Genomic DNA, 71,933 nt, shown 5'->3' with positions numbered 1-71,933 from the left:
GCTTTCTGTAGGAATGCTCTTGGAAATAGTTGTTTGATTTAAACTATTTATATTTGCTATAGTTCAGGATAATATGAGAATATCCAGGGAAGGCCACATATAGGTCGACTATTTCCATAAAGAGAATTCCTTCACTTAAGGAGCTCGTAACTTTATCATGCTTTTTGCAAAAACGTCTAAGCTAATTTAATATAAATGCGTGAGTTTTAATCTTACAATCTTGAAGCAAATTTGGAGGCAGTTGAGTCAGCAAGACGGTTAAGGAAAAAAACGGGGATCGGGTTTTCGGGTGGGGCAGAACATTTTCTATTTCTTTACTTCAATATACTTTTTGCCTAGTGGGTAGAATTAGGTCCCTTTTTTCAAGAAAAGCGGACGATCTTTTCTCTAAGAATCTATTTCAGTATTGGAAATGGTGAAATTAAAAACATTTCGAACGATGTACATGCATTTAGCATTGTTAAGGTCGTTGATATAATTCCAAATACCATAAATATGTAGATATGATTGGTCTAAATGTGAACCCCATATTCTGCCCCAAAATGTGCTCGATACATGTATTTAATAAACTCTCTCTCTCTCTCTCTCTCTCTCTCTTATATATTTATTTACCCCTGCATATAATGACACCAGCGGCAGATTAACACATTGACACATCTGGAATCAGGTTTCACCCAACCATCTGGCAGAAATATAGTAACGTGTGTTTCTCTGTCTGGCTATGTTTATGTACATACACATACAATAACAATTTAACTAACATACTAAATAATCATTCATTGACTTGGGACTAACATGCTAAGTAAGCATTCACTGACTTTGGACTAACATACTAAGTAATCATTCTATGACTTGGGACTAACATACTAAGCAATCATTCTATGACTTGGGACCAACATACTAAGTAATTATTCTTGGACTAGGGACTAAAAGACTAAGTAATCATTCCTGGACTTGGCACTAACATACTAAATAATCATTCCTGGACTTGGGACTAACGTACTAAATAATCATTCATGACATGGGGACTAACATACAAAATAATCATTCTTTGATGATAACGATGGTACTATGGAAAATATCCAGTTTGTAACAATAGGATAATGATATTTTAAGGAACATGTTCATTGTTGTTGTTGTTGCTATTATTATCAATTTTATTATAGATGTTTCGATCCGTGAATTCATCATTTTATGAGATGCAACATCGGCGAAATCCTACATGATACATTAACATGCAATCTGCGCGTGATTTCACACGTGGTGCATGCGTTGCTTAGGCGTTGCGTCCTTGTAAAGAGACAGGCGGATGCATAAAGAAAGCGGGAGAGAGAAGAATACAAATAATTGTATGTTTGTTTCTGCGTGCGAGAATCGTTGCGTAAAAAAAGTAATTTCAAATCTCTGTGTTTCTGTTTATGTGCAAAGAATGACACAATTAGACAGAAAATATACTGAGAGTGAAATAAAGATGACTCTAAGTCGATGTTTATCTTCGTGCTCATGTGTTTGAGTTTGTGTTAAAAGAGATAGAGATCGTAGATCATAAAGGCCCAAACAAATCCAAAATCAATATTTTAAGAAATAAGTTTTTGATGTATTTTTGTGCCTGTTTTGTTGGGTGAAAGCTCATATTTGTGTTTGTGTATTTGCGTGAGTGTGAAGACTACAGAAGATAGAAAATAAACGATCATCAAAATAAGTACATGTATTTATCATATTTGGCTGTGTTCGTTCTTGGTTCGGAGTTCCAAGTCAATTGATGATTATTTAGTATTATAGTATCATTATATTAGAAACAGGTTCCAGCTTTGAACAATAACTAAAGTTTAATAAACAATTACTGAGATTATCCGACAATGTATACTTTTCTATTCTTGCACATAAAACAATATTTGTCCAAAGCATCACACATTTTGATAAGTTAGATCATATTTTATTGAGTTAATCAGCATAGCTGGACGTCAGAGCTAAGTTCTGGATTTCAGAGCCAACTGTCGTACGGGCTCTGCAATGAAATAAAGTTTATTTTAGCCCTGGGATTTACACGTACTTGGTGAACCAACAAATCCCATGAATTTTATTGCTGACATGGACACATTATAATTCATTGCTATAGTTTTGGGTAACAGTAAAAGTGAGATAGATTATCTATGCAATCTTTCTCTGTAATTCTTTATTTCATGAAACATGTCAGAAGTGTAGGCAAATATTCAAGCAATACTTTAAAATACATTTTTATCTTAAAACTAAGGAGTTAACGTATGTGCCAAATGGAAATTTAGATGTATGTAATAATAAATTATTAAATATATTCACTTTCTAATGCCTGGTATGACTTAACTGAGCATGCACAAAAATGTATACATTATTTCTAAGGCTTGAAGGAACACAGTATAACCAACGAAATAAATATTGGTCCGAATCAGAGTTATTTTGTAACCCTATTCATCTCATAATATAATCAAGAGGAAATAAAACAAGATCCTTTCATTTACGAATTTTTAAAATGTGTGACTATTTCTGACGAGACAATGAGAGTTATTGCTTGCACTGGTTTACTATAAATGTTTGTTTACAGATAGGGTAAAATTACACAACACCACACTCCCAGTCAATCTAATTCCTTTATTGAAATATTGTGCGCGTTTAAGTTACTGCCACGGATCAGGCTGCATCGCTGCGTTTAGTGGTTCTGGCAATCGAAACACATCGCAGATTTCCCCGCGTCAAGATTGGTTCTGGGAGAGGACTACGTGTCATCCGGGTACTCTGGGTGCGTGATTTAAACACTCGTGATTTGACCGACGACCCAGGATACCCGGATGGTACTAGCGCGGCTTGGTTCTCATGATGGAAGGCTGCTGCCACTGATGGCACGACCGCATTTAAGGACAGACCATTTCATGTTCTTAGGGAAGGACTGTTGATGTTTTATTGCGCCAGTTTTTTTTATATTGCTTTCACCTAAGAAATACATTTTTTCAACAAACATATTGAACATAATATCATTTAATCTGTTAATCAGAGCAAGAATATTCTTTCAAGCTATTTGAGGACCAGTACTTTTTTTTTGTTTACATTCGTAGCCCACATACTCCTCAAAATGAAATGATCGGTCTCTAACCTCATAAGCCGATCTTATGTATACTTGTTTACTTCTCTTGTCGAAATGCGTGCATATATTCCTAATTAACACAATTATACATGAGTATAGTGTGAAGAACTATATTTTTAATTTATTTGTCATCATGTTAGTAATCTTAGTAGTATATTAGTAGTCTTATATAAGGGGGTTTCTGGCCCCAAACCCTATTTTGTATTGGACGACAACATAATTCTTATCCCCTCCATAGCCCCCTCAAGTTAGTCTAAACAACTACGAAAACAATTTTGCTTGGAAACAAAATTTATTTCATAATCGATTACCAACACGAGGACATGTTATTGAATAGTCGCCATCTTCAAACCAAATATGGGTTTGATCCAGAAACACCCCTTATATAAGACTACTAATATATTTCACACAAAACTGCTAGTGATTGCTATATGATATTTCACACAAAATTGCAAGAGATTTCTCGAGATATTTATAGCGTTTCGGCTTTTGCAATAATATAACTCTCATCGTCATGACAGAACAAGTATATATTTATTCTACCGCTGATAAGAGAATCAGGTTCTAACATTTTTATAAAGCTTCCATGTGAAACTTTTATTTTATTAACGTAACATTTTTTAGAGTTCATCATCTACTGTAATTTTTGTGTATTTATTTGTGCGATATTGGATTATATCAACAGTTTTAACGAGCTCCTTTGTGATCAAAGCAAGTTTATCAAAATATTCTGAATAATCATTACAATCATGAGACAACTTTAACTGATTCCTATTTTTGAAGTACGTGCTATACTGTTCGTTGTCAAGGATAACCTGAAAGAGAATTCTCTTCATCTTTAGCGTGTTATTTTCTACTGTAATATCTTCCATTGTATTTCATATTTCACACAAATTTTACTAAATACTGTTTTTCCTATTTTACAACTCTGTTTGGTATAATATCAACAATAAAATCGTCCTTTACTAGGGGTTCTTGTATCAGCTCTAACATTATAAACTTTTCACCTCTGAGATAAGCTCCAAGTTGATTCAATATTATAAGTCGCTGTTGCTATCTTACAAGTCGCGTTTTTGTTCTCATATTTTGGTTCCAATTTTGTATTGATCGATGATAACGCAATACCTGCTCCTGACACTATCAGCAATAATGGATTTGCTGTTCCTCCTGCTGATGCTATTCCTGCCTTTGTTAACACAGTTGGAACATAGTTTAGCACGCTTATCATTCTGCTGTAATATTTTCTGGCGCGTCTGATACAGTAATGTTTTAATGATAGTGCCTGTAATATTTGATCAGCTCGTTGCTGTCGTTATCTGAGAAACTAAATGATATGTGGTTGAAGTCGATTAATTCTATTTTTGTCATTATGAAACTGTTTTGGTACTTATTTCAGTTGCCGTAGCAAAAATATTTTCACATGAAGCTTTATCGATCAGAGCACTAAATTTGTTTTTAACACGATCGGCAAGAAACTCTCTATACTTTAGATGAGATATCACCATATCTGATATCTGTTAAAGATGAGGATGAAAATGCAGGATCAAAATATGTTGGTATTTAAGTAATACCATTGACTCTATCACGATCAATATCTTCTGTTTCGCCGACATAACTAACAATATAAGACAACTAACCCAGTTTAAAATTGTTTAAGTACTAGATGCTGCCCGAGAACTGCATATGCTATTGCAAAACTTAAAGCGAATATCAGCTTGCCCTATATCTATGGTTGGTAGGTTTAGGTGCCCAGCAATCAGCTCTTTGATATTTCTGTATTTTGTTTCTGTCAGTAACTTTCCAGCTTCTTTTGTATAGTTGTTCAACACAATATTTTTGAACAATTATGTATTTCATACCTTTTTATATATGAATAATGGGTTTTACAGTTGTAATATCGTCAAGCTCTTGATAAAAATTGTCTCGTTCGACATCATTATATAACTCAATTCTAGACTCATTTTCTGTTTCTGTGTTTAGTGCAGCGTTAATGTGATAAACGTCGTACTTTTCTTTCTCGCCGGTGAGAGAGTCTATGAAAACTAGATATGCTGTTGTTAGCATGTTAGTGTCAGTACTGTTATTTACTATTTATATTTTTATCATAATAGTCCATATCGAGTACTATAAATACTATATGCTAAGCAAGTGTATCCTTAAGCTTATGGTTTTTAAGAAACTTGTGTTTCCTTGTTTCAGCTAGTTTCTCAAGTTCAGTATGAATCTTCTTTAGTCGCCCTTACTCTGGTTTTTTACCACCATGAAATGTTGTTTTTACAAAGTAAGATTTATCAATCGTTCAAACATTTTCTTTCTTTTGCTCAAGGAGTGTATTTATAAAATATTTTTGAAATTTTAGTCGCCGCTCCTCACAGTCGCTTACAGGTCAGTATTTGCTAATTATATCAAAGTTTCTGATCGCATATCTCAGTTGAGGGCATCTCATTCCTGAGACACTGCCAAAGTTATCGCTGTTCTCAGTTAAACCAAGCGAAAGTAAAGTTAATTTTTTCATTCGAGCAATTATTTTCACAGCTCTTGCTTCCTCAATACTCTCTGGGTCTTGCGAACCAACATCAGCTATTCGATCTCCGTTTTCTTGTTTAGTATAAAATTATAAAACTCTTTTGCGAATCTGATCGATGGAGAATCAATATAAATTATTGATTACAAATACAATAAAATCGCAATGACTTTTACAAGGCCATCGAGTGTATATATCTGAAACATCGACAAACCTTGGTGAGGACCTACAACTTTGTAAACATAGATCCGGAAATACGAGTACTTGTTTGAGGTTACTTCAGGAGGAAGTGACAATTGCTTAGAAGTAGTAGTAACGAATTCAACCCAATCCCTTATACAGATCATCACATATCGCATTATCGATAGATCCTTCTAATCGCCAATCATAAATGGATCCGGTATTAGCATTTATCTGACCTCAAAATTGAAATTTCCATATTGCTACAGCCGTTAGACACTGTATGTTAATCCAAAAGTTGAATATTTATCCGTCTGTGATCCACTCTAACCTTTAAGATATAGGACTGTTAAACGCAAACACATAACTTGGATTATTATCCGATTAATAACTTGAGACTGTTGCAGCAAAACCATAACGATTATTAACAGGATTGGGAGATGTGGAATGTGACCGACACTATTTTTAGCTTGTTTTGTAATACCAACAATAGCTTGTGATTGTGTAACACTGTCCACGTACTGTTTATTGGTAAGATCGCATGTAGAAACGGGTACATACGTGGAAGTTATATTTTTGCAGCCATATCTGTCACACCTGTAACTGTACCACCGTATTTTTTTAGATAATTGGCATATGCAGAAATAATTGTATTCGCTCTGCTTCACGTACTTGAGCGTCCACTTACATTTTATTTCCAAGATCAAACGGGGCGACTGGATTATAAGTTGTATTTTATTCGAGCCCATGCTTAATATACCTTTCATTGTGTCACCGGATTTTGCTACTCGTGATGCAATATATTTGTTGTTATGTTATCGTGGACGTAATTTTTATTTGTTAAATCTGATACTGCTCATTGGAATTGCCGTAGTTGTTATCTTTATTCCATGTCCAGATTTCCCACCATATTATCACCGGATTTTATTATAAAGTTGTACTTGACAAACTTTACACTTGTTACAGAATCGTTAAAGGTCAAAGTTGTGTTATAAAGTAGAGTATTAAATATTAATTTCCCATCCATATCTATGTTTCCAGACATCATCCCACCAGATAATGACAACTTATTATTATCTAACGCACTAATTTGTGCCTAACTTACAACTTGTGAGTTATTTATGTTAGCGGGGGGTATTCAGTTAAAAGATTTACAATTGTTTACTCATGTTGTTATTTCCGGTCATGACACTTACTGATCAATCAGATCGTCAAATTGATCTTAACAGTGAAATTATGACATATTATCTGCATCTACGTGTCAGAAACTAACCATAGTCAGCTATCTTACCAGTCAAATTTATCAGACATTTTGTAAAGCAAAATAAAACGAAGATAAATTTAACACAGAAAAGTAGTAGGTGTTTTTTTCGGGAATATCGTCTCAAAGATAATCGAAAATATACATGGAATAGCTTACAAAGTAGCACATATCGCGTTAGACGCGTCAAAGTCTTTTGCAACAGGAGCCGCACATGCAGCAGAATCAGCTGTCTGACAACAGATCGCTGCTCAAAAAAAGGTGGAGTGATACGTGGTTCAGATATAAAACATGTTATTTCTGAAATATCTCCATCGTCAGAAACAGGCACCTACGATGATAATAACAATAATAAAATTGTTGTCTCCGGCCGGAGAAAATATTATTAGAAAGGTAATAACACGAGTTATACATCGGAGTGCTAACACTCAGCTTGATGTTGCTGCGGTTTATGTGTTTTAAAATAATCACAATTTTATCTAACGATTACAATAAAAATGTATATTGAAATTACCTTGACCTTGCTGATGAGATAACCATAGACGACTCTGCAACGGAGTTCGAGTATATTGAATATCTCGACGAGAACTCTAAAATCAATCTAGCAAGATTAGAAAATTTAATACACGAGACGAAGATGTGTTTTTACTTCCTCAAAAAGCAGTACTTGAAGTACAAGGAAGTATACTGACAGTTGCTAATCCTCCGGTAGCAATTGCAGCTGGTGTTGAAATATCACTCGTTAACAACGGTTGCAGTTTATTCAAAAGCGCTAGATATCACGTCGCAAATCAAACAGTCGAAGATACTTTTATGCACTTGCCGATAGCAAGAACTATTCTTAAATTATGTCGTTCAGTGATGATTACTCGAGATCTACTGCAATAAATATGATGTGGTTCAAAGATACCGGTACTGGAGATGCTATTTCAAACGAGTTTAAAACTGGCACCGATGATAACGTTGCAGAAAATAATGGACTGATTCTAACGCCAGCTGATGGTAATTCAGCAGCACAAAATACCGTAGCAGTACTTACAGCAGATGCCGGAAGTATTGCTGCAGCGGCAATACGATGTGCCCTCGGTAAAGTTAGGTGACCAAATTATAACGAGGGACATGCCAAACGAAATGCGTTTGCAGAACTATACAAAATTACTATGATGCATCCGTTGAGCACAGTATTTTGGTTTTTCCGCCCCTACAACTGCTAACGTTGTTAGTCGTGGTATCAAACATACGCTTATAATTGACAGAGCTGATCAGAACGATAGTCTGCTGCGGGTCGGTGGTGCTGATTGTCAATTTATGATTTCACGACTGGCATTGTGGATGCCACGAATTGTACTGTCCGTTTCAAAACTAATAGAACTTCAGAAAATGTTAGCCGCGTACAGCAGAAAGATATACTTGGAACATCATATGGTTTATCAAATTGCAGTGACAAATTCAACCGATAGCGCATGGCGAATAACAACAGTGCCTAGCGAACAGTTGCCAAGACATATATTTGTTCTGTTTCAACAACAGGAAAGGCGTGACAGTAGAGAACAAAACAATTTTGTTTTTGATAGCGCTGATATAAGGCTAATATTCGTCAGAATCAACTCTAAGCAATATCCTGAATGGGCGAGCGAATGTAACTTTGCAAATAATAATAATGCCAGAAACTTATCTCGAGTGTATATGTATCTGGTGGAAGCAATGCAAATGTATCAGGACGTTGACACTGGATCTCAGATATCAGTCGAAGAGTTTCGATCTCTTTATCCAATATTTCATTTCGATGTGTCTAAATACAGCGAACGAGTTATTGGATCAGCCGCTGAGTTTTAGGTCACGTTTACGTTAGGAACTGTTCTAGGAGTTGATGGTCCTCCAGTTGTTCCACAATATTACGTTTATGCACTTATAACATCTGACAGATATATTATACTAGACACTGTACGAGATAGGACGACTGTCCATGTGCAGTGTGTAAGATAATTCAATTTTATCTGTCAGAATCCTAATGAAATATATTTTGCAAGAGATTAATCTGTCACAAGGTCAAAAAGAAACAAATTAGCACAAGCTATAGCTAAACGAAAAGCAGTTTCACAAAAAATAGATTTTAAAATCAATCACGTTCCAACAAAATTACTTCTAACACAACGACAAATAAACAAAATTTTTAAAGGTAAACCTTGTATAATTGATCTGTCAGTAGCACAAATAACAGCATTTGCCACATCGAAAGCGATCCTATACGGATCAATCGGAGTAACGATAGCTACTTAGCTACTTTAACAAGAGCACTATCGCCAAAGATATTACCTGTGCTACGAACGTTAGGATATAGCTTCAGCGCCAGGTACAATATCAGGAGCGACAAAGAGCTGTATCCAGACATGGCATAAAAAATTAGTATAAATGAATTGCAGTTACATTTTCTCTGATCAATGATTATAAACAATGCCGGCAACACGAGCACGATAAACTCCAATGACAAAAAAATGAACCACAAGAACGAACCGCAACGTGCTCAGGTGCGGGTTTATAGGCCCGCTGCTAGCAGGGATAGCGGGAAGTTTATTACCAAACCTGTTAGGGATAGGAAGCGGTTTACACTCATACCCAATGAGAAGACAGATTCGTAGAAGTCGTGGCCGAAAACTGATGCTACCGGGAACCAGAAGATGAAATTGTCAGCGTTAAATAATTTTGAAAGTGATGTATCGGGGTGTTTTCACAAAAGATGACTTAGCAAATAGATCACCAGAAACTAACCAAAGCTGTGTCATCAATATACAAAATCTCAAAGACGGATCTGAAACGCATTGGGTAGCTCTTTACAACAACTACTTTGACTCGTTTGGTTTTCCTCCGATTATATCATCAAACAATACATTCTAAAAATATATATAAATAAAATATAACTCTAATCAGTTTCAGACAATTGGAACTTCGGCTTGTGGCTATCATTGCGTTATGTCTATCTTGCAGATGTCTGGAACGTAAGCGTCCAAGTCATCGGTTGAACAAGTTAACTTTTTAAAGTTTATTCAGCAATTTGACCCGTTTCAGTGATTAAAAATAAATGAAATGTAATTGCGATAATGTGAACAAAGATCTGTGCCTTGAGCAAAATAAGATAGTTCCTTATTGTCAGCGGTGTAATTACGGAGCGGCGATCGGATCAGGAATAAATATACATAGAATTACTGGCAAATTACCAAAAGCCAAGAGATGTACGACATTTCCAGGACGCAAATATACAGGTCCATTTAATCCACTTGAGCAGGAACTCGAAGAAAACGATAATTCGTTACTGGGACAAGAATTTTACAATGCAGTTGATGCAATTGCGATGCGTCATGATACTTGTTACAGTGATCACGTCGACGACAAACTAGGTTACAATCGTGTAATGCTTGAAGATATATAAAATATGAAACCGTATAATATGCAAAAACGATTTGACAGGAAACTAGTACAAAGTATCATTGGAGCAAGATATAAACTTGGCGTTCGCGTGAAAGCACACCCGATGCCTCAGAAACTTGTATCAGATATCAGTGGAACGCATAACGTTTTAGCAGATGAACTTCATAAACATAAAAATAGGTTTTTTCGTCGAAAGGCCATCGCAAACGCAGTTAATGATATATGGGCAATAGATCTTGTCTATGTGCAAAACGTTGCACAGTACAACGATAACAAAAGATACTTGATCATTATTAATGTTTTAGCAAATATTCGTTTAGTGTTCCTGTTGATCATAAAACTGGATCGACGATAAAAAATGCGCAGGAAAATATTATTGTTAAGACGGAGCGAAAACCAAATATCTGGACCAACCATGCATGGATCAGAGTTTTTAATAAGAGGTTCGAGCAGTTTCTGAAACAAAACAATATAAACAAAATATGTTACCGGTAACGAAGGAAAGAGTGTCGTTGTTGAACGCATAAATCGTACGATGAAAGAAAAGATCTTCAAGTAGCTTACAGCAAAAAACACTAACAGATGTGCTGATGATCTGCTAACACCAATATCAGATCACAAGAAAACAAAACATAAGTCTCTATCCGCATGTGGATCAAATATGTCACCGAACACAGCTATACAAAATCCGATTCTTCCAAACGAGAACATATATCGCAGACACAAATTTAACTTTGGTGATCGTGTAAGAATTTCATTAACGTAAACAAATTTGAAAAAGGTCTTAGCCCGAACTGGTCTGAAGAAGTGTTTGTCGTTGACAAGTTTCTAATGGCAATACCGGTACCATACAAGCTAAAGATCTTGCAAATGAAGATGTCATAGGAAGTTCAACTAACAACACAATATATATTTGTTATCAAACGAGTGATAAAAAGACGTGGTAACGAAGTTTGGTCAAATGACCGCGGTTATGGTGATAATTTTAACAGTTGGATACCAACTAATTCGATCAAAGATTTTTTGACTTGATCGCTAGCGTTCCGATTAGATCACCGTAGATCTTTTCATATTTTAGCAAAACACACTTGCATTTAACGGGTCTGCACAACGATATCATATATCGTCTTCGATCTGTTGTTAAATCTGTCAACAAGTTTAAAGTATTTCAAAGATGAAATCGCAGTTTATATTTTTTGGCGACCATAAACTTCAAGTTGTCCAATATGCGTTAACGGCTTAATTATCTCCCAAAATATCAGATACTCTGTAGCAGTCAAATCAAATTTTTTAAAGTCTTTTTGACAAGATGATATTTGACATTGCGATTGCGTTGCAACATAGAGTTGTTCATTTTAAAGTATGCCATATGGTTCTTCAGCGAGTTGATCATCAGGTATAGAAAACAGGTGTTTGAAGATCAAATTCTGATTGTTCTACAATCCAGTGTAAATAAAGCACGTTTGACTCATGATCAATATCAGTTCGAAGATCAGCTATTCGTTGAAACATATATTTTATCGCGACATTATACATATGATTTTTGTCTAATAAAGAGTAATAAAGAGTATTGCCAGGGCTAAAATACTGAATATGAACCTGATGTTTGATGCAGTTAAAGTTTTTATGAACAATGATAAAAACGGATCTCAAGCTGTTAATCTTATCGTTGGATATGATCCTTACTCGGTTTTTGATGTACTGCTAACAGATTCTGAGGTTGTGGAACTTAAAAAAGATATTTAAAAAAATATTTTTCGCATATGACAGGAGAACTGTCATGAAATGGGCCCACTGCTACTTGACGCGAGAAAATCTTAGGGGTATTTCTAAATAATCGATCTTTGATCAGCTAGCTGATTGCAGTGGAGTGCAAACACTAATTTTGTGTTAAATAGTTGAATAACATGGAATGGTTTTTCCTCGAGCTAATGTTGTGAACGCATATCAACTTGAAGAGGATATAATACAAATATTTCGTGTGATGTTAATGCCATAGCCCATTTCGAAATTGAACGAGTAAAAATAATCTTATTTTACTTAACAGCATTAAAGTCGATAACATGTTGAATACGGTAATATTTGGATCGAATACGACAGAGAAGCCCTAAACAAATATGTCAAATGATGTTTGACCAACAGCAATGTTGCCGCTATACTAACCAGTAAATGAGTATCGAAAAAAATATTCATTCCAAATTTGTTCTTGATAATGCAGATTTGTTAATACCGTCAGCAACAAGTTTGACTGATTGTGTGTGAACATTAAAATGCTTTACGGCCGCGTATATTGATAGAAATTGCATTTCTTCTCCTAATGTAGAGTTAGTTGCTATTACAGATTTATAGTCATTTTCAAAATTAAAACCACCTCCTCTGCCGCGTCTTGTATTTTCTTTAGAACTAACAATGTGAACATTTTCGAGACGAGTATCCGTTTTATTACAAGTGATGTGATCAATTACAAGTTCTTCAGAAATCGAACCATGATAAACAAATCTATGTAATTTATAACAAATAAAATAAGTACTTTTTCCTCGTACCATTACCTGAAAATAACCAAATTTATCAAGATTACCGAGAATTATGTTTGTTTGTCTGTTTCTGACAGCCTCTTTTCTGCTAACCCCGTAAAGATTATAGATTGGATGTTGTTTAAACTCCTCTTGTAATGACAAATTTGCAATGTTATTGTCGGTGCCTTGATCACTGATATGATAAACTTGCATTCCAGTTGGAATATCATCATTGAACAATGTCCAGATAATATCATGTAAAAACATTTGTGTATATTCAGTACCATTTTCCTCTTTTACTGTTATCCTGTAACCTTCTGATGCCAATACTCCGATCGCCTTTTTTGGTTTTGAGATTTATAACAACACCAAGCTCATTGCAGCGATCAGGTTATATTTTGGATTATACCAGAATATTTCCCGTTACCCTGCAAGATCGTTTACGATCATAGGTCGTTGGTGAATATTTGCCATCATATACTATATGTTTTTCAAATCTCTAATTGGCAATTTCGTATCGTACAATTAGAGAAATATAAAACATATTGCATATGATGTTGAAACTTCCCGATATCGCAAAACGAAGTTTGTTCGTGACTAAATATCAGCCCCAAATATTGCAACAACATTTGCTGAATTTGACAACAGTTGAAGATTTGATAATCAACTTGTACTACAAAATGTATCATCTTTAAATTGTTTCGTTTACTTCAACCAACTGTAAAGTCTGAGCTTGCAACGCACAAGGGTCTGAATAGTATGGTGCAGTTTCATGTTCCTTTTTCAAAGATGAGCATATCATTGGATAAGCAACCTGATCAGACGCTATCATCTCAATATCAATTAGAAGAACTTACTGATCCTTACATTACATCGATATCCCGGCGAGTTTTGATTGGAACAAATTTGCTGTCATTGTCAGATGATATATTTCAGCAGATACAGAAAAGACAGAAGAATATACAACATCTGGATCGGAGTGGCAATTCAATAACATAACGGAAATATTATTTCATACCATTAAATACAATCCATTGCGATGTAGCTCATATGTCGATCTGCCAACTAAAATTTAAAGCTCAAAATGTTGTATTAATGTCAAGAACAATGATAACACGTGTTTTCCTGGGTCGTCGTTATCAGCGGTGTTCGCGGTAGATAAGCTCGCCGACAGAGTATCAAATTACATCTATCATTCTAACAATCTAAACTTTTCAAGGATTGCATTTCCTGTTTCTGAGTATCAAATTCCAAAATTTGAAAAACCAAACGTTTTACTTTTGCCAGATATATTAATATACTTGGAGTGTATGAAAATACAAACAAAAATTCTCCAAAATATATCATCAAAACCCGTTAAACTTTACCGTGGTTGCAATCCTGCTCTCTGGTTGCTGAAAAACCTTATCAACGAGGTTGATGCCATCATGATGTTGCTCGATAGAACAACGAAAATGAAACCACTTACAATAAAACGGGAAACTAAATTTGTTTCAGCAAAAACACGCCACGTCTGCGAGGGGCGTTTACGACTGAACTTGGATCAGATCGTGTAAAAGATCATTGTCATATAACTGGTAAATATTGCGGTCCAGCTCGTTGCAAATAAAATCTTAAATGTAACGACTATCCATTTTGTCCTGCTGATTGATTACATGTTGTTATCAGAGCAACAACGCAATTATTCGTCTTGCATTTAGTGGTAAATCTGTTGTTCAAAATCTAGTTATTACTCTTCTTTGACAAGTGAAGATATATTTTACATTATAAAAATCTGAAACAGGCACTTGATAATGGTTTGATACTAAGAAAAGTTAATCGCGTGTGAAAATTTAATCAGTCACGCTGGATGATAAGCTATATTGACTAAAATACAGCACGACGAGGAGCTGCAACAACAGAATTTGAGAAAAACTTCTTTAAGCTCATACACAATAACGTCTTCAGAAAGACCATGCAAAATATACGAAAGTAAATATTGAAATTGTTAATAACGCTGAACGTCGTAATAAACTTGTAGCATCTGATAATTTTGTTAATATGAAAACTTTCATCGAAAATCTTGTTCCGACGCACAAAAGAAAGACAAACTTGAAGTTGAATAAACCAGTTTATGTTGGCATGGCAGTGCTTGAGATATCGAAATGATTAATGTACGATTTTCATTACAATTTTGTTAAGGTTCAGTGGCCTGGTACGGAATTGCTATTACAGATACTGACTCGCTAATGTACCGTATAAACTCTGATGATATTTGCAAAGAATTTTATGAACACCGGGATCTGTTTGATCTTTCTGATTATCCTAGAGACAGCGGATATCACTGCAATTACAATGTAAAGGTAATAGGAAAGTTTAAACAAGAAGTTTCTATGAATATTATAACGGATTTCATTGGGTTGCGTAACAAAATGTACTGTCGAAAATTATCTGATAATAAGGCCAAGAAACGAGTCAAGGGAATAAAAAGAAATGTTGTTGGTAAGATAATAGTATTTGATAATTATAAGTCTGCGTTAGATTTAGTGGTCATGTTGAAATGGTGGCAATAAAATCAAACTGTCACAAAAGTGAGACTGATATCATAATAAAATCTACTCTTTGCAGTTTCGTTGGTAAGCGATACTGTTCTAGTGGCATTAACACATTAGCGTTGTGATATAAAAAAAATTATGTTGATTTTAGCAAAATAGATCTTTAATTTGTTGCTACAGTGAATCTCTTGCAATTTTTTATGAAATATCAAAAATAGATGCAGTAAAGTTGCTAGCAATTATATAGTAAAATGTTGTGTGAAATATAAATGTAGTCTTATATAAAGAATGTTTCTGGATCAAACCTGTTTCGTTTGACGACGGCAACGATTCAATAACATGTCCTCGTGTTGATAATCGATTATAAAATAAATGTTGTTGCCTCAACAAAATTGTTATCGTTGTTGTTTAGATTAACTTGAAGGGCCATAGAGGAGGTAGGAATTATGTTGTCGTCCATTACAAAATAGGGTTTGGGTCAGAAACCTCCTTATAAAAGATTATAATATTAAATATTTTACGCAAGAAGTTCTATGTTGTAATTTTAAGCTGATCAAGCATCAGTTTAATTTCGTTAAGACCTTTGGTCTAATTTTACATACGAACTCGGTCACATTACTATAATTCTCTTTTTTTAAAAATGTTCTATGATCTTAAACTAGGTAACAGATAAAGAAATAATTTATTTCCATAGAATACAAAGTGAAAATTTAAAAGGAACTTGCATGAATTTGAAAGAATCCTTTCAAAACGACAAATTCAGTAACACATTTTGCATTTCTAATTTTGTAAATGCAGTCGTCGATTCTTGGCATTGGAAATAAATATGATTTTGGTGACACTGTTCATTTTATTATAGTCAATACACATTCGGAAAGTATTATCTGGTTGCGGCATAAGAATACGCGGTGGACTCCAGTCATTTCACTTCGTTCTATGAAATCATTCTTTAGCAAATATTGAACTTCTTTTTTATTCCAAACATTCCTGATTTAGTGGATTCATCCTGAAATGATGTTGTTTTACAGATTTAAAATGTCCAATGTCAGCGACATGGTAGATTTTATTTTTTCGTATTGAAACATCTGAAAATAAGTGCTAAATTTCACATAACATCTGTTTTAGTTCATTCTTTTCTTGTGGCTGTAGACGTGAAAGTTTCCAGTCCAGAAAGTTTAATATTTCTGAATTTCGAAAATTGATTAAACCAAAGTCACTACAGTCAGATTGCATGTCATCGTTTATATCGCAGCTGTATGTGACAGATACGCCTAACTTGACTGAATGATAAACAGAGCTATCTCTATCAACATACTTCTTTAACAATTTATATGACAAATTTGTTTGTTTCCTCCTCACAGGACTGTTAACAATACGACCGAATCAGAATTAACGTGTCAATCTTTCTTACAATAAGTAACGTAGGAAGATCAGTCTTATCAGAAGTTTGGTTCCTAAAGTGGTTTGAGATTCGGGAGTCCTTATAACAGACTGAGATGACTTTTCCACACAAAAAATGCTGAGAAGATGAAACTTTGTATCAATTAATAATAGTCAGCTGCACGAGCGACATCTTACAACGTTTCCCCCTTTGTCTCATCAAGATAGGTATTGACATTACTATGGACGGAAGTCTTGAACTCGTCAACTAATATGATCTGTCTTAGGTTATCATAATCTTTAACAACCTTCTTGGCTGATCACCATCCATCAAAAAGTTGTTCTTTTCCCCATGAGAATTCGGCATATGTTTGTCCACTTTCTTTTCTACAATTCCTAAATCTTTGTCGATATATCTCATATACCAACTCATAACCCTTCAAGGTACGTTCCTTAACCACATCATAATTAGAATTTTGTGTATCGATAGTGAAGTTTATGTTTCATATTTTATATTCGTGTTTACACGTATTTGGAAGGGTAACTTCAAATTATTTTGTGGAATTCACTTTACATTTTTAAAACGATTTCTTTAGTTGGCGCCATATATCCATTAATGTGGTGTGGTGCCGTGAAACTCTACCACATATACATATATGCATGCATTAATGCACGCACGCATGCACCAACCTACCTACCTACATACCGCATAACCCTGGACTTAAAATTGGAGACCTTGCTTCCTTGTAAAAATGATTTCTCTGTAGCACCGCAACACATTTTACGTATGTCAATGTGGTGGCCAGTTAGGAAATTGCGAAAGATATTCGGGCAAATACAGCTTTTGGAAACATTTAGGATTGAAACAATTTAGTTATTTACTCGCAAATTTTAATGTGTTATGAATAGGCATTCCTTTGTATGACTGCGCATCATCTGAGATTTTCGAGAGAGTAGTTGTTTTCTATCTGAATTTTAGGTAATTTCTCAAGTTCACTAAATATTTTCTCGCTTTTTGAGTAAACGTGTTTTACGTTTACTTCCACTCTCTGATAAATATCTTCCTCGGGTGTTAGCACCTCATTCAAAGTTTCCCTGCCTATTATGCAAATAGTACAACTAGTAAATTGTAGGCTTCGGTGTCAGCACTTCCTATTTTTATCAACAAGCTCTCAAATGGAATCAGGTCAAAATTATTAATTTAGTACACACGCATGTAGCCACAGTCTATTTTTAGACCATTCCCCCACCCCACCCCCCGCCTCCTTTTGGTGGTAATACATAATTTAGATTTAAGCACTGTTGGTATGGATTTAAAGATAATTGTTTGTTCTTTAGAATATGAGCTTATGTCATGGTTGTCTGAGTGTGTTTCGGCGACAGTGCACAGTGAGTAATAAGGCCATGGTGATGATCGGGACCGCTCCGGTGGCCTAGTGGTTAGAGTGTCTGCCTCAGATGCTGGAGGTCGCGGGTTCGAACCACGGCCTAGTCATACCAAAGACTTAAAGAAATGGTACTAACACCTGCCTCGCATAGCGCTCAGCATTAAAAGGTTAGTGTTAGGACTGGTTGGCCTGGTGTCAGGATAACGTGACTGGGTGAGACATAATGCTACATGTCTGCGACATGATGACACAGTGCAAGACACCACTGTAAACTACCACACTGCAGACATTGCAGCGATATAACTGAAAATTTGTTAAAGCTACGTTAAAAATCCAAAGCATACAAATCCCAATCCATGGTGATGATCCGGAAGTAAATTTTTGTTCCATTGCATATTGTTTTGTCTGCAGCCCAACCTCTCAAAGAAATGCTGATAAACCTATGACAAGAACTTCACCGTGAAGTCATATTTGAAGGTATTTTAGATTAACATATGATTTGTATTGATTTGGAAAGTGGAAAGTCCAATAACGATAAACAAATGAAAAAAGTAACTGAGTAAGTTTAATCATCCCACTTTAGGTTTGTTTCAGATTACAAGTTATACAACGATTAACATGCACATCGTAACTTCATGTACTATAAGGTACTGACCATTTAAGTTTTGGCGCGGGGGTGAGGTGGGTGGCTGCGATTTCTTTTGAGCTTTATCTCAATATAAACAAAAGTTGTCCTAAATAATAAAATGAATATAATCAATGTACAGCTAGGCTTGAAAAAAAAAAAAAAAGGAAAACATAGCACTAAAACAAAAACAAAATGTACTATGTAGGACTAACCCATGTAGTTGTAAACGTTTTGCCAAACCCTTTTCAATGTTGCGGTAAAACTGGGCTGAAAAGTCAAAAGTAAAGGTTACGTGGGTAGGTGGGTGGGAGCACTTTATCGCGTGATACGTTGACCCCCCCCCCCCTCCGCTTTCTTCTCTTCGTCATTTTTCTTAAGGCATCTTAATAGTAAGAAATAAATAAATTATGGAAATCATCCATCACTGTAAAACATACGAATTTTATAAATAGTCCAAGAAAGCAATAAAAAGAGAACAGTAAAGAAAAGTGCCTTTCACGTTTATTTATACCGCTATTTGTCATTTGACAACGAGGACGACTTTCGGTTTATATTATTTGGATATGACGCAGGTGTTATTTATATCCTTTCCAAATTCGTATGTGATAAGTTGGCAGTAGTCGTCCTAAACCGATATTTGTGTTCATATGCTTACGTATTTTTTTAAAGTGGATAAAATTTATTTACTTATTTGGATGCGGTTTTTTTTAATTATTTTTTGTTTTGTTTTTTCGCGCGTGTCCAGTGCTGACTGGAGTGATGGCTGGAGTAAGTACTGTATATTTTAGAAGTATGATGATTTATTTTGCATTCTAAAAATGTGTTGGTTACATATATTTTTGTGCAAACATTGAAATATGATAGAATTACTATATGTCCCATAATATCGTGGATTGGTATGATAATTTATGCAACGATCCTAAGGTCGAATTATTTTGCTATACAAGTTGCTATTTCACGCACCCACCCCTCCCCCTCGACGGCCAGAGCGCACCCTTTATAACAATGAGCGCGAAAAAACATGAACGATTAATATAGTCAGGTTTCTATACAATTAGATGGTTAAAATTATGCCCTCGAAGCGCTTAAAATGCAGTAGCTTCCAGAGCTTCACCCTCGCCCCTCCAGCCATAGGCCGCCAGTAGAGATGCCATCCCCTCGGACCTCTGTTTACTTGTTACGTCCCGCCCTAAACGAAATTCATGGATCATACACACACACACACACACACACACAAATCTGCATGGAATTTTACTGCGTCGTCTTAAACAAAATTTCAGTTTTTAGCAGAGTCGATTCAACAAGCAAACTATTGGACTACATAGCACCAGTAGTGTCTTTTCATCTGCTGGAATAACAGGCTGGTCATAATGCAGACATTTTCAGAAACTTTTGTTATTTCACCGGTATTTTATCATTTTGTGGGCGTCAGAAAATTTACAATAAATTCCTCGTGTCGGTGTATCAAGGAGAAGAACTCCTTCAAGCCTGATTATCAAGGGAGGTAGTTTGACAAACCTTCTCGCAGCTTTCATCAGATAGTCTGGTTACCTGACAATTCTCCAATCCCGTACTCTTTGGTGAAATGATGAGTAATAAAGTTCTGATAGGTCAGTGAACCAGACTATTCATCCCATAGTTGAAAATCCAGGAGTAGTTCCGATTGATCAGTATATACAAATCATTATAGAAATTAAGTACACATGTTTTTATAAATAAGAATATATCTTCGGCTCTGCTATTAATGACTGGAGGATAGCTGAACATACTGAAGGTTAGTTGTTGAATATTTGGCAGCGTACCACAATGACTGCTCCCTATTATTTACATGTCGCTATGACAGGGTTGTGACGTATCAGGTACCTTATATGACCACTGACATTCCGAAGATGGATCAGTTAGTTTATTGCAGCTATCTCTGTTGAGACCGTGCAAGAAATGCTATGATCTGTAATATGTACAGGTAAATAGTTTCTGCTAATTTACAGATATCTTTTGTAATTATTTATTTGTTCATTTATTCAGTATTTCGCAAGTGGCTTTAAAAAAGCCACTTTCCTTGTAGAATGTAGTTTGGGTTATATCGATCTCCCGGGTTATGCCTGAGATTAATAGAAGGTATTAAACATGAGATTTAATCAATAAAATAAAGTTAAACGAATCGTTTATTTTATTTAACATCCTAATTGATATCAAGATGTATTAATTTACACAATATATAGATTAGGTTGCTGTACGTATTTGTTTTTACAGATAACATCAACATTTTTTTTTCACTTGATAACTTGGAAAACTTTTGAATACGACATTTTATTCAATAATATCACGAGACAATGCCTCTTTTATTTATACTCATTAAAATATATACATCAAATCTACAGTAAGCTAATTCAAAATCTTAGTATACACATCCACTTCCCCCTTTCCATATTTCAAGAGTTGCATTCACGATTTCATCAATTATAGCAATTTTTTTTTCTATGTGAGAAATAGAACGAGTATCTACAACACTTCAAATTATGGATCTTAAATAAAGTTTAAATTTAGTTATATAATGCATGTGAAAGTGATGATGATGATATTATTATTGTTATTATTTCTTTTTTAGACCTGGATTGAACAATACTGCAGGCATATAGCTCTGATTTTGTCAAGTGCTGACAACTACGTGTGGACCATCATTAGTCTTATTTAGTTTTCATCAGTAAAATTTAGAAGAGGAAAGGAAACATTGTTTTATCCAACAGATTTATACTACTGCCAGATTGATTCTTTTCTTAAAAAGAATAGTGTTTCCTGGCAAGGTATAGCCATATGCAGCATTAAAACTAATCCAGATTTTTTAAATCTCTGTAATAGAGATCATTTTCTTACTTTACAATGGGGTGCAACTCCTCAAAAATTAACCCTGTTACAGGGGAGTTGACGCCAGTGGATAAAAAAGAAACAGCTGTGAATGGAATAGCACACAAAAACCAGAATGGCACTGATAAAGACAAGAATGAAAAAAACAAGAAGCTGTCTAAGGATGACTCTGGTGCTAAGTCTACAACAGATTCTAATGCAAACAGTAAAAACTTTCCACCAATAAATACAGGTAGGTAAACCATCCTTATAGTATTTTACTGTCCTTTGACCCAAAATTTGCAGGACAGGGTAGGTAGTTTATTTGGGGTGGTGGTGGTGGGTTGTCTGCTCTAAACACATAAATGATCATAATTTACAATTCCACAAAATGTCCGCATGACTTACGATAAAACGTTGCAGCTATTTTGATAGCCTGCCATTCATTATAATACAGCAAATAACAGATTGTATAAGGATGATATACTTCTGGTTTGACAGGTACAAATCATTTAATTGATTTTCTTATTCACAGCTTTTGTCACTCTTTTCTTTTGTAAAATTCTGAGTTGTTTTTTTCTTAGGACTTTTCTACCATTTATTCATCTGTATTTTAAATACTGTGAATCATAAAATTGAAGAAAAATCAATATTTTTACAAATGTAGGTACTATTTCCTGTATACAGCATAATTTGTATTACAAAAAATAATATAATTACTAAATTTTGGAGAAAATGTATGCTTCTGAAAATTATGTGATTTACAGTATGAAAGATGTCATTTCCATTTCATTGTTTTTCCAGCGTATGCACACAATAATGAAGTGTTTGCCAGATACATGATTTGTTCTGCAAATAATTATCCATTATCTAAAGAATGAATTATGTGACAAAATTGGTCTTTCACAAGTCCAAATAATCTATTTTATTGTATCTTTGTTAAAAATCTGATCATTAAAAATGTAAGGATAATTTGAAAATGGTCAGTTATATGTGTACAGGCTTGAAGGCCTACCTACAGTGAATCAAGAATGTAGTTGACTGATCAGGTATTTGTTCTTAGGTCTACTCACCACCCACTGTTAGGGGCCCTGAGTGGCTGAGTGGTCTAAAGCGCTGTCCGTCACGGATCACTGTCATCTCACCTGTGTCTGCATAGGTTTGAGTCTCAGGATCGGCCAATGTGGATATGTGAGAAAGCTTGCCGGTAGCTTCTCATGGGTCGGTGGTTCTTTCCAAGGTTTTCCCGGGTTCTTCCTCCACCATTAATACTGGCCACCATGTATAGCCTGTCTTGTGCTGAAAAATGGTGCTAAACCCTATAACAACAACAACAACAACCACCCACTGTCGGAGAGAAAACGACTGAGAAAAACTCCGTTTATCATATAGACAGAAACATTTGCTTAGAGTCATTGCATAATAAGAAACACTAGCTCATTGGAGCTATTTTACCAAATATAAACAATAAAATAACAACTTATACATACATACATACATACATACATACATGCATGCATGCATGCATGCATGCATCCATACATCCATCCATACATACATACATACATACATACATAGCTGAATGGTACAAGCAAAACTACAGAAATAAAGGCAACTAAAAGCTAATCTTCCATTTATACCCCAACTCTATATTGAACTGTAAAAATACTTCTTACATACTTATCTGATTATGTAGCAAATGGATTTCCATTCTGATGGTGAATATGCCACACAAAGATACCTACTGTATTTCATATTATTATCTGGACTGTAAAGTTATTTTTTTTAATAGCCACACATATTTCAAAGAATAGGTGTGGATCATGTGATATAATATTGAGCTCCTATGCAATTTAAGAAATAGACTTCAAACTTTGGGATTAGATTGCAAGTGTTCTGTACACAATGGTGAAATGTTTTAAACTGTGTCCACTCCATCACATTGGAGTTGAGCTATTGAGAGGCAGTGAGAAATACTTCAGATCTGACATTGCATAATGTGCCAGAAGATCTGGGTCTATGCAATTTGTTAGGAGTAATCAGCAGAACCAAAACTATAGACTGTGATCTGCCAAAGCATCATGAGACAGCAGATCAGGGTCTTTGCAATTGGATCCGACTTGCATGTATATGTAATTGATGCATGACCTATCTATTCTAATTAAATTATATATTTTTACATATCTGCTTAAGAAGATTGTATAGTATGTGTTTAGGATGTGTTTTCATTTAATTCTTTTCTTAAAGTTTGTATCTTTGTATTCAACTTTAAACATCATGTTTGTTAGAAATTGTTTGTTTAGTAACATTTTGTTTTAAAAACAGGTTCAGGTTCATTGGTCATTAGATGAGACAAAGTATCCTAAGCAGTCTTGTACCATATCATGTACATGTAATTATGTAACAGTAGGAAGGAATACAAACACAATCTTGTCAATATGTTAATTAAATGGTCAGATTTATTTAGCAGAGACATGTTTTACAAACTGAATCCTTTTATAATAAAAGGTAATAGACATGCAACAAATAGAATAATTGAATGAGATAGGGTATGCATATGTTTTATAACAGATGGTCAGTAAATCTGGTCAGTAAATATGGAGAAAGGTTTGAGTTTTCTAATCATTTCAATTAAATGGCATTGTTTCAGTTTACTGTTATTGTAAACCATGTAAATGATTTGAAATTTGGTCAATGGTCTCTAGCTGCCTTAATTTAGCAATTGTATAAATTTCAGCATTTATTTAGAAATAATGATACATTGTTGTGAAGTAAGATAGGTGAAACAGAGGTCAATTTATTCATTCCCGTGGTTTAAGTTTAATTATTGAAATCATTCTTACTTGTAAATCAATGTAAAATAAACCCTTTCTGCATAAAATAGTCTATTGATCTGAGGGTGAATATGTAAAAGAAATCTGGCATGTGGAAACCTGTTTATCACATGTGGCCATCTACCTCATTGCACAGGTATCAAGTAGTAATTAACTGTAGAGCATTAAGTTTCATTACTTTTGCACGATTCAAAACCTTTTGTTCCCTGGATGTGTGTAGGAATAGGCTTGGCTCCAATTCAACAGTATTTTGCAACAGTTTTTACCTGGTCACACAGAACTATGTAAGCATATAGTGAGACCTGCATAACAGTGGACACATCTCGTATATAGTAACCTTGTTCATGAAGAACACTGTAAACTTTTAATGTTAATTTACTTCAATATTTAGCTTTTCTGTAAAGGATACATGCCATAAAGAAACCTTGTGTGTCCTTGTAAGACAGTTCACTGTACAACTAGGTACTTCTTATGTTGTGGTCCTATGAGTTACCTTTATAGAAAGGGTTTACTGTATAACAGATTTTGTGCTGATGGAAGTTTTTACCACTAAAGTTGTCAAGATGTTAACAGTTTTCTGAAAACATGTCATACTGATAAACTAACTGAACACATTTTATTTTCCAAATCTTTGTAACTTTTAAAAATCTGTGACAGTACATGCTACTGTACATGAACTCACTTATGTCATATCCACCTGCACAAACCCAGATTTGCCATCACATAATGCACCAGCAGATCTGGATGTATGCTGGTTGTTAAGAGTAATGAGTACAGTAAACAACATAAACCCTTTTAGGCCATCACATAATGCATTGTCATATCCAAGTTTGTGCAATTTGTTTAGAATAATCAGTAGAACAAATAATATGTAACCTGATCTGCCACAATTTTATGCAACAGCAGATCAGGGTCTGTGTTGTTTGCAGTTGGACTTGGCATATGCAGGTCTCACTATATAGATAATAGTGTAATGGTTCTACCAATGCATCCAACATCACATTCTGATGAGTAAAGTGCATAAAGCTACAAATTATGTCACAGGGATCTGCTATTATAGTAAACTTATATTTAAGATACATGCAAGTATAGAGATTTGTGGGGACTGCCCTGGTCACCTAAGTGGTTAAAACATCTATCTTGGATGCGGTAGATCACGTGTTTGAACCCCATCTGAGTCATACCAAAGATTTATAAATGGTACTAACAGCTGCCTTGCTTGGTGCTCAGCATTAAGAGGTTAGTATTAGCACTGGTCAGCCTGGTGTCATGATAATGTGACTGGGTGACAAACAATGCTACATGTCTGCAGCATGATGCCCCACTTCTAGACATCACTATAAACTGACACACTGCAGACATTATAGTGATATGACTCAAATTGTTAAAGCTACATTGTGTTGAATAATGTCAGTAATGTCAATTTTCTGCTTATAAAGCTTGCAGTCAGTCAGAAATTCTCTGACACTAGCAGGTCATCACTCATTCCAGAATGCTCAGTCCTGATGTTCCAGCTCCTGAGATGGAAAAGTTTGCTTTTCTTTTTGCTAAGCACACTCTTGTGATTTGCTTATTGAAAAGAAATTCTAAGTACCATGCACCCAAAAAAGAAAGCAGACTGTGGCAAGTCAGTAACTTACTGGCTGGGGGCTGCCTGCTTTGTGACTGGCTATAACTGACCAGTAGGATGCAGCGATATTCCAACCATCAGAGTTAGCCTGTGGGATCTGTGTTCTTTGCCCATTGAGCTGAAATTACAAACAGTGTGCCTCTCATGTTCTGCCATTGCTGTTGAGAGCAAGGATGAAGTGTCTTATCCAAGGTTCATTGCATACCCTGGGCAGTGGTTTGGAGACTCATATTTACCCAACATCTGAACCTCCACCCAAATTTGAGAGTCCAGAGAAAGGGCAGGTGCTGATACATCTGGAGCTAGCCTGGTTGCTTGAGTTGCTAGAAGGTGTATAACTTATTCACTCGATGCCAAATAGGATTAAGATTTTTCTGCCAGGGTGAGCTCTCATAGCCTTTAGCTGTCCTGAACCTAACCCACAAGGCAGTGGGTGCTTTTTGACCTATAGCTGGCACTCACTCGACAGACACCAGTGTGTGTCCACGTGCTGGTGGGCTTGAACATCATGTCTCTGGAGTCCATGCTTCTCCAAGATCCCCTGCAGTTTATCCTGAGATAGGAAGGACCCAATTTCCATTTCCCGTTTTTGGCATGAGAAGGCATTGTGGGAGTCTTGACTGTGCAGTGGCTATGTACTGGCAGGAGGGACTTATGCACTTGGCTATCTTTTCCCAGAGAGATAGCTAACAGTAGTATCTGAAACTACCAATCTGATTAAAATCAGATCTCCAATGTCCTGCATGAAGATCTGACAATGACTGCTTAGGGGGTCATGTTTTGGTGACCTTTGAATTAGCCAATGGAAATGCAACTTTCAGAAATTTTAAAGTGAATCAATTGTTTGGCACACATTGATCCTCTGCAGCCATACTGTTTAGTCTCCCAAATGCAAAGGTAAAATAATTCATCTGATTGGCTGATAATTAACACTTTTGATATAAATATGAGCCTAAACAGCCATCATCCATATATACTGGAATATACAATTACTCTCAATTTACCATATAGATTCACTTATACTGCAAACTGCAATAACCTAGATCTACTGTTGCATAATCTGGGTCTGTGCAGTTAAGAGTGAACAATAGAATGAACATCATAGACCCTAATCTGATGCAACCCTTTCCATTCGATATGATTGGTTCAGAATCTGATATTTTGAGATTTAATGTGGATTCCTTGATTCATTAAGGCTTAACATGGATCCCATAACTTGAGAGTAATCAAAACTGAAATTTCACTTTTGTTAAAGTGGTTATGTGTGTACATGATGTATTCTTATGTGCACATATCTGTTACTTTCTCCTCCCTTTGCCATGGTGATTGCCCCATCACTAAACAATGGATAATGACTTAAAAATCATGCCATGTTAGAGTGAAACTATAAATCTATGGGAAAAGAAAGACAGCAATGTAAATGTGTATACGTCTCACATAATTTCAGAGTTCCAACATCTTTTCCTAAAGTTGCTCTACTTGTGAGTGTAAATTTGAGGTATCTTTCATACCATGTGAAATCTGATCCAGTAAATCTGCTATTTTGTGTGTCTTATGCACAAAATTAACTAGAACAGCTTCTATAGCAAATCTCCATGCCTTTTATTACCTTACACCCTCCCCAACTGCATGCTCAAAGTTTGAATAAAAAATATAGAAAAATGTCACAGTAACTGCCAGATTTTTGTATACTTTTGATGTCCTCACAAGAACCTGGGGGAAGAGGCTCCCAAAGCATACCCCTTTGCCATCTGACAAGGACCTGACTGAAGAGGCTCCCAAAGCATACCCCTTTGCCATCTCACAAGGACCTGAGAGAAGAAGCCCCCAAAGCTTACTCCTTTACCCATCTCACAAAGACCAGAAGAAAGAGGCCCCCAAAGCATTCCCCTTTACCCATTTCAGAGATGGTTATCACACTGGCTACATTAGCCATCCAAGTAAGAAATTGCTGACATCATTTAATACAGTTTTAGTTTTGACTTGGACTTGGTTGTGTTCACACCTCTGTCAATACTAAAAATGTTAATACTTTAGTTATATTCATAGCACAATAAAAGCAGATGATAAATCATTTAGCTGAGAAAAAATTTAAGGAATAAAAAATATTTGAAATAATTGGAATATCCTGTTCTGAAACCTTTGACTATGCTTCACAAAAATGGGTCCATTGAAAATAAGAAATAAATGGGGAAACCAAAAATCATTAACAAAATGGAACTGCTTCTGTTCTTTCTTGTCTTGTTCTTCACTACCTGGTACTTTTGACAGTTATAACCAATGTTTGAAGGACCTGAACATAGCTTTTAATGAATCTGTCAGTGTTCATGTTTCTGAAAGTACTGTCACCAGAAACCTAGGATTCAGGATATAAAGAAGTAAACAATGAGTTCTAAATAGAATAATGCAATTCATATTTTATAGTTTATTGAGAGAGAAAAAACTAGACCATTGAAAATGAGCAGTCAAGCATAATTTAGCAATGGAACTAAAGTTGCTTTGGACAAAGATCAAATATTTATGTTTGGAGAAAACCCAATGAAGAATGACAATGAGAGTGATTATGTTTGTATGGTGCACACATGCCATTCAAGAATATTAGAGCAATGTTTTAAGGGAGTACTGCCTACAGCAATGTTGGAATCTTTCCCCAATTTTGGGTAACATTGACTCTGACAAGTGTATTAGTAGCTTTGATGAAAATTCGTTGTCAGTTATTGCAAAAGATTTTCCAAATTGGAAATGTACCATCTTGGAGGATAATTGTCAGCTACATGATTCCAGGATAATAAAACAGTGGAAAAATTATAAAACACTCAGTCCTTACCCTGGTGATCACAGACCTGGAGGTCAGTGTCATTGAGAATATATGCCTAACAGTTAAAGTCAAGCTTGAATAAAGAATCTGTGTAGTAAAATCTAGGTCTAATAACATTATGTTTCTTTCTTGACATTTGGGACTCACTCAGTCAATGTTAACCAGAAGACTTTATGACTGCCATAATACTTGCTTGTGAATCTGGTCCAACAGCAAACAATATAGACCTTGATCTGCCATAGCATAATGTGCCAGCAGATTAGGGTCTATGTTATTTATTCTGCTGATTTCTCCTGACAAACTGCATACACCCAGATTTGCCAACCTATTTTGCAATGGCAGATCTGGGTCTATGCAGTTTACAGTTGGTCTCAACTTGCAAGCAAGTGTATATGGTATATGCCTGAGTGATCATAAGCTACTGTAAATGCCAAGAGATCAGTTACCAAGTATTAGCAGCATAAGCATAATTTTCTTTCATATTTTAGTTAGGAGATTTTTGCAGAAATAATATCAATGTTAGTTTATTTTCCTTGGTATCAATGCAAGTGGCTACTCACTTTTGACCCAGTACTATACTGTATGTACTGATTGTTGAATTTTTACCCCACATTTTGGGAGAAGAGACTGGTAGGGTCAGATGGATGGATGGATTGGCAGATAGATGGATGGATTAGCAGAACAAGTGTATCACTAAAGCATGGAATAGTTAGCAAAAAAGCAAACAATTTTTGAGAGATTACATAGACAACAGTGACAGATCCATAAAACTAGTTGATTCAGTGCTAAATGGTTTGGCACCAGGAAATGGGATAATTTAGAAGGCAAAAAATGCAGTTTTAAAGTAGTTGTTAGCCAAAGTTTATTTTTAGTGCATTTTTATTTATTATATTATGTAAATAACATGTTCTATGACTTCTGCAAAGGATTTAACTATATATCTACTGTATTAACATGATCAATACCATTCTTTTCATTGTGATGCTGTATGTATGGCATACAAAAGAAATTCGAACATTTATTCAGTCAAATATTATGTGCTGGGCTGTTTGCATTTCTTTGAGGAAATCGTTTACACCACTTTCACATCTTAGTAACAAAACATACTTTGTTCATTTTCCCTTTGTTTGTCTAACCATAATTTATTTTAAACTGTTGTCAGGTGTGTCTTTGGTTTCTAGTTTGCATACTGCAGTAACCTTTACCCTGTGTTACAATATAAAATACACACAGCCATTCCAAGTCTAAGTTTGCATCTGTGCAGTAAAATATTGTTTTGAAATCAGGAGAATAGCTAGAAATTAATAAAAGATCAAGAATAGTGCAACATTTATAAAACATAGAAACAAATATTTAACAAGGTGTTATGAGGACAACTAAAGTTATTGAATTGTCTTTCCACTTCCTGCACTATAAATATTTAATGAGAGAAACACAAATCATATTTACATTAATGACAGAATTTGACTAGACAGCAATGGATCTCTCATATAAATCAGTTAAACTCTGCAACATAGGTTTCACTGTATATTTATGAACTTGATATTCACTCCATTAGTTATGCATTTAATTGGATATAAAATGAATTTTAAGCTTCAGATTGTTTGTTATGGACATTTTGCTACTCAATCAATATATTATTATTATTATTATTATTATTATTATTATTCATTATTATTATTATTATATATGCTAATAATATGATAATAATCAATGTATTTAAACCTGTCTTAAAGACCACCTCTGTTAAGTGATTACTTTTCTTAAGGTAAGAATGGTGGCCAAGTGAAGCCTTTTTGATCTTTCAAGCATCATAAATTTTCTCTTTTAGGCGATAAGTATATTCAAGTATAATTTTCTGGAAGGTTATATAATAGTAAGAATAATGAATCATAATTGAGAAAGGATTAAAATATCTGAAAGATTAAATTCAAACATTCAAAATTTGTAACAGCTAGTTTGAAAAATTCCTCTAAAAAAATCTATTCACCTTATATTAAATGTCTGATCCTTGTAATTTCAAATATAAACCATGTATCTCAATGCCTTACAGGTATTACTAAATTATATATTAGCCAGTAATATCACAGATTTTGAAGAAAACATATCAATATGTTGAATAGGTTGAGACATATGGATGTTCAAATATAGTTTGCAACTTAATAAATGGAAAAGTTTTCTATATATTCTCAAGTATGGTATTTAATAATTTATCTATTTGCTATTTTTTTCAAGTACACAAATAAATATTTATTTGTTTATTTATTTATTTATTATCAGATAATTGTAAAAATTATAAATTTGGATAATATAACTGCTACTTAATAACCTGTACATAAGATTAAAAAAATGAATCCGACAGTCTGTCCAAAACAGTACTTTTAACATCAACTGTGTACTAACAGCTGCAGTTTAATAATTGATTGCATTTTTGAGTTGGAAATCATTCTGACTAGGTGAATTATTCCATGCATTGGCATGCATTTAATCCTTGTGAGTCATGTATCATTCCTATTTACATAATCCTTGCTGACAAACTCTATAGAGTTGATAAAAGGGATTTTAAAAATTAGCATTTATACTTGGGTGAGAGAAACACCATTCAATATGCATACTTTTTAGTCTTTAGTTTAGGATACAAACATTTCTTGTTTAAAACCTTAGATTAACCCAACTGTTGGATATTTTAATAAACTCTTAAGTGACCTGCAGTAAATTGTTTTCCTCATGGTTTCATATAAGCATAATGTTTGCACAAACTTAGGTTAGATTAACAAAATTTGAAGTTAAGTAAATTTCCCTCAACCTGATACTGCTAGGGCTAAAACTTTTGGTCTCCTTGTAGATGTAGCCAGTTCTGAGAGTTTCACTATATAGAATGGCTAAATTGGGAACAAAATAGGTGACCAGTCAGCTGAGGATTCCAATTTACAGTTGTCAGTTTGGGACTGATTTTACATGTTTGATAATATATTTCAAAGGACATGTTTGATAATTTATTTCAATCTTAAATTGAATGGGGATTAATGGGGATAGCAAACACAGTAACTCTAGATTGGACAGATTTATTTTGAATATTTTTTCTGATTTTCTGAAATGAGGCTCAAATACTCAAATGTTGCTTGAAATGCACAATTGTTTGTGTTGGTATGCATGAACTTGTAATATAATGTAATATTCACTGATGTAATCTTTCACAAGCAAAACTATGCACTGTTGTTGACTGATTTTTACTACTATACACGGGTTTGTTAAGTAACTCAGGGATGGATGTAGGAAATTTTATTGTATATACTGTACAAGGCCTGGGCAAATGCAAGTGAAAATTTCAAACACATAAATTTAACAATCTGAGCATCTTATCCATGAAAATAATCTCAGATGTGTTGCAGAGGCAGCCATTTATTTATGAAACAAAACTATCATGTGACAGGATCAAATGATGGAATACTGTGTCACCCTGAAAACTAAATTATTTACTCATTATATAATAAGATTCAAAAGCAACTGTTAACAGTATATCTTTTAGATTGAGTATGTTTAATAGACCTTTTATTTACTCCATATATGTTCAGGAAATAGATCATAGGATGTTTACTACTTTCTTGTGTATGAATTTCGTGCTGTTGGTTTTGACCTTACTTGGGAGAAATCAATCTGCCTTTACAACTCTGCTTTTTTTTTCTTCTTCACAGAACAGGCTGAGGTTTCTCCAATAAATAAATTTAGGTTACTGCATTGGAAGTAAATTCCATCCACTTAAAACATGCAGTCCATCACAAGCTGGGCTCTTGATGGTCGAGAAAAGGCATGTGCAGCCTATGGTCTGTTGGTCACATCCTTCCCATGACCAGGTTGCATCCAGTTATATTTGCATTACCGGTATATGGGTACATTCAAAAACAACTATCCAGCCCACACCTTGGAGAAAGTTGTACATGCCTAGACTACAGAACAACAGTTTTGATTATGTTTACATTTGAGAACCATTTTATATAAAAAATAATATTGTTAAAGATACTGGTAACCAGTCTGAATACTGTGAACTTTTGTTTTTTCAAACTTCACAGATTCATGATTTGTATATCTCTCAGTATTCTACAAATTTAAGTGAATAAAGAAGAAAAAGGTGTAGATTTTCTTCTCATTAAATGGGAAGATAGATAACATGGTTTCATTGATGTTGGTTTGTAATTACAAACACAGTTATTAATATAATCATACAAGTAAAACAATAATATATTAATAACATTTCTGTATTTTTATATTTTAGTCCCCAAATCTGTAGCATTTGAGGTAGTGCTAGATGATCAGCCAAATGGTTCACTGATTACCAAGAAACCTCCAAAGAGACTGCAGGTACCATAAAATACCTATTTTTTTCAATCCTAAATTCATTTGTGAATATAAAAGTTATTTAAAACAAAACAGGTGATGGTGGCTGGCTAATTAATTATTTAAGTAAACAGTTAGCTAAAATCAGTTGATTGATGTTTAATTATAGTAAAACCTGCTTTTTAATTAGCGGAGGAACCAGATCAGAGTGGTTTTTGTGTTTACTACACATAAGAGTATTGTGGAGATCAAGAGAATGATGGACAGGTGATAAATAGACAGGTAATGATAGACAAATAAATAAATAAATCCCAGACAGATTGTTGTGACTGATAGTATTTGGCAGTTTGTAAAGAGTAGTCGCTACCAGGTATACATGTAAAGGGTGGTCATGCACTACCAGGTATATATATATAGGTAATCACTTGGTCAGGTTTGGCAAGGTATGTAATTATTTAGGTTATGATAGGTAGATAGGTAGGTAGATATGTAGGTTTTGTTTTTGTGGATTTAGTGCCATTTTTCAGCATGTGATAGGTTAGACATGGCAGCAGATATATTTGGTGGAGGAGGAACCCAGAAAACCCAGGAAGAAAACCAACCCACAGGAAACTACTGGCAAGTTTTCTCAATTACCCTATTGGCTGAGCTTTGACTCATATCCATGTGAACAGAGGTGAGTTTTGTAAGTGAGCAGTAAAGCAGCACTGAACACTTTAGACCACTTGGTGGATAGATAGACAGGCAGGTATATTATATCTATCTATCTATCTATCCATCTATCTATCTATCTATCTATCTATCTCTCTATCTATCTATCTATCTATCTCTATCTCTCTCTCTTTATATATATATATATATATATATATATATATATATATATATATATGGGCCCCGAGTGGCTGAGTGGTCTAAAGCGCTCACTGTTACTGATCACTACCCACTGCCATCTCACCTCAGTCTGTGTGGGTTTGAGTCTTGGGCTCGGCTAATGTGGGTATGTGAGAAAGCTTGCCGGTAGCTTCTTGTGGGTTGGTGGTTCTTTCCAGGGTTTTCCCATGTTCTTCCTCCACTATTAATACTGGCTGCTATGTATAGCCTATCATGTGCTGAAAAATGGCATTAAACCCCATTACAACAACAACAACAATATATATATATATATATATATATATATATATATATATATATATATATATATATATATATATATATATATATATATATATATTATTTGGCATTTTGTCAGTGGTCACTAAATATGCAGGTAATCACTTGGCCAAGTATGTAGGTAGATAAGTTACAATGGGTAGATAGGTAGGTAGGCAGATATCACTGTATGCATACACTGTGTACTGTAGGTATTTGAATAGATAGGTATTCATTCATAAGAGAATGATTCAGTGCAATATTCTGTTTGCATGCTCAGAAAAGAGATTCAAAAATTCATAAAAATTTTGGGGATAGGTTGTCAGTTTGCATCAACCAATAATTTTGATCAATGAATTTCATGTAATCATACTTGCATTTAGTTCTTTAAGAACATTAACTCATTAACCCCTGGCCTCAGGTCTAATGCAGACCTGTCTGAACTGAACACAGATAGGTAAACCTCAAAGAGTATGATAAGTTGGGGATTTCAAGTAAAAAGTGGCCAGGACATGAAAATGTTGGGTTCAATAATAAAAAAACACAAAAGGAACTCCAACCTTTACCCTTCTGCACATGCACAAGCAAAATAGCCAATGAAAAACAACATTCCTCATTATTATTATTATTATTATTATTATTATTATTATTATTTCTAACACAATTATGGCATCAGGCTAAGCAGAAATCTCTTGCAAGCAGATTTATTTGGCTGTACTCAGAAACTGTTCCCAAAATGTGTTTCCTACTCTCATTTCTGGTCAAAATGACACAAATCTCCAGGGGTTAATGTGTTAATTAATTAATTCATCATGAAAGGTAGTAAGAATGTAAAAAAATGGTATTACCAAAACTGGTTTTGTGTACTTGAGCATATTTTATGTCAGTGTTGTCATAGAGTTAAAACAAATTTGGCACATGTTGTAATAAGGGTCCAGCCTTAAATAGAGAGACACATGAGTCCCATAGTATTCACCGTTTTTATCCATCTATCTGTCTGTCCATCTGTTCACACTTCATGTAGCCAATAATTATGTAACCCATACACATAAATGCAATTGGGTGGGTATGTTTTGAATTTTTTATGTAGCTTTAGCAATTTTTCAGTCATATTGCTATGATGTCTGTAATGTGGTAGTTTATAGGGATGTCTAGCACTGGGGTATCATGCTGCAGACATGTAGCATGATGTCCCACCCAGTCACATTATCATGACACTCGGCCAGCCAGTCCTAAAACTAACCTCTTAATGCTGAATGCCAAATAAGGCACATAGTAAGGTTGCTGTTAGTACCATTTTTATGTCTTTGATATGTCTTGGCCAGGGTTCAGGCCTGTAGACTCTCACTAAGCCACTGGATTGGTCTACTTGCAATTGGATGCCATTTGATAGGTAAACTGCATATTATACACAGATGAGACTTTCAGATATTTTGTCTTTTTGGGTAAAAATTTTGTCAGAATTATTTTTTTCCATCACATCAATTGTATATGTCCATAACAGGGGATTCTTGTAACCAGCATAGCCCAGGAACCATTCGGATAGAGTTTCGTGAGTGTATTATACCATAGATCATTAGATCATATTTTCATATGGGATGTTACATGTAACTGGCTTAGCTCAATAACCATTCAACATATTCTAATTCAGTTTGGTATGAACACTGTCCCGCAGAACTAGTGTTCCTTTTATTGGTTTTGTCACATCAATTCCATTTTGGATAGAGTTATGTCCCTTGACAATTAACTTCATATCATCATATATCGGATGCCATTTGATAGGTAAACTGCATATTATACACAGAAGAGACTTTCAGATAGTTTTGTTACTGGCATGACTCAAGAACCAATAAACATATTCTGATGCAACATAAATGTGAACATCTGGATATGGTTTTTTTCTGGTTTTTGTCTCATCTTTTCAATTTGGAGACATAAGGGAGTTATGTCCCTTATCAGTCAGCTTAATATCATTGCACAGGACATTGCTTATATTGATGAATCCTTGAATGAGTTAGATTTCAAGCATTTCCATGTCATCATTTAAATGGGTCATGGCTCATGAATGCCCATCTTCTCCTAACTCTGGTTTCCCACCTTCAGTTTTTCTTTTTAAGGCCCTAAGGAGCAGATGGTAGTGAGCAGGGCCCTTTGCAATGCCTTTATCATTAATGTCTCTACTTAATTACTGTACCCTTCATTTCAGGCTCTGGAACCTCTAAATTTGCCTAAATTAACTGCAGAAGAATTAGCTGAGAAACAGAGACTTGCTGATGAGAAGAGGGAAAAGGCATGTATTCTGCTGCAACAGATGGTTTAAAAAACTTTTATTTTTGTTGCATCTATAGTGTGAATTAGGTATCACTCATTCTATAGTCTGACTTTACATCCCCGTTTGTTTGTACCCCCTACCGATTTAAAAAAATGAGAATGTTTAATGTGATAAAAAGTGCACAGAACTAAGTCAATTGAATCATTGATTTATAATTTTTAACCTGACTGTGACCAGAATGGCACTAATGCTGGCATCCCCTGCATCATTTCATGCTTAACGGACTTTCCATACTAACACGGCACCATATTGTGTACACTATAGGCTAGTTTATTTCCATCAGACAACATAATGACGTAGTTCATCCTGTTCGACAATGCTGAATAATTGCATAAATTGCATGACGTTGAGAGTTTGGAATTATATCCCTCTGCATACATGAACATAGAAATTAAACCGCTTGTTAAATCCACATGAAAAGTGTACTTTTCATTTTCCTTTGCTTGATTCGACATTGTAAATATCGGAAGCAGACGACTTATGTATGTACATCTGTAGTTGTGATACACCCATTTGCTGAAAATGGACTTGTCCAGAAACTGGAAATGGATCCAAGCATGTCCATCTATTGTACTGAAAACTTCTTTTAAGCATGAAACGCGCATAAGATGACGGTGTTAGGGCCACTCTACTCAGAGTCAGGTTAGAAACTGTAAATCAATGAATGAATTGACTAAATTCCTTCACTTTTTATCACATTAAAGGTTTCCATTATTTAAATCGGTAGGGGGGTACAAACAAACGGGTTTGTATTATCAGACTATAGCAATTATGGTATCAGCAACAAGTAAGGTCTTGATTACAGTTTTTCAGATGGTGGTAAGTTCCAAATCCTGAGAGAGATATCCATCATACTCAGACTGCAGAAATCTTAACCCTTTCATATCCATGCACCCTTTGTGTCTCACAGATCCTTAGGTAAAGTGAGGGACAATTGAAACTCTTGACCACAAGGCCAAGTGAGTTTGTGGTGTGGTCCTGCATCCAACTTGCATTATCTGTCATTCGTGAACAATTGTTGTTTTCAACTTGTTCTAAAAAATACCATGGGATCTGCTTCAAGCAAATTTTGCTTAAAGTTCTTTCAATTTTATAAAAGCCAATTTACCATCAAATATGGCTGCTATTGCTTAGATGGGAAAACCTTTAAGCAATTTATTGAAAATTTCTGAACAGAATTTGACCAGGTTTAATTGAAATCATCATGGCATGAAGATCATTCAAATTCATACAAACGATGACAATCTGTCATCAAATATGGTCACTATTACTATTAAAATAATTTATAATTGAATGACTAATCCTCATAAACCAATGAAAAAAATTTGACTAAATTTGATAGAAAGAGTCTTTTATAAAATACTTCTAAATTGATACAAATATGGCTGCAGTTGCTATAAATATAAAAAATTTCAAATGACTTTTTCAAAAAACTGCTGTACAGAATTTGATCAAATGTTACTAAAACATTCTGACATGAGGGCCTTTTAATGTACTGCAGAAATTCAAATCCATTATCAAATATGGCCATTGTTACTAAAATGGAAAAACCTTTCAAGGTCAGCAGCCATCATATTAAACCAGATTTCTTCCTTAATTGCCTTGACATTTGGCTTTTATGTAGATGACAGCCAGGTGATCAGTCTAAACTCTGAAAGGATAGCTGTCATACTTGGTGTGAAGAATTGGGACACTCTACCCTTTCAAAACCCTGCTTTGAAAATTAACCATTATTAGCAATGTTGTCCTTGCATTAGAAGTATTGTCGTAGTACCATTTTGCTTTTTCAAAGCCTGACCTGCAGAAGATAAAATGACTTATGCAGAGACTTTATTCATAGAAGTTTTGACTAAACACAATATAAATATACCAGTAACTTATCATGCCATCCATACTACCCTCATCAAATGACATTCCCTGAGTCTTCAGTGACCCATGATTTTGTATGTAGATACAACACAAATACCACCACAGTTATTATTTTTGGAGATGACACAAGTGCATCTGCATTGTAGCTATATTTTTGAGTTTGTGTTGAATTTAGTGCAAGCCAAATCTTGAATGCACTTTCTAAGCAGGCTTGTTACCTGTCCAGGTCAGTCAAGGTTGGCTACCTTAGGAGATATAGCCAATAGTGTGTTAATAGTGCTGTTATCCACCCCCCACCCCAAAAATATTAAAAAAATTAGGAATGGATACTTTCTCATTTTAATGATTTAACTGTACTAGTGCATCACCATTTTATTTAAAACCCCATTTATTTTTACCATGGACTAATTTCTGCTCACAACATATGAGCTCTTCTGTGGGAATTTTCTATTACATATCAGTATATAACTGGAAGGTTTTATGTCCTTGGAAGTCAATAAAGGGGGCAAAAACAATTTGGTATTTGTTATTATTGTTGTACTTCACTAATGCATTATATTTTTATCAGTTACATTTTGCTAATTTCAGGAACGTGCCCGAAAAGTGAGTGCTTCAAAAAAATCTTCCAAAAGAAGGAAAGAACTATTGGCTGCCAGAGAATTTGAACTCAAACAGCAATTGACTGAAAAAGAACAAAAGGTATGTGTCATAGTGCTTCCAGTTGTGCTTCTGTACTAAAGGACTGACTGAATGCTTCTTCCAGTTGTGTTTTTGTACTAAGGTCTGATTGTGTGCTTCTTCCAATTATGTTTTGGGTTGAGTGAGTGCTTCTAATTGTGTGCTTGTACAAATGGGCTGACTGAGTGTTTCCAATTATATTTTTGTACTAATGGACTGAATGAATGCTTCTTCCAATTGTGTTTTTTTACTAATGGACTGAGTATTTCCAATAGTGTTTTTTTACTAATGGGCTGACTGAATGTTTATTCCAATTGTGTTTTTGTACTAATGCACTGACTGAATGCTTCTAAATGTGTTTTTGTACTAATGAACTGAGTGCTTCTAATTGTGTTTTTGTACTAATGGGTTGATTCAGTGTTTCTAAATGTGTTTTTTTACTAATGGCAGATGGAGTGTTTCCAATTTTGTTTTTGTACTAATGTGCTGAATGTTTCCAATTGCTTTTTTGTACTGATGGACTGACTGAATACTTATTCCAATTGTGTTTTTGTACAAATGGATTGACTGAGTGCTTTTAATTGTGTTTTTGTACTAATGGGCTGACCCAGTGCTTATAATTGTGTTTTTGTACTAATGGGCTGACTCAGTGCTTCTAATTGTGTTCTGTACTAATGGAATGACTCAGTGCTTCTAATTGTGTTCTGTACTAATGGAATGACTGAGTGCTTCTAATTGTGTTTTGTACTAATGAGCTGAGTCAGTCTTTCTAGTTGTGTTTTTGTACTAATAAGCTGACTTGGTGCTTCTAGTTGTGTTTTGTACTAATTGACCTCCTGAGCGTTTCATATTGTGCTTTGTACTAATGGACTGAGTGCTTCTTATTGTGTTTTTGTACTAATGAGCTGACTGAGTGCTTCTTATTGTGTTTTTGTACTAATGAGCTGACTCAGTGCTTCTAGTTGTGTTTTATACTAATTGACCACCTGAACGCTTCATATTGTGTTTTGTACTAATTGACCTCCTGAGCGTTTCATATTGTGCTTTGTACTAATGGACTGACTGAGTGCTTCTTATTGTGTTTTGTACTAATGGACTGACTGAGTGCTTCTTATTGTGTTTTATACTAATTGACCTCCTGAGCGTTTCATATTGTGCTTTGTACTAATGGACTGACTGAGTGCTTCTTATTGTGTTTTTGTACTAATGAGCTGACTCGGTGCTTCTAGTTGTGTTTTATACTAATTGACCTCCTGAGCGTTTCATATTGTGCTTTGTACTAATGGACTGACTGAGTGCTTCTTATTGTGTTTTGTACTAATGGACTGACTGAGTGCTTCTTATTGTGTTTTGTACTAATTGACCTCCTGAGCGTTTCATATTGTGCTTTGTACTAATGGACTGAGTGCTTCTTATTGTGTTTTTGTACTAATGAGCTGACTCAGTGCTTCTAGTTGTGTTTTATACTAATTGACCACCTGAACGCTTCATATTGTGTTTTGTACTAATGGACTGACTGAGTGCTTCTTATTGTGTTTTTGTACTAATGAGCTGACTCAGTGCTTATAGTTGTGTTTTATACTAATTGACCACCTGAACGCTTCATATTGTGTTTTGTACTAATGGACTGACTGAGTGCTTCTTACTGTGTTTTTGTACTAATGAGCTGACTCTGTGCTTCTAATTATGTTTTGTACTAATAGACCTACTGAGTGCTTCTAGTTGTGTTTTGTACTAATGGACTGACTGAGTGCTTCTAATTGTGTTTTTGTACCAATGGACCTACTGAGTGCTTCTAGTTGTGTTTTTGTACTAATGTAATGACTGAGTGCTTCTAGTTGTGTTTTGCACTAATGGAATGAATGAGTGCTTCTAATTGTGTTTTGCACTAATGGAATGAATGAGTGCTTCTAATTGTATTTTGCACTAATGGAATGAATGAGTGCTTCTAATTGTGTTTTGTTCTAATGGAATGACTCAGTGCTTCTAAGTGTGTTTTGTACTAATTGACTGACTAAGTGTTTCTAATTGTTTTTTGTGTTAATGAGCTGACTCAGTGCTTCTAATTGTGTTTTGAACTAATGGACTGACTGAGTACTTCTGATTGTTTTTTTGTAATAATGGGTTGAATGGTCCATCGGCAAAATTTGGTGATGACTTTTAGTATCATGGGTCAGGTAGTAAATTGGGACTGGGATTTCTTAACATTTTAATTCACTATTTATAACTGTCATAGAGAAGATTTTGAAAAGCAATAGCTAACATCATCAATAGTGCTCTATAAATATCTAGAATATTTTCACTTGTGGATATTTTTTACTGAATGAGCTTAAATTCAGATGTACCATTTGAATCTTGCTCTTAATTGTTTTGGAAAGAATTTTTGTGTGGCCATCTGCACTATTTGGTTTATTATGCAGTAAGTAATATTTAATTGATTAAAACTTGGTAATTTAAACATTACATTCATTGGGATTGCTTTCTTTCTGTCTCATAATGAGTTTTCTAGTCATCACTGCTATTTTACAGTTCCAGAATCAGAATTCTTCATATGTCAAGATTAGCAGTCAATCATTATTGTCGTGAATTGGTTGGAGTAAGCATTATATGTAGAATAGCTTAGTTGTGGGATGTCCTAGTCTTGGTGACAAAGCCATTTGTTCCAAAATGTTTTTGAAATGTTAGGCAAAAAGTAAATGTAGCTTTGGGAAATCCAATATGTCATTTTGAGAGTAGAAAATTGTATGATCTTTTGGTTAAACAGGTCAGTTGTTTGAAATAGATGAAATTGCTGGAAATGATGGATTATTTTATTAAATTCATAATTAGCTCTGAAACATAATGAGTGAAAGGACTGATTTCATGTTGTACTAGAAGGACCCATGGAAGGGAGGATTCCATAATGTACATGGTCGTCTTCTAAGTATGAAAACAGATCCACCAAAGAAAAAGTTTGTTAAGAATAAATAGTAGAACAAATAACATAAACCCTGATCTACTTGTACATTATGCTTCAACAGATCAGGGTCAATGTTGTTTCCATTTGGACTCTACTTGTTAGCAAGTATATACCATATATACTCACTTATAAGATGAGTCCAACTGCAAACTGCACTGACCCAGCTCTGATGTCACTTAATGCACTGACAGATCTGGGTCTGTGCAGTTTGTTAGGCATAATTACTAGAACACACAGCATACACCTGATCTTCTGGTTCATTATGCTTAGGCAGATCAGGATCTTTGTTGTTTGCATTTGACTTGACTTATTAGCAAATAATTTTTCTGGATAGTGCAGATTGCCTATGGTTTCAAATCCCTCAGTTTTCTACGTGTTCTTTGGTTTCCAGCTTCTCAGTAACATCTGAGCCAAAATGTAGTTTGTCTTAGTTACCGTCTGTACTTGCTTATAAGTCTCATAAAACTGCAAACAACAAAGATCCACATCTGCAATAGAATAATGAACCTGCAGACCAGGGTATATGTTGTTTGTTCCACTGATTACTCCTATAAAAATGCATAGACCCAGATCTGTTGGCACATTATGCGCTAGCAGATCTGATTCTATGCAGTTTGCAGTTGGACTTGACTTATACATGAGTAAAGTCAGTACTTAAACCTGTCATAGGATTTACATATGCTTTGACATAAATAAAGTTGTGGTAATAAAACATACGTACTCATACAAATTTGATGCATCACTGTTTTTCAGATTCAGGAAGCACAGGAGTCTGCTGATAAGACTCGTGAAGCCAAACTTGCTGAAATTAAGGAAAGACAAAGGTTGAGAGAAGAAAGGGCAAAAAGGGCAAGAGAAAAGGTAATTAGAAAATTAAAATTAGCTCTGTAATATTTGCACATTGTACAGACAAGTTATTTAGCTTTTAATTGATGCCAATATGTTGGTAGATGAATCAGGTTCATAATCCAAGGGTTGTGGGTTCAAGACATGCCCAAATGAACTATAGTTGGCTGCCTCTGCATGTCTTTAGGAAAAACACATAGCTGACATTTACATGGTATGACAATAGTCAATAATGTGTTAAAAATGACATTTTAAAAAACAACAAAACAAGCATGGCTTGATTTAATGCAGTATGAAGAAATGTATAAAATAGAATCTGTGTGTGTGTGTGTTTGTGATTTTAATTATTAATGTATCTTTAACAATTTTCCATTCATATCGCTACAGTGTCTGCATTGTGGCAGTTTATAGTGATGTCTAGCACTGGGGCATCATGCTGCTGACAAATAGCATCATGTTCCACCCAGTCACATTATCCTGACACCAGGCCACCCAGCAGTCCTAACACTAACCTCTTAATGCTGAGCACCAAGCAAGGCAGCTGTTAGTACCATTTTTTATAAGTCTTTTGTATGACTTGGCTGGGGTTCGAACCCATACCTTCCCACATCCAAAGCAGATGCTCTAACCACATAGGCCACCAGAGTGGTCCATAAAATAGAGACACAGAGGTATTAAACTTCACTTGACTGTTGAAGTCACTCAAACCCCATAGATTCATAACTGACATGATGAAGTCCTTATCTCGCAAAATTTCAAGGAAATCATACAAATAATAATATTTATTTCTATCCCAGAATAGTAAGACCAAACCACATTTTGAAACGCAATATGAAGGATGTTTTTCTTCCAGACTTGCAATATGTCTGCCCCCATTGAGTTCTTGCCTAATCATGCATCACCACATGATGTAAATGAGAGCCTTTGATCAGTCTACCATTTGCTAGATTATGTTATAACTGTCTCTGAAAACATATAAAATATTTTTTTATGCATTTGATTAGTGTAAATTACGCTGTTGGTACAGGTTCCATATATATTTGCTATATTTGTGCATGTTTAAAATGACAGTATTTGAACACTATGAGAACACAATTCCTTAAATATAATCAAATGCACCTTGAATTAGGCTTGATCACTTAGCCGCTTGGCACATTCAGAAGGTAATTTTTAACATCTTGATGATTAAGTCATTGTCTGTGTTACTTGGTATCAGAAAAATTATATCTTTCTCCATGGGCACAACAAGACTATAGTGCAATGTTTCAAATGAAATTCAGAATTCATTTTTTTACCTCTTATTTTTCAAAGTTTTAGTCCTTAGTGTTTAATGATATCATACCAATGTACTCTCACATCTTTTGCCAACAAATGGATACATTTATTTCTTGTATGGTAGTGAAGAAATATTGGAGCAGTATGGTTTACAAAATATTTGCTATGAATGAATTTCTCTGACCCAGTCAGAAATCCAGCTTTTGTTCTTACAGTAGACTGGGAACCTCATTTGCATATCAGTAGGAAATGGATGATATTTAGTGGGATAGGGAGTTTCCAGTCTCCCTATATGTTGGCTTCAGTAGGTATATACCTTGAACTTCATGTTCCACAAATTAAGTTTAAAATATATGACCTGTTCTTTTTTTGTCAGGCCAAAAAGATGCAGGAAGAGGACCAGGCTGAGTTGGGGATAATGGATAATGTGGATGCTGTGGAGAAAGATGAGGAATTCAATAATGATGATGGTAAGCAATGTAACTGACCAATCTAAAGAGCTGAAATAACCATGTTTCCTAAATAGTGTAGTATTTCCTACATAAGGCATTTCATTTGAAAATAGTTGCACATAGTTAATTTTGACTTTACATTGAAAATATTACAAACATTGGAATATGAAAGATAAAGAGACCATTTCAACTTTATTTTGTATATAGCATGTAGTGAAGATTGTTTAGGCACCTTATTATGCTTCCCAAGGTCACCCAAACTTGACCCTGTGTAGGTATTATATTATGCTGCACCAGGGTTACCCAAATTTGACCCTGTGCAGGCACCTTATTATGCTTCCCCTAGGTCAGCCAAACTTGACCCTGTGTAGGTACTGTATTATGCTTCCCCAGGGTCAGTCAAACTTGACCCGGTGTAGGTATTATATTATGCTGCCCCAAGGTTAGCCAAACTTGACCCTGTATAGGTATTTTATTATGCTGCCCCAAGGTCAGCCAAACTTGACCATGTGGAGGTATTTTATTATACTTACTCAAGGTCAGCCAAACTTGACTCTAGGTATTTAATTATGCTTTGCCAAGGTCAGTCAGATCTGTTACGTTTCTTTCCCTAGGGTCAGCCAGACTTTAATCAGGGTAGGTATTTAATTATGCTTCCTCATGGTCAACCAGACCTGATTCTGCGTAGGTATTTAATTAAGCTTCTCCAAGGTCAGCAAACTCAACAAGGAAGGTGTACTTATGTCTTGATTCATACACATAGCCCATGATGAGATTCTGAATGTCTAGTGAGTGATTGACATCTGGTGGCAGTATCGTAATATCAATGAATCAGTTTGTATTGGTTTCACGTCAAAATAGTTTTTGTGGATTCATCCTTTTTATTTATTTCCCTATTTGGTCAGGGCTGTAGAATTGGCATGATGTTCCTGCTTGCATGTCATAAGGAGTGATTAATGGAAGCAGGAGTCGTGTTGGTTCAGTAGTTGGCAGACCAGACTTCCAACTGAAACATTGTTGTTTCAGATCACCATGAATTGGCTACCATCATGTTTCCATGGGCTAAGTACTATACTCCAGTTGTTATGAGACCAAATAACTAACTGTGTTGGAAGCCACATTGTTTCAGTGGTCAGCATGCCAGACTCATGACTAAGAGGGTATGGGTTTGAATCCTACCATCAGACTAAGCTACCATGTTGTGTTCTTGGGCAAGGTACTTGACTCCAGTTGCCTTGGCACTAAATAACCTACTTATGCTGCTGTGCCATAAAATACAAAACCAAACCAAAACTAATTATATTACTGTGTAATAAAACACCAAACCAAAACTAATTACATTACTGTGTAATAAAACATCAAACCAGACCAAACCACTCCAAACCACACCAAACCTTTATTAGTTGAATGATTTTAGAGAAACTTGCTGCTGAAGTACCAAAGGTTCATTGTTTTGTGTCCTCCTTTTTCATTTAGTTTTGTGCAGAATGTTATAATTATCCAATATATTCAAATGTAGAAAGAAGATATATAAAGAATGAAATAATAATAAAAACTTAAGTGGTACAGTATACTGATTGATATCAGATTAGTTACATTTGAACCTTCCATTCACTATTAGTTAATAAAACCTCTCACAGAATTTACATAAACTAAATTAATGAAATTATTATCAGATTGGTTCATTTTGTCTAAAGTTAAAAGAAAAAATTCATTCTTCTATGATACAAATAATTTGTAAAATTTTATAACTTTTCTTCTTGTCTGTAATACATTCTAGGTCAGAATATGACATATTTAGGGTTTAAGCAACATTTTCACTAATAAACATCTATCCTTAAAAAAAGCGTTCCCAAGTAGGAAATAAATTGTCGAATAGCATTTGTATAGATCAAATATAGATTATGCCTGTGAAGTTATTAGCACTCTGCTAAAAAAATATCATTAATACAGTAGTCACATTTTCCATCTCCCCATCCATCAGTTATTCCAACTGTTCATCTGTCCCACAATCAGCAATTTGGTTTCCACAATCAAACTTTACTGAGAATAATTGGATTTTAACCAGATTTGATATACTGCTTTATGAGGATGAGGTCTTTGATTTCCAGCCTTCTTTGTTAGTATTTAGACAGACACTGAAGTGTGCAGTTTTACACTGTAATCCTTTGAATAAGTTTAGTTTTTGCTTTCATTTGCATCATTTTTACAGGAATTATGTCCCTTGGATTGTCATTACTTCTGACTTTGGTTTCTGCAGAATGGTTGGATTTTAACCAAATTTGGCATGCAGTTATATACATGTATTGAGGAAACTTTACTTAAGTTAGATTTCCAGCATTTCACAACAGCATTTCTAATTTACAGGAGTTATGGCCCCTGTTTGTCCATCCTATTTACTTTGGTTGCTATAGGGTTAGGATATCTTTGCTAAGGAATGTTATAACTGAGTCAAATTTATTATGGCCCCCAAATGCTCTTAACTTTGGTTTCCCTGCACAAATTCTATGCTGAAAAGCTATATCAATCAAATTGTAGTCTTTTATGATGCACCAGTCACAAATAGTTCAAGTTTGATGTGAAAAAGATGCTGAAATTTAAATAAAATGTCTGATAGCATTAATAATTAAAGAACACATAATGCTGTATGGTCCATCCTCATATGACTTTGTTGTACCTGATTCAGCTTTAAAAAAGTGGCAATGCTACATAAAGACTAAATTGGAATACCACCCACCCACCCATGCCCAATTTTAAAATATTCAGTCTAAACAAATGTTTTGATCCATATTTGTATCTTGTCTATTCACAGCACATGACGAATAGGTAAGGTGAATTCACTCAAGGAAGATAATCTATATAATGGTGCACTCAAAGATGCATGGAGCTAAGGTCTCCTTAGATGTACAAATCCCTTGCTATATTTAGTGATGGTGCTAATTCTAGAGCTAGGGTGAATTTTATAAACATTTTCAGCAGACTTGACAGATCCTGGCAATTTTATACTTGAACCATTTTTTCCAGTATACCAAAATATTAACAGATGCTGTTTTAAACAATCATTTTTGTTCTTGTTCAGAGGTCATTCATACTCATGGTGCTGAGAAACTCATCATTTCCAGTCTTTATTTGTGAATAAACAAAAGTTTGTTTAAAGATTGCAGCCATTTCAGCCTTTGTGAATCCCACTCTGAAAATAGACAATTTTGCATGATTTAGCCTTTTGGATGGCACAGAACTTAAAAATTATTTGTTCAATGCAGTTACAATTTTATCAACCACTATCATATTCGAGTGGTGTGGGGTGGGGTGCTCTTTATAGGCATATAGTGATATTGACGTATGTCCATCCCAGCCTGTTGGATACTGTCAATCATTAATTTTTTTCATTCAATAAATTTTGAAGGACTTCATTCAAGCTAACTTTGATATGAGGTTTTACATTAGGAAGACCTAGGTCTGCATTGATTTTCACTTTTTTTTCAACCAAATTTGATGTAAATTTGGTACCTGTTTGACTTGCAACTTTGCCTCTCAGTTTCATCAGGATTTGGTTTCCACTCAACAGCTTTTGAAGGACTTCATGGAGTTAACCAAATTTGGCATGATGCTTTACATTAACAAGACCTTTTTTGAAAATATTACAGAGTTACAGCCTCTTTTTTAACTTAAAGCTGTGTCCATAAGTTGCATTATATTGGTTAGAGCATCCCTGTTATACTGAAACTTATACAGTTTGATTAAAGATGATGCCAAATACTATAAAGCCAGCTTAACCAGATAACCATGATCTGGCATATTATGCTGAAAAGTCAGTGCAGTTTGTCTCCTGCCTTTTGGAAGAAAAGAAAGTACATCTGCACTTCTTTTTGTCTGTTCTACCATGTGTCTGTTCATCCATCTATCAATCACATTTTCCTATCTGCTCCATAACTTTAAAGTCATTTGAAATTAAGGGAAGAAATTTTGTATACTTGTACAGCATCACAAAAAGATGTCACATACCATACTGGAGTCCTGTCTCCAAGGTCAAGGTTCAGTATTTTATGTTTTCCATCACACTTTTCTTTCCACTCTATAACTTTAAAAGCTGTTTGAGGTTAATGTATGAAACATTGCATACTTATACATCATCACAAGAAGATGTGTCATATCCTACAATATGGATCCTATCTGGTCATGGTCATTGCACATATATTTTACATCTTTATTACGCTTTCCCTTTCACCCTCATTCAAGAATAAGAACTTGGGTATCTTCACTAGAAGATATGTGTCAAATACAACACTGGGCATGCTATCTTCAAGGTCAAGGGCACTGTTTAATATTTTAAATTTCCATTCACCTTCACTTCTGCTCTATAACTTTAAAACCATTGGACATTATGATTTAAAAATGTGTGTGTATGTGTGTGTGTATGTGTGTGTGTATATATATATATATATATATATATATATATATATATATATATATATATATATATTATCACTTGAAGTTGTGTCATAAACTTCAAGGAGGATCCTATTCTCAAGGTCAAGGTCACAACTAAGTATCTTATGTTTCCATCACACTTTCAATCTAGTTTATAACTTTAAAGGCTTTCAATATTAAGGGATGAAACTTGGTATACTTATGGATCATTACTGAAAGATGTGTTATGGACCACATTGGAGGTAATGTTTTCAAGGTCAAGGTCATGGATTTTTATGTGGACGTTTTCCTGTTCAGTTAGTTTTTCACTTGTAATTTTATAGTCAATTGAGGCGAAATGATGAAACTTGATATAATTATATATCATCATGAAATTATATTTTGCTTATGCTCTTGGGGCTTGTATTTTGAAGATCAGGGTCAATGGTCAATATTTCAGGTTTCAGTCCTTTTTTCCTTACTGCTTTCTAACTTAAGTTATTTTAGATAAAAGGGTGAAGTTTGGTATAGTTTTATGTTGTCATTGGAAGTTGTTCTGCATTGCACACTTTAAGGTTTATCTCAAGGTCAAGATCAGAAGTACAATTTTAAATGCTTCTTTTCTTTCTGCTTTATATCGTAGCAACATGAGATGCCAGGGTGATCCATAGAGCCATTATGCTTTTAAGTTTGGCATTTCATGTGTTAAAGTCAAGGTTTATCATCGAGGTCAATGTCATTGCTACATTTATTTATCGGAGCCCCAAGTGGCCAAGTGGTCTAAAGTGCTCACCATTCCAGATCACTGCCATCTCACCTCTGTCTGCATGTGTTTGAGTCTCAGGCTCAGCTAATGTGGGTATGTGAGAAAGCCTGCCAGTAGCTTCTTGTGGGTCAGTAGTTCTTGCCGGTGTTTTCCAGGGTTCTTCCTCCACCAGTTATACTGGCCACCATGCATAGCCTATCATGTGCTTAAAAATGGTGTTAAACCCTACAACAATAACAATATTTATTTATCCCTTTCTGCACTTTTCCTTGAATACCCTCAGAGATATGGCAACAAAACATAGTTACTTTCAGTATCCAAATAGTAACTTTTCATAGTCAGATTTCATTATGGTGAACTTTTGTGACTTCACTATAGGAGGCAGAGTGACAATTCACTGAATTTTTTAATTTTTTATTTGACCTTTTTGCTCGAAAGTTCATACCATCACTTAATATAGCAAAATACTAAGGCAGGCTAGGTAAAGATATATCCTATATGTTGTGGCATTTTCTTTCATATGCAACTTATACACTTTATGTGGCATGCCTTTCACTGAGTAAGCAGTAGTAATAAACAATATGTATTGAAATAGCATGCCTTTCACTTGGTAGGAAGTAGTAATAAATAATAGTCTTGAAATGGCATGCCTTTTACTTGGTAAGTAGTAGTAATAAATAATATATATTGAAATGGCATGCCTTTCACTGAGTAAGCAGTAGTAATTAACAATATGTATTGAAATAGCATGCCTTTCAATTGATAGGCAGTAGTAATAAATAATATGTATAAAAATGGCATGCCATTTGTTTGGTAGATAGTAGTAATAAACAATATGTATTGAAATGGCATGCCTTACACTGGGTGGTAGTAGTAATAAATAATATGTATTAAAATGGCATGCCTTTCACTGGGTAGGTAGTAATAATAAACAATATGAATTGAAATGGCATGCCTTACACAGGGTAGGTAGTAGTAATAAACAGTATGTATTAAAATGGCATGCCTTTCACTGGGTAGGTAGTAGTAATAAACAATATGTATTGAAATGGCATGCCTTACACTGGGTAGGTAGTGGTAACAAACAATATGTATTTAAATGGCATGCCTAACACTAGGTAGGTAGTAGTAATAAACAATATGTATTGAAATGGTATGCCTTTCACTTGGTAGACATTAGTAATAAACTGTATGGTATTCAATATCTGAATTATTTTGTTTTTGGTAGTACATTCTATGCATGCATATAACCCACTTTAAATGTTAGCTAAGTGTCAGTATTTTGGATTGTTTATTTTTCTCATTTATCTGTGTTTTGGATTGTTTATTTTTCTCATTTGTATCTTGGATAAATATTTTTTCATCTATGATTTTGGATAAATTAATTATGAGATAATCAGGGTCTGAATTAAGACTTGAAACTGTAACACACTTTTCTATCCAGTCAATTCACTATTTATGTATTGTATACTTTTACTTAAATTTCCAACAAGGGATTGCCTCCCATAATTATTTTATTAGACAGTAATATTTTGTTTTTAAGTTTAATATGATTTTTAAGAAATAGTTGTCAGTTCATTGATATAAAACTGTGTATTCATATAAAAGAAACAAAACAATATATTTTAATAAGATCAGTATCGATTTCATAAAGTTCACTATGTAGTGTTGAGCTAAATGCTTACCATGGGAGTCAATTCCTTCATAGAAAGGGGAGTAACCTACATGATACCAAAATAATCATACGTGCTTGGAAGAATTTTACCCTCAATGTCCCCTCCAAATATTTTAATCTGATTTCGGGGTTGGAGTACTGTGATTTCATGGGTATCAAATTTTGTGGTTTTGCAGAAATGACTTATTAGTACGTGTATTTCAAAATGTGTCTCTGATATGGAAGCTATCATTGTCAGAGATGGATCATTGTTCATTGGTCATTATATTCAAGAATTGTAGCAGTAATGATTTAAATGAAAATTGGTACCCAATGAATCAAAGGGAATTAACAGCAATTCTTTGTTTTATGCTTAACTTGCACAATGCTCTGTTGCATGCATCATTTAGGGCTATTCTATTAAAATTTAATGGAAAGGAGTGGAACACCAGTGTACTGCTGTTTTCTTTTGGGTGAAGGGTGTGCATCACAGATATAGAGTCAATCCTATCTTAAAATTTGCCTGTTTTAAGCAATTACCTGTCTTTAACAGACACATTTTTACAGTCACAACTACTAAATTATACAAGAAACTGGGCATGTTATCAGTGGGCAAATTGCAAATGGCCCTGCTCACTACAGTTTGCTTACAAAGGCCTTAAAGAAAAAAATATGTGTTATAAAAGCAAAGATGGGAGAAGATGTGTATTAAGGGGTCATAACTCATCTGTATGATGATGTGAACTGCAGGAATCCAGCTCATTCATTGTCACGTAAGTATAAAGGTACATGATAAATTAAGTTGAAATACACCATTCATTGCCACATTTACGTTGCCAAAGCCATAGTCAAAAGGACAAGCAATCACGGGTCATAATTTGTGTAAAGGATAATTTGGAATGCTTGAAATTATTTTCATTAAAGTTCTCATCAAACTGCATGCCAGTTTGGTTGAAATCCAAAAGGTTTAATGAAGTTAATTCATGAGGGTTAGGCAGTCAGGGTCCATAATTACTGTCAATGATGTTCTGGAAAATTGGAAATTAAAGTCTTTTAAGGTCTTCATGCCAAATGCAGTTCAAATTCATCAAAGCTTAGTAAACAAAGCTGTGGAAACCAAAATGAGGAGACTGGGTAGTCAGGGCAATAACTCCTGTAAATGCAGTTATGGAATGCTGGGAATGACACTCATTCATTGTGTCACCAGTGTTAAGGGGCATACCAAATTTTGACTCTCTTTGGTAAAGCTATGATGTAGAAACTAAGATCAAGAGGACAGACAAGGGGCCTTAACTTCTGTAAATACTCTCATGGAAATACTGGAAATCAGACATATGCATGGTTTCTTTAATCTCATGCCACATATAAAAGTTTGGGGAAACCAACACATTTTCTTGCAGAAACCAAAGTAATGAGGATGAAAATTCAGGGGGCATAACTCATTATAAATGATGTCTGGGAATGATGAAAATCATACTCCTTTAAGGTCTCATCAGTGAAAAGCTGCTGGTAAATTTGGTTGAAATCCAACGAACTTAGTAAAGCTAAACTAAATATGAAAGGAGAACAGACAATCCAGGGGGAGTAATTCCTCTAAAGGATGATATAGAAGTCCATGTGAAAGTTAACCATCTTCACTAGCGAGGGCTTCAATATGCAAATCCTATCTACACCTTGGCAAATCAAGCAGATATTTCAGTGCTTCAGGTCTGTGAACTTCATTGGATTCAGCAGCAAGCCACCACATCCAATCAAAATTAATTTGCTCAGATTTGAACACTGTTCCTACATCATCAAGACAAGGAGAACACAACTTGAATGGACTAAGAAAAAAACAATTTTCCACTGCCAGTCCGTGTTTGTACAAATACCTTTCACTCAAATACACTTGTAATGACTTCTGTCTGGTATGTAGTCATACTTTTCATGCTAAATTTAGAAAGTATCCTTTTGAAGTCATTTGCCCCCACTATTTTCAGCCCATGTACAATGCATGTACAATGCTATTGGTTAGTTGACATTACATACTAAGGGAGACAACTCATGAAATCCAATTGATGTCACTAGGACAAAGCACTAAAATATCTGCCCAATCCGCCATGGTGTAGATAGAGTTAACATATTGGAATCTTGACTGGCAAAGATGGAAAGCTACCATGTGGAAACATAATTGTTCATGGACACACACATGGACAGATAATGTAATTATTATTCATCTTCAAACAGTCACGCTATCAGAAGCCACTTGTTTACATATAAAAGGTTACTTTTCAAAACAGGTGTGTGTGTGTGCTTTATTACTCTTTTTCTTTAAAAATTTTTTTTTATATGCAAGCCATAAGAGGGAGCATATTATATCATGATATCCATCCATCCATCCACTCATCTGTCCAGCTGTAGGTTACCAATTTTGTTTTTGCACACTGTCTTGAGCTGTCCACGATCAACAATTTCCATACTTTATGGATGGCTTGCATTTGGGGGTAAGGAAGAAGCCTGTGGGGTTTTTTCATAGAAAATTAGGTCAAGGTGTCACTGAATGAAACAAGAAAAATGATGACAGGACAATAATTTTAGTTTTCCACCATATTCAGTTACCAAACTGCAGATGGCTTGCACTTAAAGTAAAGAAGTCTACTGATTTGGAGGTTAGAAGGTCCAAGGTCAAGACCGTTGTGGCTGAAAAAAGGCTTATGCACAATAACTCAAGGTTCCCACCATTCAAACTTACCAAACTTTGTGGATTGCTTGCACATGGGGTAAAGTGAAGCCAGTTTTTCAGGTTATAAGGTCAAGAAGAAGAAAAATGGTTTCTGCAGAATAACTCAATTTTCCATCATTTATGGTTACCAAACTTTGTGGATGGCTTGCATTTCAGATATGGAGGAAGTGTGTCAATTTCAGGCTTTAAAGGTCAATGATCAAGGGCAGGGTAACTGAAAGAAGATGTTTCCACAGAAAAACATTAGTTCTATTTTGCATACCTGGACCTAAGCACTTTGTACTTTGGGCAAGGAATAAGCCTATTGATTTCAAGGTCAAAGATCAAATATCAAGACCACTGTGACTGAAATAACAAAAATTGTTCCTTCTCTATGATATAAAAATTTCAGTTTTTATTAACTTTGTACATTCACCAAACATTGTGGATGACATGTTTTTGGTGGGGGTCCATGGTGGCCTAGTGGTCTAAAGTGTTCACCTTTACCAATCACTATCATCTCATCTCTGTTTGCACATGGATTCAAGTCTCAGGCTTTGGCCAATGTGGATATGTTAGATAGCTGCCAGTAGCTTCCCATGGGTCAGTGGTTCTTACCAGGGTTGTTCTGCTTTTTCCTCCACCATGTATAATGGCTACCATATATAGCCTATCTTGCACTGAGAAATGGTGTTAAACCCCAGATCAACAACACACACGTTTTGGTAAAATGAAACCTGCTAATTTTGGAATCCAAGGTCAAGATCACTTTGGACGAATAATATGTTATTTTATAAGTTTACTATCTTGACCAAAGTTTGTTGAGGCTTGCATGTAAAGCATAGAAGAGAATTTGATTTTGGGATCAAAAGGTCATGGTAAACCTAATAAGAAAATAATAGTTTCTGTTCATTAAATTGAGTTCAAGACCACAAATATTGACCAAAGGTTGATGTCATTAAGACTGCTGGGTCAGTAATCTCTTAAATAAGCCGTACCATAGTAATATTTACATAGAGGGCATTGAAACTCTTGTTTACTATTGGAAAAAGCTGACTTTTCTTTACCTCACAGTAAATTTAAATGAATTAACTCTTCCTTCAACCATACATTGTCAGTGCACTTTTGTACAGTATAAATCATGCCAGTAGAGAGGGAAGATCTTGTCTTACAAAAGCCAAGGCTTTGGTGGTGGGCCCCCTGACTATTGTTGACCCCCAGAATTTTGTTCTAGTTGTTGTACCCTGTCCAAAGCTAAATAAAACATGTTTAATACTTCTAGTTACTTGGAGTGTGTAATGTACACTTATTTTTTCAATTCCTTTGCTGACAAATAACCAGATTAAGATATTAAATTCAAAGTACATATATAATCCATACTTGACTGGATATCAAATTGTACCAGCCATCAAACCTACTCTAGCCTTACAAACCTCAAACAGCAAATTTTACTTGAGCAATCCCAAAACATTCAGCACCTTAGTGATAAAATATAAAATTGTTATTTTCTGATAATTATCATATACATTATTAAATATTTGTGATATTTATTATTTTTCAATCATCCTTTCATTTTAATTGTTCTTTTATGTAATTAATTTATCAAAAACAATTATTTGCCATTAAAATCATGACACCATAATTTATGTCATCATCTTATATTTAAAATCATGAGTTTGATATGACATCAGGACTGAGAGAGTTCATATCAAAATTTGTTTTAAACATACATGTCTAAAATTTTATTTTCTCAGTGGACTCTTGGCTGGATGGAAGCAACAATGATGATGTGAATTATGATTCTGGTGAGAGGATCTACTCAGGACGTGCAAGTCCAAAGAAAAAATTCCATAGAGAAACAGACACTAATTCATCAAACATCCATCGTGGTGCAAGTGCCAGCACTGTAGACAGTTTTGAGAATGCTTTCAATAAAAAGCCACCAAGTGCATCCGCACCTCGCACTGTTCAATCTGTAAAAGAACAAGATGATTTCTTTGACTCATGACCATAGTTGTGAACAAATAATGCTCATTTTTTCATGATATGTAGTGAAACCAGTTACTAATGTAAACTCAAAGGACTGAATGATTGGTCCATAATAGTAAAGTGTTCTTTTAATTCAGGAATTCTGATTTCATTTTGCAATTTTACATGCAGATGATAATACTGTATGTACTCACTTATGAGTCCTAGTGCAAACAGCACAGACCCAGATATATCATAATACTCGCACTTCTGGGTCTGTGCAGTTTGTTAGGAGTAATCAGTAGAACAAACAATATGCTATAGCAAATCTGGTTCTTTGCTGGTTACAGTTTGACTTGACTTATAAGTAAGTACATATGGTCTGTGATTTCCTTCCTGATGTTAACCAGCAAATTTACAAATCAATGACATCACAAAGATATTTCTCATTCATTCATTTAAATATCATTCATTAAAAATGTTTGTTTTTACTTTTCTGTGACAGTATCCTTGATAATGCAATGCCCTCTGTCCACATAATGTAGTTTGTCCTGTATATAAAGGGCAAAAATGTGCCCTGAAGAAATATTTTGTATTTTAAGGAAAACAGGTTTCACAATGTATCTTTTTGAAAATAGTTGTCTATGTGTGGTTGAACGTCTTTATAACCAGTGTTCAGTCTGTTTATATATATATGCTTGTGTTCTTTGTTCTAGGTCATTCATGTGTGAAATTGTGGCTTATTTATTCAATTATTTGCAAACATAATTCATTCACATTGTTTAGCTATTGCTTCCTATATTTTTGCTTGGATATGCTGTATATTTGTTTTACAAACAACTTGTTTCATCCATTACTGTGCCAATTAATTTGTGGTTTGACATGGAGTTTGAGATGACTATCCATGTCTTGGAGTCACCATGACAACAGATAAAGGATTTTGTGTACATATATCTAAACAAAACTTTGATTAAGGAGACCTAGGTCAAGTTTGATTTTCACAATTTTCAAACAAAATTTCATGGAGTTATGGCCCCTGTATGACTCAGCACTTTGCCATTTAATTTCATCAGAATTGCGTTTCAACTCAGTAGCTTCTGAAGGACTTCATGGACTGAACCAAATTTTGGCATGAGATTTTACAGTTAGAATGTCATGGTCAAGTTAGATTATCTCTTCCCCCCACCCACCCCAAAAATCTATAGATTTACTTTAAACTTTATTTTGTCCTTCAGTTGCATCATAGCAATAGGGGCATCAGCAGTATATGAACATATTTGTAATTATTATATTTACAATGCTGAAACTTCATTATCCAGTAGATAAATCTCTGCCATCTGTCAATCAATAAACGCCATAATTCTTGAGAGAGCAAAATAAATAACATGGCAGCGCTTATCAATTCATATTATCAATATCAGTCAGGTTTGAGTCCAAAATACCCAAGCAGAAAATAGCAGGTATTCTTTTACATCCTGCTAAGTTTTACTAAACTGTATATGTTTAAGTCTTCAGTCAAACATTTGCATGTGTTAATATTCAAGCTTACTTAGTCCCTTTGGCCATATAAAATAAATATTAAAATATTTTACTGTAGTGAAATTCAAAATTACAGTCATTTGAAAAATGCAAACCTATTACAGTATAACTTGTCTTGAAAGACCACCTCCTTTGCCCCCAAAATATGGTCTCTCAAGACAGGATGTCTTTCATAACAGGTCACAATGTTACATAATCAATAAATTTGTGCAATGAGAATGTGGTCTCTCAATACAGGTGGTCTCACATAGCAGTGGTTTTTCAAGACAGGTTTTACTGTATATCATGGATATAAATCAAAACAATATTTGTAATGACGTATGATAAACTTGTTATGAGTTTTAAGTCACAAAAGATCAAAGGGTAATTTGGAGGTTAAAATAACATTAAATCAAGATGGCCTGGGGGGGTACAGTATTGCAGGTAACACATGCAAATTATTCTGCAAACTTCACATTTTTAACAGGTTTGCAAATTTGCTGTGGAATTACACATTTGTAGACTTTTTCATCATTTGGAAAATTTCTTTTTAATTTCACAGACTGTTTTCTTTGGTATTTATAATAATTATTTTTAGACAAATCCACATTTTTGGGCAGGTATAATATTGATTCTGTTTGTTGAGAAATACAAGAATAAGTACAGTATGTATCTGATAGATTTGAGACTCACATTCCGTGCTGTATTAATTTGGTTTGAATGGACATTTTATCACGCTGCGACGCATGAAAATTGTATCTTGCCGAAATAAGTAACGTAAATTGCCAAAGGACACACCATGGTAGCCATTACAGGTTGATCTGACAGCTAGATTGGTTATGAGTACATTACCTCAAGCACTTAAAGCTACCATGGCTTCCTTGCTGTGTTCATATTATTATTAACATACAAAAAAGGCATGCTGCTGTCAAACCTGTCTTCAGCAACCACTGTAGTTGTTATATAAAAAAAAATATTGTAGATATTGAGGTGAAGTGGTGGTTACAATAAACATGACCATATTGTAGATGGTTGCTAAATCAGGTTTGACTGTAGTTGTTATTGTTGGAAAATGTGTCAATTTATTAAAGAGTATTAATATAACAAAAGTATTAATTTAAAGAGTATAATATACACATTTTGTTATTATGTATTGTTATAAATATGTATAAGATGTACTATTTTTCAGTAAATAAATCATGTACAACCATCTTATTTACATGCATATAAATTTAAATACACAATTGTTATTTTCTACATATAAATTCAAGTCTCGTAGCTTGAACTACAATGTAATACTGTACTGTATTGGTTTGAACAATATATACTTCTGCACTGTATTGTTTCACAGCTTAAACAATGTGTACTGCTGTACTATCTTGTCTTTAGCTTTTCTTGCAGTATTTTTTTATATACCAACAGTTGATCCATACAACAAATTATAATTATACTTTGTCCTCTTAATTTTGGGTACAAACACAATTTTTTAAAATCAAAACTCCATGGAATTTCTGTGCTTTAAATGTTTGTACACTTGAAAATATAATGTACAAAAAATGACAGACAGTACAGTGTTTAACTTTGTGAAAAGGATATTTATATGAACTGTACCTAAATAAGCACATACTGCTCTCTTTGGTCAAAACTTGCATAAAAAGCTGTCTTGAAGTTTCTTGATTCTACCATATTTAGTGGGAGAGAGCTGGCTGCAAAAAAATTAATTGATGATCTTACATGTGTTTTTTTGGGCATAAGAGATAGAATCAACCTCCAAATGAAGAGTTCCCAACAAAGACAAAGGGAGGTAAATATCTTATTTGTAGGGGACATGGCACACACTCATTATAATGAGATTCAAGGTCACATTGAAATTTACTAAAATTATTTTCAAACAGTTTCTGAGTTTTATCACAATCCATCAATACTGCAAGACTTCTTGTGCAAACACTTTATAATCGGCAAGCTTGCAGACAGAAAGACAGATAAACATGAAGCTATCTGCAGGCTATGTTCAAAGCAGAGGCAGAAAGGATCCGAAATAAATTAAACAAGTCTAAATATAGACTGGTTTTCAAAATAATTTTTTGGCTCAGAGTTCAACTTACAATTATGTAATAAATTTTCTGAAACAGTAATAAAGTTCTGCACACAATATTGCTGTTTTCATTTTGTTTCGCTTTATTAAATGTGTGAGCCATGGTGGGTACCATTGTGAGCGGGGCATTGCATAAAAAGAAGCAAACACAAATCCCACATGTCATGGGGTTTATTATCCATCAGGAAAACATACGAGGTAAAAGAAAACCCTACAATGAAACAGAATGAATGCTTAAATTTACAATACTAAAACAGAACAAATACTTAAATGTACAGTACTACAAACAAGACAAATATGATACTCAACAATACACAACCAGCATGCCAGTATTTTAGTATAGCAACACAATAACATATAAATGACAAGCTTTCAGGCATAAAGACCCTAAATATTTACATGCTACAATTCTCATGAATTGTTATTGCCACCATAAGCCTATACCAAATGAGTAAGATCCTATACCAAATGAGTAAGATGTTGTTCATCCAAAGCTGATACAGTGAGTGCCTAGGGCTTTTATTAGTTGCCAGGCACTTGACGTTATCATCCCCTTCACACACTTCATTCACTGATCAATCACTCATTCTCTCGCTTGCACACTCACTCATGACAAACATGCACCTGGGTCAAATATGTAAACTTTAGCAGATATATTGTGCTAGGTTTTGTCTACCATCAGTACTTCCATCCAGCTGTGTCAATGAATCTGCTCATCCATCAGTCATTTCTCCTTATAACCTGAATTCCATTGACATCACTATTACACGAGGGGGAGCTATCACCATGAAGATTTAATATCCTGGATGCACCCCCCCCCCCCAGGGGTGGAAGAGTGGGAGGCAAAGGTCACAAATTTTCAGGTAATTTGAGCTCTTCCTTAAAATCTGAACGCCATCTATACAATAAATAAATGAGAAGGTTAAATCAGCTGCCCAGAGAGAGAAACCTTTAACTATCAGCAGACATTTACAAACCGTTGGTCCTAAAACTGTTTCTCTAAGTGAAAGTGTACAGACAGCTGAAGTATTGCCAAAAGAAAACCCAATGCATTTTCCAACTCCGCCACTTACTCATCCTGAATTCATAAAGTTTAGATTAATAAAGCACCATACAAACTACATCAATACAAAGTAAACCTACTACTTTGCCTTCTACCAGCAGAGATAACATCCTCCTTATTGGTAGTTCCATTTTACATGGAATTAACAACAGAGGGCTGCAGCACTGTAATAGAAAGCGTGCCATTTCAGGTGCCAAAATACAGACAATACTGGAAGATATAAATATATACGATATCTCCAAGTTTACTAAAATAGCCCTCTATATTGGAGGGAACAATGCCAGTGAAGAGACTGATCTATAACTTTTCAAGAACTATATGACTGATTATTTACACACATCCATAAGCAAAATCAAAGCTGTCATGTTACAATTACATGAGTTTCCTGGACAAAGAGGGACAAGTGATGCAACATTTATTTAGGAAAAGAGATAATATACACCTGTCTACCAACGGGGCGGAAAGGCTGGAAAAAATATAAATGAATTCATTCTCATAGTCTGGTCTTACAGCCACATTACAAACTTCATCTGTCCCTATAAACCCAATACAGATCAAAACAGCATCAGACAATATGGTCAGCCATATCAGTACAGTCACTTCACTTTGGGATGTGATTACTATGGTGAGGCCGAACATTCAACACAGGAATGCAGGCACAGACAGCCAATACAATGCCATCAGTGTGGTAGTTTTGGACACAAAGCCAAAACTCACAATAGATTTATAGCATAGGAAAAGGGCAATGAGGCCATCTCAACTCCACAGGAAGACTCTATTCAGCAGGAGGACCAATCTATCTATCAAGGACTGTCATACACACCAGGCATCCCTTGTCAAAACAGATTTGATCTCCTTGCTGATAGCTGTTCTGAATGTGGAAATTCGTCAGCTACTTGTACATATTCAAATGTGACTGAAAGTTCAGATTTATACAATGATTATAAAAGTAGAAAATGCAGTTGCAGAAAAACTAATTTTTTATACAGTAATGACAGTTGTAATGATCGATGATCATTGTGAACATAGTTTTAATACTTTTAATGTCTCCTTGAGTGCCTCTAATAGCACTGATGTTAATTTCATGAATTTAGGAGTTTCTAGTAAGGGTTTACACATAGGTCATATTCAGGGTTTTCATGGAAAGATCGATCAAGTGAAGTTACAGCTAACCTCTCCAAATAATAATATCAATTTATTTGGACTCTTGCAAACAATGTTGACAGAAAATCAGTGTGAAATTTCTTGTATATCAATGGCTATGACAGACCTTATTGAAAGGATAGGAAAGCAAACGGTGGTGGACACCTTGTGTATGTTAGAACTGTACTATTGCTAAAAGATGGGAAGACCTAAAAATACAGCAAATAGAATCCATTTGGCTACAGATCACTCCAGAAAAAGCTAAGCGTTATTTAGTATGTTTTGTGTTTAGACCCCATCATCACATACTGATTGGTGTGAATTTTTTGAACTTCAAATATATAAATTTTAAATGAAGACAAAGAATTTTACATTCTAGGCGATATAAATAGAGACATTCTGAATGATCAAATAAAAGTGAATTGGATGGATTTTATTGCTTCGTTAGGTATGGAGTAACTAGTAAATGAACCCACCAGAATAACATCTATCTCTAAAATGCTTATAGACCATATTTATAACAATACAAATGAAAATGTTTTGGAAGTAATGCTTCCAATGATTGGTATAAGTGACCACTATAATAATATCCATAAATCCATTTTTCAAAACGTTGATACTGTTAAACTCCTGGAAGATCTGAAACTGATTCCATATGGAATACAGTCCAAATCTTTGAAGATATTGATGATGTTTTAGATTTTTGGACAGAACTGTACATCAGAATAGTGAACAAACATGCCCCTTTAAAAACACACAGAATAAAGACCACCAGCCAGGCTGGATCTACCCAGAAATTTTAGAAGCAAAAAAGCAAATAACCCAACTAAAATCTATAGGAAATCAAGCTGAATATAGAGTTTGGAGGAGTAAAGTTAATAAAATGATATGTCAAGCCAAACAAGCACACTACAATAAAGTGATGGAAAAAAACAGAAATACCTGGAAAGTTATCTGGAAAGTGTTTACATAGTTTGGTGCAGAGACATGTAAATGTAAAACTGAAATTTTATCCCTCAATCATGAGGGCATTTACACTGATAATCCAACTGACATCTCAGATATATTAAATGACTTTTTCATTCAAATTGCTGAAAAACTTAAAGAACCCAGAGCTTCATCTAATCATCTGGAACACAAAACATTTTGTGCTAAAAATCCTACCAAACAATATAAAGTTTGAAATTCATGAAATGAGACCAAATTTTTTAAATAAATATTTTTAAAAAATGGATCATTGTAAAGCTACAGGACTTCATATAACTGGACCAAGGCTACTAAAGGTAACTGCACCTGCAATTGTAGAGAGTATAGCTTTCATTTGAAATGAAAGTATTGGGTCTAATAAATTTCCGCAGTTATGGAAAACTGCCAAGGTTACACCATTACTAGAAAAACATACACATGATTCTTTTCTCAACTATTTGAACCGCACTTATGATCTTAATTATGCTTTGCTTGAAAAACTAAAAATCTATCAATGTAGTGAAAACTCCCTAAACTGGTTTACTGCTTAATTAACCGATAGAGTGCAAAAAGGATCTTTAAATGGTCAACAAAAGTAAAAATATTAATTGTGGAGTACCACAGGGCTCTATCCTTGGACCTCTCTTATTCATTCTATTTATTAACAACTTGCCTATTTAAGATAAGAACTTCAGTTTCTTCCACTGACCTCTATACACATGATACTACACTGTCTGAGATGGGTAAAACCAAAATGGTACTTGAAAATAACTTATCAGATGCTCTAATTAAAGTATGGCGCAAGGAAAATAGAATGATCATAAAAACAAAAACGCAAAAGCTTTACTAGTTACAACACAACAAAAATGAGCAAGGCTAGATAGCAACAAACTCCAGGTTCTGTTTGACAATATGAGCCTTAATATAACTTCTCAAGATATAATTGTTTGTGTATTTGTAAATAACAATCTGACTTGGTCTATTCACATTAAACATGTTTCTAAAAAGGTTAATTCTTATCTTTGGCTACTGAGAAAAATCAAAACATATATTCCTCTTCAGTGTAGGGTCATCTTGTATAAAAATTTTTATTCAGTCATATCTGGACTACTGTAATGTAATTTGGGGTAATACCTCTAATTCAAACATAACAACACTTTTAAGACTCCAAAAGAGGGCTTGCCATTTAATTCTAGATCAATGTATAGACAATTTCCAGGATGCAATGAATAACATAAAGATTTTAACAATACATGAAAGAATATTTCTTAGAAAGGCCAAATTGATGTCTAAATTATCCAGAAAAGCCATTTCTATTCAAGTAATAAATTTAAGGTCCATAAGAAGGCCAAATAAGGAATTGTTTTATAAAAAAGTTTTCAATATACTGTTTTATAAAAAAGTTTTCAATATACTGTTTTATAAAAAAGTTTTCAATATACTGTTTTATAAAAAAGTTTTCAATATACTGTTTTATAAAAAAGTTTTCAATATACTGTTTTATAAAAAAGTTTTCAATATACTGTTTTATAAAAAAGGGTTCAATATACTGTTTTATAAAAAAGTTTTCAATATACTGTTTTATAAAAAAGGGTTCAAACTACTGGTCCACTGGTATGGAATAACATTCTCAGAGACATAAGGCAGGCTCCTAGCATTTCTTCATTTCATAATCAATGTCTCAAATGGATGAAATCTTTTAGACAATCGAACAGTTCTAGTAAAATAATTACCACCTGCTTTTCTGTAATTTTGCATCATTTTCACAGTAGAAATGCAGAATATATTATATTTGTTTATGTGGTCACATATTCCTGTGCATATGTTTCAGGCTTGATACTTTGAGTTTTAAAATCACTTAGCCAGATCCTTCTTGTTGTGTTGTACATGCTGTATATATTGAACATGACAGACAGAAGGCCTCAAGGTAGATTAGTTCTGTAACTAATTGAGTTACCTTCTCTAAATAAAGTTTTGATTATTATTATTATTATTATCATTATTATCAGTTGTGGGAAGTTATATATATCTAGTGTGATGTTCCAATCACAAATTTAATTTCCACTTAGTAACATTTTAATGTCACTTCATGGATTCAAACCAAATTTTGTATGAGGCTTTATATTAATTAAGATCTAGGACAATTTGTATTTTCAATGTTTTCCAAGAAAAATGAAGAAGTTATAGACCCTGTTTGACTAAGGACCTCATGCTTTAATTTCATCATTTTGGCATGGTCATCTGAACACAATTTCTAATTTTTGGTCTTTTAATTGCCAGGTAAGGACAATTTAATGACAAACTGAAGCCTCATTAATCCAGACTGCATTTATTTTAACATCCAAACAGTCAGGAATACTATTTGGAATATTTTCTCCGGGATTCTTGGAAGCAATTCCTTGAATCTAGATTCATTATAGATCTGAACAAAAGCAAAGGAAATAACGAAAGGTTAAAGATTAAAAAAGGGTTTCACTGTGCTACGTTTATTAATTGACAAATGTTGTACATTTAGACTTGTCACTTCCAGTATTGCCCCCGCAGACAGTTCATCCAGGAGGCAATGAAATACTCCAGGTGTATCTGGAGTTCCAGAAGATTTTGCAACCTGCTTACTTTCATGTGCACAGACCTGAAGGAAAACATCCATCACACAAACTACAATACACATCACATACAAGACCTTAGCATGGAAAAGAGATATTGTGCAGACCTTACATAAACTCTCTCATCACTTTTTTTAAATACAAACACACTAGAATTCAAGCATATTTAACATTCTGAATTTAAAAAAGAAAGACAAAGATATATCTTCACATATAAAACACCATCAAACAAGCAGGGTAGAGATTGTTTATAGACACACTGCTATACCCTTATAAACACACTCAGGAAGGGATGGAATTTTTTGTTTGGAGAAAGACACGTACATTTTAGTCTCTTTTCTAGAGATCTTGTAGCCCTGAAAAGGAGTTTTATTTTTAACCATTCTTCCTGATTGTTATTAATTTCTATGACAACTTTCAATTTTCATCAAGTACTACTACTGCTGCAGCTATTCTAATTGGATCAATTGACTTAGAACCATGTGTTTATAGTACATTCAATATATTATCCTTTTATCTCCAAGACTTTTTGCCCTTAATTTGAGGGGATTCACCAATTTAATTCCCATCTTTTGTGCATTAAAGTATATTCTTGTGGTGTTGTTTGTCCATAGGGCGGTGTCAGAGAATTTAATATGTTCTGCCTGTAAGTTTTGTTATGTCTAGTTCTTGAATAAGTTCATGAATTATTTTACCCCATGTAAATTATGGATTTGTTGATGTCTAAATGGTTTTCTAAACTTCTCTCTGATAAACCTAGTTGGCAGAGTTGTCATGGATGGATATTCTTGCTGTGCATCTATGTAAGAGTTTTTCCTTTCTAAGTTTCAGTGGTGTTTCCCCAAAAGGGACTTATAGTTATTCTTATTCTCCAGAAGTGTTCTTCAGTACCCCCCATGCATTAGTAAGTGCTTGGTGTTGAATCCAATTCTCTGTCTTCAAGAAATTTGGATTAACTGAGTTCATCCATGGTCATGTTTGGATTGAATAAGTGTTTTATATAGGGTGATAAGGTTGTCTTGGTCCTAACCCCAATCTGTTCCTTTCAAGTTTTAAGGAGATTTAAATCACAACCACATCTTAGCTCCGCTATAATTTTCTTTTCATGTGAAGTGTCCATCAAATAACAATCCCAGAAACCTGGTTACTTTATCCAATTTTATAATGGTGTTATTTATGGATAGAACTGGATATTGTTTTGGTGAGAAAAGAACAACTGTTTTAACACACGATATTTTAAATATCCACTTATCTGCTCTTTTGCCAAGCTGATTTGGTCCTGCTTGTATCTTGCCCATAACATTGGTGCTGGAAGGGTTCCCCACTTTCGATCCCCCAGTCATCTGCGAACTGGGACAGCTCTAGTTTATATTGGTTGATCTATTGTTCCAGATTGTTTATCATTATGTTGAACAGTATAGGGTTTAGCACTCTTCCGTATGGAGTTCCATTTTCTAATTCTAATGCATCTAAGTACTGATATCCTATTTTTTGTTCTAATCTTGCACCCTGTTAGGAAATTGGATAACCACTTGTGAATGCAGCCTATTATCCCACTGAGATTTAGCTTTTGAATATGACCTTTAGTCCAAATCAGGTCATAGGCTTTTTCCAAATCCAGGAAAGCCGCAATTAGATTCCAGTCACATTTCCTATTTGTATTGAAAGCGTTTTATATTAGATTCTAGTCTAATTAATAATCAACAGTGGTCCATTTGTGATGAAGTTCCAAAGTACATGTATCCATATTTTCTTTAACATGTAATAATGTCATCAATTCAATCCTGACTTTTTCCTTGAAAGTGTCTGCCAAGTTAACTAGCTCTATGCTTCATCTCTTTACTTTGGGTAAAAAGCGCTTTGATGAGTTAGATCTCAAGAGAAGTCAGTAGAGGGTACATAACAGTCAGGCAAGTCTTAATATCATTGATGCAACATTTTTTCTTGGGAAACAAAACCCCAAGCATCATCCAGATATTCTTCCAGTTTTTCTTCTTGGCGCATCATCATACATTTATCATGCTGAATTTGACTCAGAAGATCGTTTTGACATCTATAACAAGATTTGTTGGTCAGAGCTTAATTTTTTCAGCTAGATGCTTAGCAAACAGGTGACTAAATGCTCTTGTTCTGGCCTTCTCGAAATTGTGATGGTCTCTTTGTCTTTTTCTTTTCTAGTATTTTCTTTTTCTTCTTCTTCTGGCTCAAGTACATTCTTGTCCCCCATATGCTCAGAGGCTCCATATTCCAAATAGGATACTTATTCTTCCATAGCTTCTAATAGTCCAGAATCACTTCTCTCAAGCTGTTGATTTCCAGAGTGTTGTCAAATTCTGCATACAAGATGATGTTCACTATGCTGGCTAGAGCTTCTTCAAACCGAAGTTCTACATGAAGTTAGCCTGATTTAATATGGTGGATATGTCCCTCATTGCTGCCTTGGTCAGTAGTGAAATCAAAAGACCACAAAGTGTAACCTCCTGCATCAGTAAGATCTAAAATAATATTTTCTGCTCAAAGTTTATAGGTTCAAAGGGACTGGTACACAAAGTCTGTCCATCTCGACTTACTTCTATATTGGACATTTTGTAGTCTTTAAACTCAAAATGTTTTTGATTGATAGGTCTGTCGAGGGTTGCATTGCTAACAATGCTACTGATTAAACATTTGGGTAACTGTCTTTGGAAAAGGTGATCTTTGATCTTGGATCAGTCCAGCAGCGATGATGAAGGTTCTCACTTCCCCTCATCAAACTGGATACTTGACAATCATTCTGCTCAAAGTGTGATGTCGTTTCCCACTTTAGGTAACACTTTGACATGGTGTACATAGAGCCTGGCTTCTTCGACAATGTTTTTGTACTCTCTTCATATTTGCCATCAAATGGAAAATGGTATAGCTTTGATTCAATCTCAGGTGGACTTCCACTGTTTAATAGATAAATGTCTTGCAACCACATGTCCAAATGCAATCAATCCATCATTTATAAAGTGTGCCTTTGTTTGAGTCCTATATTGTGAGGATTGTCAGCTGTGTCATTGAATTTCTCTGCCATGTCAGGTTTCCATGGCGAGGAAGCATCCAGATGGGTGTTCTTGGCTTCTTTTCCGTACATAAAGATTTTCTAGGTATACTTTGTAAGGACAAATATCCATGCTGCTGCTCACCAGTTTGTCATTTAGGTACAAATCCACAATAAATGCATGAAATTGTTGACAGGAGCTACTCTGACAGTAGCACTTGGATTGGTGTTGACGGTTTTGAGAATCTTATCCAAATACTAGTTACTGTTTATAAGATCAAAGTAATCTTCAGTCTGTCCTTTGATTTCAAATTTGATAGGGGCCGAGGCAGTCGGACAAGATGGGTTGAAATTCTACCCATTGGGATTCTTGCATCATCATTGTGGGTAGCATGGCAAACAGATCCAGTTTTGACTTGGAACACTTGCAAGAATCTCAGTGCATCATTTTTCTTTAGTAGTCGAAGACATCTAATTTTCTGGCTGTTGTTCTTTTCTTAGTCTTTTTTGTAATGTGTTTGAGTTCTGGAGGGGTGTTGGCATAACTTTCTGCCTTGTCTTTGCTCTGGCATGAATGAGGAAGGAATGCATCGGTTGGCAGTATGTAGCATATTTAAGATGTCTCTCGTCAAGCCAAAAGGTCTTTTCCAATTTGAAGCAATACATTTCTGCCAGCTCTAAATAAGCCTTCTTTGGGATTCTGACTGTCAATGATATTTTGGAGAAATTCTTTTCCTTGTCAAACTGGCATCTTTTGAAGCATGCAGTCTTGGTGTCACCATTGGTTTTAAGACAGCAGCCACTGAATGAAATGCAAATTTAAGCATATCTCCTAAACCATGTCTTTGTCCTGCATTCCTGAGTGTACATGATAAGGAATTAAAAGTCGTTAAAGAATAGTTTTTAAACATGTAGTTTAACTGGGACTTTTGAGAATGGAATATTTGGTTCCAGATCTCCTTTTATACCAGTGTTGACACTGTAGAAATATATGAATATTATTCATACAGCAAATTTTAGAATGTTTCTCAAGTCTGAAACTATTGCTCTACTGAAGATATGGACAGATTGGAGAAGAAAAAAAATTGGAAGCTGCACCGACTAATTGCCAAGTCTTTATTATTCAGAAATTGGTTGGTACAACTCTTACACAAGGAAGAAAGAAGAGATTATGTATACTGTATTTAGTTACAAATACTCAAGTTCCTGACTAAATCTACCTTTTTCCTAAATCATACCAAAACATTACATCCATCTCTACTTTTTTTCAGATATCCTTTCTCCCATGCAAGATTTGTCTTTGGAACTCTTTCCTTAAAGCTATCCGAAAGCTTCTAATCTTTATGACTTCGAAAAATATTTATCTAATTCAACTAACATACCAAATTAAAACGTTTCTAAACGTATTCTATTTTATGACCTATTTAAATTGAGAATGAAACAGTGTTCTCAAACCAGTGCACATGTTCACCAGTAGGAACAAATTATTGTACATCATTGATATTCATTCTCACTTTGAAAAACAAATACTAGAATGGGAAAGGCGAAATATACATGGTTCTGTTACCTAAAACAAGAATTTTTAACTATATGGTAAACAACAAATTATATATAAAAGTCAAAAATGTTTTGTCTTATTTAACATGTATATATGTGTGTGTGCGTGTGTTAATTAAGACAGAACATTTTGGACAGTTTTATATATAATTTGTTTGTTACCGTATAGTTAAAAGTTCTTGTTTTAGGTAACAGAACCATGTTTATTTTGCCTTATATATATATATATATATATATATACACACACACACACACACACATCGTACTGAGTATTTATTTTTAAGAAGAAATACTTGTTAAAGCTGTTGTCAGTTGTGTTGCTAAGTTGGGCCGAACGTATTTCAAGTTGGACCAAACTGTCTCATTTTCGGTCCAAGTTGGGCTTAATTGTCCAATACCCTACAACAGCCTGCAGGTGTTTTCATGGTATAGGTGATCTGCTGAGGACTGGCTGGCACTGATCTTATGGATTCGTAAAAACAGGATAGCTTGTATCAAGTTTTGTTGCACTTGTTCATTCAGGATTTAAATGGTAACCTCATTTGATTTCCACTAATATTCTGGACCTGTATGAAAAATGATTTTCACCCAACAAGTACAGTTAACTTCCAAATGTGTTCGGTGATCCAACTGGATGGCCTCGGGTAATTTGATTGTGGAACAACACATTATTGAGAAACACATCCATGGAACTGTCACTGTGTAAAATTATGAAAAACTGGTTCTTCATAATTCAAGGGTTTTGCTTTCTGAGGAGTCAATTGTGGTCAAGGGGGTTTCCAAAAGTGTTGCTGCTGCTGTTTTGGTGGTGACTGGAGTTGGCAGCAAGACTACTGTTGTTACTCGTGTATTTCAAGAAAGGTAATTGTTTTGACTCCTTGTTGCAAACTTAAATTGGTGATGGCTGCTCCAGTGAGGAAATATGCCACAAAGATTTGTCAGAAAATGACAATTCTGGTTGTAGAAATTCTTCACAACACACTCATAGGTTTGCTTTTGTAACAGAGAAGAACTGAGGAGTGGTCACTGCTGCATGTGTTGCACAGCATGATGGTCACTTCCTTTTAAGGGTCATCATAACGAAAGTTCATCTCAAAGACAACAGACAACTCCTTGCCATAGTCAAGATGCTTGCTATATTTCTCGGGAGAAAGGATATTGGGCTTCAGAATGCCCACATCATCAAAGCAAAGGAATGACGGGAGAAAGAGATAGGCCAAAGTAGTTACTATTGTCAGGAAAACGGACATTTTTTTAAACTTTTGTTAACAAACCCCAAACAGTACTGAAAAGGGCCATTCATCTGCCTCACAATGAACTCGTGCCATTTTGTTTGATTTGGGTTGTATTTGTATTGTCCGTTTTTCAACTCAAAACTTAAAAATCGTTCAACCATATAAACCCTTCTGACCCATTAACTTGTTAAAATCCCATATACCCCATAAGTACCATTCCCATGTTAAATTCCAGTCTAATCCTATTGCACCA

At 34.7% G+C, this 71,933-nt stretch overlaps 1 protein-coding gene across 2 annotated transcripts; it reads left to right on the top strand.

The window, feature by feature from the left end:
* The first annotated feature begins 20,615 nt into the window (after window positions 1–20,615).
* Window positions 20,616–60,147, top strand: LOC149805426 (uncharacterized). 2 transcript variants are annotated; one of them, XM_089950003.1, is made up of 9 exons: window positions 20,616–20,918; window positions 21,564–22,052; window positions 33,355–33,440; window positions 36,772–36,855; window positions 39,355–39,465; window positions 43,157–43,264; window positions 44,901–44,994; window positions 47,789–47,802; window positions 56,262–56,397. In XM_089950003.1, the coding sequence occupies exons 2-8, from the start codon at window positions 21,836–21,838 to the stop codon at window positions 47,800–47,802; spliced, it is 714 nt and encodes a 237-aa protein (XP_089806129.1). In that variant the 5' UTR covers window positions 20,616–20,918; window positions 21,564–21,835; the 3' UTR covers window positions 56,262–56,397. The 2 variants fall into 2 exon arrangements, with proteins under 2 accessions (XP_089806129.1, XP_089806128.1); XM_089950002.1 differs by lacking the exon at window positions 47,789–47,802 and having other exon boundaries at window positions 20,621–20,918; window positions 56,262–60,147.
* Window positions 60,148–71,933: the final 11,786 nt, after the last annotated feature.

This window comes from Sinohyriopsis cumingii, chromosome 2 (genome assembly GCF_028554795.1).
Source record: "Sinohyriopsis cumingii isolate HCF-2022 chromosome 2, ASM2855479v2, whole genome shotgun sequence".
Lineage (NCBI taxonomy): Eukaryota > Metazoa > Mollusca > Bivalvia > Unionida > Unionidae > Sinohyriopsis > Sinohyriopsis cumingii.
This window is presented reverse-complemented; position numbering and strand designations above follow the sequence as displayed.

Excerpts from the sequence above, each read along its gene's own strand:
- LOC149805426 (XM_089950002.1), top strand. The coding sequence starts at position 21,836 with ATGGGGTGCAACTCCTCAAAAATTAACCCTGTTACAGGGGAGTTGACG. Across the intron at positions 33,441-36,771 it reads AACCTCCAAAGAGACTGCAG|GCTCTGGAACCTCTAAATTT; the intron begins GTACCATAAAAT and ends CCTTCATTTCAG. Across the intron at positions 39,466-43,156 it reads TGACTGAAAAAGAACAAAAG|ATTCAGGAAGCACAGGAGTC; the intron begins GTATGTGTCATA and ends ACTGTTTTTCAG.